The sequence below is a fragment of the Phodopus roborovskii genome, unplaced genomic scaffold (assembly GCF_943737965.1).
Source record: "Phodopus roborovskii unplaced genomic scaffold, PHOROB, whole genome shotgun sequence".
NCBI classification, from domain to species: domain Eukaryota; kingdom Metazoa; phylum Chordata; class Mammalia; order Rodentia; family Cricetidae; genus Phodopus; species Phodopus roborovskii.
In genome coordinates, this window is record NW_026125059.1 from 6,403,981 (window position 1) to 6,473,789 (window position 69,809).

General features: G+C 49.8%; 3 protein-coding genes across 4 annotated transcripts; 1 reads left to right on the forward strand and 2 right to left on the reverse strand.

Moving 5' to 3' along the window:
- Positions 1-25,896: 25,896 nt before the first annotated feature.
- Positions 25,897-35,578, reverse strand: Cstf1 (cleavage stimulation factor subunit 1). Its single transcript, XM_051185551.1, has 6 exons — positions 35,517-35,578; positions 33,694-33,890; positions 31,447-31,724; positions 31,114-31,311; positions 29,977-30,367; positions 25,897-27,951 (listed from the first exon to the last, which is right to left on the reverse strand). The coding sequence occupies exons 2-6, from the start codon at positions 33,860-33,862 to the stop codon at positions 27,692-27,694; spliced, it is 1,296 nt and encodes a 431-aa protein (XP_051041508.1). The 5' UTR covers positions 33,863-33,890; positions 35,517-35,578; the 3' UTR covers positions 25,897-27,691.
- Positions 35,579-35,648: 70 nt separating this feature from the next.
- Aurka (aurora kinase A) lies at positions 35,649-51,391 on the forward strand. 2 transcript variants are annotated; one of them, XM_051185524.1, is made up of 9 exons: positions 35,649-35,943; positions 37,904-37,950; positions 41,512-41,770; positions 43,224-43,278; positions 43,882-44,073; positions 44,702-44,840; positions 47,948-48,096; positions 50,701-50,875; positions 50,970-51,391. In XM_051185524.1, exons 2-9 carry the CDS (start codon positions 37,909-37,911, stop codon positions 51,153-51,155), a joined length of 1,197 nt encoding a protein of 398 aa, XP_051041481.1. In that variant the 5' UTR covers positions 35,649-35,943; positions 37,904-37,908; the 3' UTR covers positions 51,156-51,391. The 2 variants fall into 2 exon arrangements, with proteins under 2 accessions (XP_051041481.1, XP_051041472.1); XM_051185515.1 differs by lacking the exon at positions 35,649-35,943 and adding an exon at positions 35,950-36,100.
- Positions 51,392-55,138: 3,747 nt separating this feature from the next.
- On the reverse strand, positions 55,139-61,568 carry Fam210b (family with sequence similarity 210 member B). Its single transcript, XM_051185573.1, has 3 exons — positions 61,299-61,568; positions 56,193-56,362; positions 55,139-55,408 (listed from the first exon to the last, which is right to left on the reverse strand). Exons 1-3 carry the CDS (start codon positions 61,482-61,484, stop codon positions 55,192-55,194), a joined length of 573 nt encoding a protein of 190 aa, XP_051041530.1. The 5' UTR covers positions 61,485-61,568; the 3' UTR covers positions 55,139-55,191.
- Positions 61,569-69,809: the final 8,241 nt, after the last annotated feature.

The following is a 69,809-nucleotide window of genomic DNA, read 5'->3' on the forward strand; positions in this document are numbered from 1 at the left end:
CAGACCCTGAAGACAGCAAGCGCTCTTAGTTGCTGAGCCGACTCTGCAGCCTTGAAGTGCCTCTTAACCTGTTCTTGGAAGTGAAGTACAGGACTCTCCAGACTGCCCTGGGAGTGAGCAGCTGCCGTCCGTCTTGGGGAGTGAGTCACCTTCCTACTCACCCTACCTCAAATTTATTCTTCCAGACAGGTATGGATACTGTGGAGTCATAGTGGCCTGCAGAGATTTCCCTGTCCCGCAGTGGTGAACCACAGGCATAGGGACTTTCCACTATCACAGTGAGATCCAGAGAACAGACTTGGCGCTCCAGGACTCCGGGTGCCTTCTCATCTGTTAGCGCATCTTCCTTCACAAGTTCGGCACACACTGACTGACTACCACCATCATATGGCACAGACCACTTTCTACCGTGTCACTCCCTCTTAGAGCCCCGGAGTCCTTGGGGTCCAGAAGCTTCCAGGCTCTTTGAGATTTCCCGTCTCCCACACTTCCTCACCAGCCTCCAGTGATCACCCTTCCTGGGGACTACAGTCCTGTCCATTTACCCCTCCCTCTACCCACAGACATTCCAGCAAATTTTTACCAGTTGAAATCCCACACAGGCTTCTAGACTCTCCTAGAATGCCAGCCACTTCCTGAGAAACCATGCTGCAAACCAAACTTGTTCTTCCAGCCTGTTGAGATCTTCCCATGTTCATGTTCATATGACCTCACAGAGGACAAGCAAGTCTCTGCCTGTGCGTCACAGGGGTGGGTGCGCACCCTCCCCACACTCAGTGGAGTCCCAGGGTCCACATTAGTCTTTTGTTGGGTTGATGAACAGGGCGGAGCCACACGTTGGGGTAACTGTCAAGTCTTTAGGGGTAAAAAGCTGGAGCATGGACACCTAGTTTTGTCTAGAACAGGAGATGAGGGGGTTTCCTGGGTTACCACACTTGAAGAGAGGATGCTGGCACATGCATGATCCTGGAATGTGACATCACGGTTTCACTTGGAAGCCTGCAGAAGCCATCTGGGTTGATGTGCTAAGGGGAATAATAGGGTTATGGACCCTCGTGGAGTGTTGACTAAAGGCTCAGACTTAATGAGGTGACAGGATACTTTCTAGAGTTTCTGTTTGTCTTTTAAGCATTGCTTCTCTATAATCCAGGCTGACCTCCTGATCCTCCCGTCTCCAGCTCCTGAGTGCAGGGATTTTGTGTGTGTGTGTGTGTGTGTGTGTGTGTGTGTGTGTGTGTGTGTGTGTGAGCCACTGCACCTGGCAAGTTATTTTACATCTGCAGGAGATTCACAATTTTACCTCATTGAAGCTTAGTAATCCCATTACTCAGGAGGCTGAGGAAGGGTTACTCTTGGTTTGGGCTAAGTTCTAAGTTCCGGACATGGGCTATGAGGTAAAACCCTGCAGAGAGAGAGAGAGAGAGAGAGAGAGAGAGAGAGAGAGAGAGAGAGAGAGAGAGAGAGAGAGAGGAGAAAACCCACAACTTAACCATCTATTCTATTTTTGGGAAAACAGAAAGCAAAGCCAGCCTTCACTCTTCACAGTTCTTGTGAAGCCCATTCAAAGCATTTTTGAAGGGAGGCCTGTCCCTGAATCATACAGGTTCTGTCTGGTTCACCATGGGTGTCACAGAGCAGTTGTTGAAAGCAGCTGAGCTACACTGTCCAGACAGCAGTGGCTTCTTCTGGGTCTGGACATTCAGGGAGTGTGTGTGTGTGTGTGTGTGTGTGTGTGTGTGTGTGTGGCCGTGGGGGGGCTGTTTCCAGAGAACAGCAGTTCTTTAGGATCATCCAAGCCAGGAAGCATCTGTCCCACAGGGCACCCACAGCTGTCCTGAATCGATAGCAGCTGCCTCATTCCTGACATATGGTTTCCTGCACCTGCCTGCCTGCTGCCTGGCCACATCTCCAAAAGCTAAGTGACTTCTAAATATGCCCCAGCACTAGTCCCTGCTGTATGGTAGTTCTTTATAAATAGCACAGTGTCTTGGCTACTTCAAGCAGTAAACTGTTACAATTTCCCAGCTAATTAATTGCAGTGCTGGAGTTGGAACACACAGCTTCAACTATGAAAAGTAAGCAACAAAAATGACCCTTGCTTAGGTCACCAAATTTTAATAACGGAGACAATCAAAATTTGTTACACAAAAAGAATAAAACAGGCCAGCAAGGTGGGGTAGGCCTATAATCCCAGCTGTGGGAGGTGAATCAGGGGTTTAAGGTCATCCTGGTCAGTAGAAAGCATTGTTTCAAAAAGTCAAAACAAAACAAAACGAATCACCAGCTCACTGGCAGTAACCACACCAGAAGAGGACTCCTAGGAAGAATGAGGCTCTATTTTTGTGCTCAGACATTTTATATCACAAATTCCAGTAGCCTCAGCCATGGGCTGTCTTCTCTCCATTTTACAGGTAAAATGGAGGGTCCGAGAAATCTAATAACCTATGTAAAGTCCTTTGGACTCTTACCATCTATTCTAGACCCACTCCCCACAAATTCCTTCTTAGTCTACAGCATGAATAATATTGTACACACACACACACACACACACACACACACACACACACACACACACACCTGGGCCTATCTAAAAACTCAATTACTCACAACTGCTTTTAGGATGCCAGCTGAGGCCCCCAATGTCAGCCCTCAGGCCCACGGCTCCTTCCCTCATTGATGGTCTTCCAACCACACTGTTTCTCAACTTTTCTGTAACACTCCCAGCTCGGGACCATGCCTCAGGACATACACAGAACACTCTTTCACCAGATCTTTGCACGGCCAGCTTTCGGCTCAGGGATCATCTCTGTGAGGCTGCCTTCCTCTGTGCACAGTTGGGCCCCCACATGAAGAACTTATGGAAGGCCCCATGGGCAAATCCAGCGGGGCAAGATGTGGCCAGTTTGCCGTGTCGGGAGAGGAGATACCACAGCAGCTCCTAGTGTGCCAACAGCAGCAAGTCACCACTGTGCACCTAGGGTCCTGGCACCCACCACGCACAGTTCTCTGAAAATAACATACGGCCACAGCTATGGAACCTGAGAGAGCCCAGTGGTCACAGAGGGTGCCAGTTTGGAAGCGTTGGCATGGATACTTAAGCGGCAATGTGGGACACCCGTTTATCTCTGCTTCTTACGGCAGCTGGGTTTCATGGACAAAGGGAGACGTGTTCTTAAAACTGTGTGCATTCGTGCGGTTGCACGTGTGCCTCAGCATGAGAGTGGATGTTAGAGGGCGATGTGCAGGGTCAGTTCTCTCTATAGTATGGGTCTTGGGTCACCAGGCAGGGCAGCGGGTCCCCTTACCCCTCTTTGCCCACTGAGTCTTCTCACTGGCCCCAAGGTGTTTCTTTTCGTTCTTGCTTTTGTGAGAAACCATTTAAACAAGTGTCATGTCCATTCCTTTCTTGTTAGGTTGAGTTTTATGTTTTTTTTTTTTTGTTTTGATTGTTTATTTATTCGTTACTTAATTTTATTTTAAGGATGTGCTACCTGCATGTATGTCTGTGTGCCATGTGCATGTCTGGTGCCTGAGGAAACCAGACAAGGGCATCATATGTCCCTGGAACTGAAGTTGCAGCTGTGAACCACCATGTGGATGCTGGGAATCAAACCCAGTCCTCTGGGAGAGCAGCCATTGCTCCTAACCACTGAGCCATCTCCCAGGCCCCTATGGTTTTGAGGCAAGTTCTCACATAGCCCATGATGGTCTATATTCCTTAAATAGCTGAACTTCTGATCCTCCTGTCCCTACCCCCTAAATTCTGGGGTTACGGATGTGTGTCACCACATCCAGTATGGGACAAGCGAATGGCCATCCAAACAACTGGTCACTTTCCAGTTCCTCTAACGCCCCTGTTCACACATCCTCAAGCCTTCCCCTGGGACCTCACACACTTCTCTCCCTCTGCCCACAGACCCTCTCCCCACCTTAATTGTCTAAGTCCTCCCCCACAGACAATGGTTTCCATAGCCTCTTGCACATGCCTATCCCCATATAGCAGTCAGGAAACAGGCACTGGGAAGGCAGAAACAGGAGGGACTGAGGACCATGAAGACAAAGGACAGGATTGCCCTCACAAGAATCCGTGTACAAACTCTATTCAGCAGCTGGAGGAGATTGATTAGCTAGAGACATCTGGGAAGTCATCCATCCATCCATCCATCCATCCATCCATCCATCCATCCACCCAATCACCAGGACGTATGCAAGTATGAATCTAGCCTAGAGCTCTCTGAAGACACCATGGCAAGCATGGCAGTCCCTCATCTATGTAGTGTATCTTCTTGTGGATAAGGCTTGTTTCCATTCACCTTCCACTGAAGTAAACATCAGATCCACGGAAGAAGTAGACAGAGGCATTTTGAGTTGAGTGTGATGGAAAACAAAATATGGGAAACTGTAATAAGCCATGCCTGTTGTGGGGAAGTTGTGGTAGGATAGGGCTTGGGGAAAGTTTCTTGGGACAGTGGCTCTCTGGGGGTGGGATTTACTCAGATGAAGGGTGTTGGGAGGGAGGATGTGTTTGAAAAGGAAGGGAAATTTGTAAAGCCCCTGGTGAGTGTGGGTGAACGGAGGAGTTAGAGGAACTGGAAAGCCAACAGCTGGATGGCCATGCGTGATCGCCAGGGCTTAGATTTCTGACATAGCTACTATTTATACTTTGTGGCTAGGTGGACTGTACGTAATTCAAGGCAAATAGGCTAATGGATGCCCAAAGTGGGTGGAGTCTGCTTTTCCATGGCTTCAGGGGCAGACTGGGGAAGTGTTGGATATGCTAGGAAAGGCCGGCAGGGAGGGTAAGGTAACTGCCAGAGGCAGGAGGCTCACGCTAGAAAAACAGGCTCATTGGCCGAACCTCCTGCAGAAGCCAGAGGAAATGCAGCATTCTTTCCTGGCTCTAAGCCAGAGGAAATGCAGCATCCTTTCCTGGCTCTAAGCCAGAGGAAATGCAGCATCCTTTCCTGGCTCTAAGCCAGAGGAAATGCAGCATCCTTTCCTGGCTCTAAGCAGAGGAAATGCAGCATCCTTTCCTGGCTCTAAGCAGAGGAAATGCAGCATCCTTTCCTGGCTCTAAGCAGAGGAAATGCAACATCCTTTCCTGGTTCGAAGCAGAGGAAATGCAGCATCCTTTCCTGGCTCTAAGCAGAGGAAATGCAGCATCCTTTCCTGGTTCGAAGCAGAGCCAGCAGCAGCCTCAGTCCATTCTGCCATCTTCATCTTCCCTGTGCCTGAGCCTGGATCCCCTCTGCAGGTGGGGCGGGCACAGTTCCTGCATGACTACAGGAACCTGCCCCTCCTGTAGAACCTATGATCTTCATCTTCCCAGTTTACCGAAGGGAAAAAAGTACAGTCAGGGGTCAGACCTGGGGAAGGAAGGGTCTGGTAGTTTGCCTGGTTGACCTCATTATGAGAGTTCTGAGGCACTCAAGACCAGGGAAGGTTATAAGGAGAGAAGGAGGAGGAGAAGCAGCAGTAGCAGCCGCCAGGCAGCGGTGGCACACGCCTTTGAACCCAGCACTTGGGAGGCAGAGGCAGGCAGATCTTTGTGAGTTCAAGACCAGCCTGGTCTACAAAGCTACACTGAGAAACACTGTCTTGGGGGAAAAAGACCAGGGGAGGTTAAGGGACTTCTGTGCCCAAGGTCACCCAGCAGAGACAGTTCAAATCTGTGTCAATCACCATGGAGGCTGTCATGGTCACATCTCTGTAGTATAAGCCAAATGACTTTAAATCTAGAATAAGCTGAGTTAAGAATGGCCATAGGCTTGGAGTGTGCCTCTCTGGTAGGAGCTGTATGGCACCTGCAAGGCCCTGGGCTCCATCCTAGCATGGAAATAAAGCACAGAGGCAGCAGGGTGGCTCTGGGCAGGGAATAGTTCTGTGAGTACAGCAGCTATAAGACATATCCAAATGATACGACAGACTTTGAAGGCTCCCCTCACCCTCCCTGGGGAGCAGAAAGGGGATGGGATGGGGGTTGGTGGTGGAGGGAACAGGGAGGACAGGAGGGTGTGGGAACTAGGATTGACGTGTAAAACAAGCTTATTTCAAATTTAAATTTAAAAGTTATCAAAAGTAATCTTATTCAAAGAAAAAAAAAATCACCTTGCTTCTCAAAGGGCTGATCCAGAGGAGAAGATGGCTGAGTGGCTAACGGTGAGGCCAGCAGGCCTGTGACCTAAGCGTGACCCCCAGAATGTAGTGGAAGGAGAGAACTGACCCCAAAGAATTCCTCTGACCTCCACACGCATGCCACAGCACAGGCACCCACATTCATACATGACGCACGTCACGCACACCTACACACAGTAACAATAGCGAACAGTAACTACAGTGTCACTGAGGGCTGGTCAGGGGCAGCAGGGCCCACAGTCCACCCAAACAAGTTTGTAGCCAGGGAGAGAAAAGTCATGCACTGCCTTCCACTGAAGCCAGAGGCACCAGAGAGATCTAGCGCGCAGTGAGGCCACAGCACAAGACAGCAAAGGAGAGAGGGCCCCAGACATCGGCTTCCCTGCAGCGTGGAAGGACCAGGGCAGCGGGGTGACCGTGGGCCTCTTTCGAACTACAGCTTTGACACACGGCCACGCTGAAAAATACGGCTTCCGACTCAGAGGTTCTATGGCTTATTTTCAAGAATTCTTACTTTTTAGGGAAGGGGAACGGCTCGCTCACACGTCTTTTCTGAGGACCATGAAAGGATGGTTAATTGAAACTACGCCTTTAAAAACAATACGCTACAGGGCTGGAGAGGTGGATCGGTGGTTAAGAGTGATTGCTGCTCTTCCAGAGGACCCATGGTCAATCCCAAGGACCCACATGGTGGCTCACAAACATCTGAAACTCCAGTTCCAGAGGATCCAATGCCCTTCGTGGGAACTAAGCACAGATGTGGCCCACATACATACACATGGGGAAAACACTTCAGTACATACAATAAAATAAAAAGATAAGGTAGCATGCGCTGGCCATCAGATGCTCAGGGGGTGAAGGTGCTTCCTGTGCAAGCCTGATGATGTCGGTTTGAGCCCTGAAACCCACATCAAGGAGAGAACCCACTCTAGGAACTTGTTGTCTGTTCTCCACACCCAAACTGTGGCACAGACAGCCCCCTCTACATCATATACACCCTAACATTAAATAAAAGGACGCAGAGACTGTGTATATGGGAACTCATTGAGGTGTGGGAAATGTGAAGTCCTGTGAACGAGGTCTCCGGCAGAGTCCACTAGGTATCTTGATGAGGAAGCAAGCTTGGGGATAGTTTACATCACAGGGATGCAAAACTCAGCTCAGAAGGATCAAAGCGGGGCAGGCAGCCTTATCCAGTGGACTGAGAATGCTTATTTTCCATCATTAAAAAAAGAAAAAGTACATTATGTTTAGAAAAAAAGAGAGAAAGAAAGAAAAGTTTCCAAGAGCAAAATAAAAACCCCCTCACCACCTCCAGGCTCTCACCCACACTCTCTGAAAAGGGGAAGGCAGAGGAGGAGAACCCTGGGAAAGAAGCTGTGTCTGTCCTTGGGGCGCCACTTCTGATGTTAGATGACATCCAGACAGAAGACAGGACTGTCAGGTGCTCTGAGGAGCTGGAGCAAAGAGATCCAGTGAAACTAATCCCACAGCCTTCCTTCGATTGTGTCTGTCATCAGCGATTGTGTATGTCATCTAACATCACTTGCCTGTCATTTACCATAAAGGGAGAGAAAATCCTCACGGGTGTGTGGAGGTCAGAGAGCCACCTTGGGTGTCTTCCTCCAAGGCGCTCCACCTTAGGTTTTGAGACAGGGTCTCTCACAGAGTCTGACTTAGCTAGACCAGCTGGCCAGCAACTCTAGGGATCCTCCCGTCTCTGCCTCCCCTCTGCCATGCTGGGATCACAAACACGTGCTGGCTCTTTAGTGGATGCTGCGAATCCGAACTCAGGTTCTCCTGCTAGCCTGGCAAGCACACTAAAGTTGCTGCCTCAACCCTGAGAATCAGGGTTTTTTGAGACCGTTTACTCCCATAGCCTGAGAGCAGGCCCATAATGAAGGAAGGCACTTAGGGAAAACGGTGGGCCACCATCTGCTAAACTCCGCAGAACGTACCTGCAGAGGCATGACTATTCCAGTCGTTTATTCTGGAAGAGACCTCCAGCTCGGGCAAGTCTGGGAAGGGTAGGTGAGCCTCTAAGCAGCCGAGAGGCCACACTGCACGCTCTGCCACCTGCAGCCATTCACCGTGCTCTGGGTCTTGTCGGCAAAGATCCAGCAGGGCAGGTGGCTCAGCTGCCAGGAGGGCCTGACAGACGGGACGCATTAGCAGGACATAGTGACATTCAGGACACTATTGAAAGGAGCCACATGCCACATGCCTCTCCCTTGGTGGCATCCTGTGAGGTCTGCAGTTGAAGGGGACACTAGGCCAGCAGCCTCCTCTTTCCCAACCCCTGCCATGCACAGCCCTCTCTCACCCCGTCTTCCCGCTCGCTGTCCTTCCTTCCTGTTTCGTCACTGTCCCGTGACATAGAAGCTTGCTCCTCTCCCTCCTCAACCCTTCTCCCTCTTTCTGTCTTTTTGTTTTTCTGAGGTTTGTTTACTGAGATTCTGACCTGGGGCCCGGAGCACCCCAGGCCCCAGCTGTCTTTCTAGTTTTTAATGCTGAGACAGAGTCTCCTTTAGTTGCTCAGACGGAGCTTGAAGTTGGGATACTTCTGTCTCCACCACCCAAGTGCCTGGATTATAAACCAGGGCCACCAGGCCTACCATGAAGCGGCTTCTTTTGCTTTTGTTTGTCTGTTTGAGACAAGGTCTCCCTTATGTAACTCTGGCTGTCCTGGTACTCACTCTGTAGACCAGGCTGGCCTCGAACTCACAGAGATCCGCCTGCCTCTGCCTCCCGAGTGCTGGGATTAAGGTGTGAGCCACCATTTCCCGGCCTGAACCCAGTTCTTCACTGCCATTTTCCACTGAGAATCTTTTCACAGCTGTATTTACCCTAACGTGAAATTCCACAAGTTATAGGGAACCGAGAGACTCACTTAAAATAGAAAAAAGGGCTTCCTAGTTCATGCCCAGAACTTGCCCTCAGAAGTGGTACTATAGCCCATTGTTACGCAGGGTTCCTCCCCATCCCAGACAGCTCCATCCCATTCTGTATTCCATCAGCAAGGACTAAGGATGTTTAAGTGAGGTAACAACAATGTGATCTCTTACAGCATCCTAGATGTGGACACTGGAGGGAGTTGCTGGCCCTGAGTGCTTTTCAGAAACCGCCAGCAAAGTAGCTGGAGGTTGAAGAGGGACAGCTGTCCAGAGTGACCTGTAGGACCGGCACCATTTATCTGATGTGACTGGGTCCCTCCCTCCTGACTGCTTTCTATGCAACGTGACACTTAAGTAAACAAAACAACAAACAAGAAAACAGGGCAGAATGTCACTTTTTGTTTTGTCTTTGACCCAGGGTCTCGTTAGACAGCTTAGGCTGGCTTGGTAGTTGGTGTGTAGCCTAGGATAGCCTCAAGCTTGTAGCGATCCTCCTCCTTCAGCCTGAAACTTCAGATATTCACATACTTCCCCCAAGACACAGAAAGTAACTTTCAAAATAAAATACAGACCCTCTGCTTTGGTTTCCAAACCTGTTTCCCAAGGTATCATTCTTTTGGAAACCGTGATTGCCTCCTTCCTGGAGACTCGGGAAACAGTCTAAAATAACCACAGGGCCTTTGCACAGGGCCCCTGGCAATCCCGGGTACAGGAAAAGGACGTCAGGCAAGGAGGGCGGTACTCACATTCGCCTTCATCTTGTGCCCGTGTGGACACAGGGGCGACAGATCGTTCCACGGCCTCCTCATAAGGCAGTGGCAGTGGAGATGATTGTCCCTGTCGTCTGGCTCTCTACAGTGTCTCTGCAGGGATTCGGAGGTTGTATGTCCTCTGACAGCTCCAGGCCAGCTGGGCACAGGCAGAGGCACCAGGGACAAAGGAGGGAATAAATCCGGTGGGTGTGGCTGTGAGACAGCATTGCCATTGCAGAGAAAAGGGAAAACCTAGGCGGGGGCGTGCCCTCATCTCCCCGAGATGCCTCTAGCTGATAGCAGAAGCCCAGACCTGGACTGCCATTTTCACGGAGGGAATGAATGAATGAATGAATGAATGAATGAATGAATGCTGAGCCTCATAGCACTCACTTCTTCCTGCTGGTTGGAATGGAAAAGCCACACCTTGACAGTGACTTCTGCAAGCCTGGCAGCGAGGCCTTCTTTGAGGGAGAGACTGTGGCCATAGGAAAGTTCCAAAACCACTATCAGAAATTGAACATTTCCTTCTTGAAGTCTGGCCGCTGGTTCCCAGCAGGGTTGGGGCTTTGCTCACTCACTCCAACACACTCCTATTTATTTGTCCTATGCGTGCCAGGGAACAGGCACTTGGAGCCGGTGGTCTAAGCTCAGGATTTTTGTTGTCATTCTTTGAGGCAGGTCTTACTATGTAGCCCTGACTGGCCTGGTACTCTGAAGCACAGCCCAACCTTGTCCTTGTTCTGGTGGCAATCCCCCTGCCTCAGCCTCCTCACTCATGTTGGGGTGCCAGTCGTGAGCCGCCATGCCCACCAGCCCTTACATTCAGGACTGACCTGAGGCGACAGTAAAGGTCTTACGGGCCATGGGGGTAACTGATTCTCTGTGATGTGCAAAAGGGGGACCCGGGAAGGGGCAGAACTGCCGAGCTCCTCCGAATTGCCACCCCTCACAGACAATGCCATCACCTTCTTGCCTGATGCATCCTGATATTTGTTCGGAGCCAGGGGTGGTGGTGCACACCTTTGATCCCGGCACTCAGGAGGCTGAGGCAGGGGGATTTCTGTGAGTCCCAGGTCAGCCTGATCTACACAGAAAGGTCTAGGCCAGGCAGAGCTACATGAGTGAGACCCCCTGAAAAAAGAAAAAGGAAAGGAAAGGGCAGGCGAAGAAAAGAAAAGAGATACCGAGGAAACAAAAGCCCAAACACCCTGAAGTCTCCTTAAGCAATATTAACCCTTAAAAGTACAGATTCGATGAGCTAGCTTTTTCCTCGTGTACATTAATGCAATGTAAATGACACATAATTTGCAAAAATGTATGTCAAGTACTACCTGTGTGCCACACCTAAAAAGACACCTGACCTACCCGAGAGTCCCCGAGGGATGTGACTTTCCCACACGATTGACGGAGGAGAGCACAGAGTTGGCGGAAGTCATTCCAGCACATCACAAGGAAACCACTCCTCACTCACTGGCTTTGCAAGTTTTCCGGTCATTTTAGGGATGTGAGGAGGGCGAGGGACCCTGCTGTGTCCTGCTGCCATGCGCTCACTCACATGGGTTTATTATTTTGGAAGTGACAGGCTACAGATCAACTCACACTGAGGCTAAAGAGTCCTTGCTGGCTGCCGTTCAGGGGCTTTTGGCCCTCTCATCCGGGGAGGCCCTCCTGTACAGAAGGGAACACCCTAGCAAGATGAGACGTTGGTAACTGACCTGTGTTTTTACATCTCTTTCATCGGAGGTGTAAGTTCCGAACCTGGAGCAAGCATTCCATAAACTACTATTTTTTGTCTCGTTAACCAGGTGGCAAACATCTCGCCTCTGGGGATAGAGACCCCATGTTCTCTTCTCCACATTTGTTCCCCTAAGAGAAACAGACAAGCAGCCTGGCTGACGGGAACCCATGTGTAACCAACACACATACTCCTGGGCCAGTGAGGCAGCTCTGTGGGTAAAGGCACTTGTCAAACCTGATGATCTGAGGTCAGTCCTCGGGGCCCATGTGGTGGTAGGAGCTGTCCTCCGAATGCCACATACATGGGTCATGGTGCACACATATGCACACATTCTTCCTCTCAACAAAAATGTAACAAAGGTAAGGAGCATAATAGTCTGTGTTTGCCACCTGTAAGCTCATGGGCAAATGCTCTCTGAGTGCCCGGAGCAGCTTTGGGGTTTGCTCTGCTCCTATGGGAGGCCTCACAGCCCGCTGCTTGGAGCCAAGGCTGCTGCTGTCCAGGCACGGAGTCCCACCTAGGCTTTGACTCACCACTCTACTGCTCTGGGCTAAACAGCAATCTCCCGGGCCGAGGAGATGTTTCATGAAAAATACACATTTGGAAATGGTTCCTAAAAAAATGTAGTTCCCCCTTTTTTGCAACTCACGTTGGAGAGCTGTGTCCTTTGTGGAGACAGGGTTCTTAGCAGCCTCCTCTTCCTCCTTTTCAGGCTGATTTCCCCTCTAGGCCTCTGTCATTTCCTCCCTTAGTCATTGCAGCTCAGAGTGACCGCACTGCATTTCCATGGATGCTTCTCGGTTTCACTGTATCCCTTTGTTCTGCCCTGGCTTTCCTTTCAACTTGCTGATGCTAACCCCTGTTTGAAGCCCCAGGACAGTGGTGACATCCTCTCCTCTGTTCTCCCCTCCCCTCCCTTCCTCTCCTCTGTTCTCCTCTCCCCTCCCCTCCTCCCCTCCCCTCCCTTCCCCTCCCCTCCCCTCCTCCTCTCCTCTGCTCTCTTTCCCTCCCCCTCCCCTCCTCTTCTCCCTTTCTCCCTCCCCCTCTCTTTTTTCTCTCCCCCCTCTTTCTCTCCCTCCCTCCCTTTCTCTCTTTCTTTTAATAAAACACCTTCTATAGGAAATAAAATGTCCAAAAGATAAAGATCATTCGACAAGAGGATAGATAACTAGTCAGTGTGCAGTTGATTTTATAGACGGATAGTAATAACTAGCTCTGAGATAATGAGGAATAGCTGGCTTGGTGGTACCCACCTTTAATCCCAGCACTCAGGAGGCAGATGCTATGGGATCTCTGAGTTCAAGGCCAGTCTGGTCTACATAGACAGTTGCAGGTCAGCCAGAGCTACACAGAGAAACCCTGTCTCTGAATAAATCCATACAGAGGGAGAAAGAGCAGGCACTTGTGCCTCTGTGGCATTGAGAAAAGTGACTCCCATATAGTAGACACTCAGTATGCATAGAACGAGGGAAGGGACACTTGCCCTCTGCTCATGATCACAGCACAGACCTCCCCACCTCTACCCAGAGTTCAGAGAACATGAATTCCTATCTAAGCCGGTGGGCACAGGATGATTTTTATCCAGAATGGAAGTGAAACTTCTGGCCTTGAGTTTCCTAGCTCATCTCTAGGCTTCTGTCCTTTCTCACTCAGCTCCTGTTGCATAGCAACCCAAGTAATATTTTCAACATCAATCAGAGGGTGACATCTGCTTTAAGTGGGTGCATAGCTTCCTCTGCAGCTTTAAAGTCCTGACACATCAGCGGAGGCCATGCCACCCCACTGTTCCCCTCCCCTGGCCTCGTTCCTGGTCCAGTCTCTTCATTGGATTACTCTGCTCTGAGCATCTGCTCTTTCGTGGGACTCCTTCCCTGCCAGGCTCCCTCCTTTGCTTGGAACATTCTTTTCTGTCATCGCATCTCCAAATGCATCTCATCTCTTTGTGTCCACCACACCCGCCCGGTCACCTTGCTCCACCTGAAATCGCTGTGCTCATTTATTCTGTCTGTTGTTCTGACCCAACTGCAACCTCAGCTCAGGCTTCATGCCCTAGAAATCCTTCTGTCCAAAGCCTCCGTGTTCCGTGGAAGGTTAAACCATGAAGACATTTGCCTGGGCTTCCTCCTCAGGCCTGTGCTTGGACTATCTCTCCTCGTGGGATGGTGAAGGGAGCCTGCTGGCAAGCTCAAAGGGAAGGAAGGTCCTTGTGACCTTGACTTTAATCCTAACAACTCAAATCTAAATGTCATGTGGCTGGGGTCAGATGGAGCCAGAGGGCCGAGAGTCCAGGGTGACCTCTGTTTCCAGATACCTGAGACTGGGCAGTGCTGCTTCTGTCTCTGTGTGAGGCTGCATTGCAAGAGCTGTGTCTGCTTCCCTGTAACTGATCAGGAGGCGTATACTGAGCACCTACTGTATACACACACTGCTGGAGGTGCTTTTAACACCGTAACCCCAGAACGTCTTTCCAGAGAGAAACAGACACCAACCATGACCCAAGCGGGTCAAACGATGTCCAGTCCTGTTGCGTGAGGACAAGATGGGAGACAGAATGCTGGTAGGCTGCAGGGAGAGAAGGCAGGAGGCAGGGAGAGGAGGAGAAGGGAGGAGGGGTCCAGCGGGGCCTGAGCTTCACATGAGGCCACTCTTGGGACACTGAGTGCGGAACGCCCTGCTTACAGCCTTGGTGATGACAGGCTGAGCTGAACTTGCTCCCCATAGACAAAGCCTCTGAAAGTAAGCGCCCTTATCTGAAAGTAAGCATGGCTGGCATGCTGATGTTGGATGCTGTCACAATGGGTCACCTCCCAACCTGCCTCATGTGCATGGGAGGCTTTGTTTCTCATTCTGAGCCTTTGCCCAGGTCTTCTTGCAAGTGTGTGTGTGTGGGGGGGGGGGAAGCTGCCTCTGAGTCAGAAGCCCCAACAGTCAGAAGCTAGGTGTCCCTAGATGTGAATATAAGACTCATCGTTTTCAGTGATAGGACAAAGATGTGTTAAAATCCCTTTCAGAGACCTGTGAGCACACAGCCAGCCGTCTTTGGGGACAGAGAAGTCAGGGTCTCAGGCGCCCACACTGGCTTCGAATTCCCGATCCTTTTGTATCCACCTCCCTAGTTCTGGGATCACATACTGCCCAGACAATAGGGCAGTTTTTAAAACACCAAGAAGTCAAAATAAGAACTCATATACAACAAATCACATATTTACCTTCTTTTCCAACTTTGAAACTAGGTTTTCCTCTGTAGCAGATGCTGGCCTCAAACAGATGATCCTCCTGCCTGACTCTCAAATGCTGGGATTATAGGTGTGGGCCACAATGGCAGCATATTTTGTTCTCTCTCTCCTCTCTCTCTCTCTCTCCCTCTCTCCCTCTCTCTCTCTCTCTCCAGGGTTTCTCTGTGTATCAGCCCTGCCTGTCCTGGAACTCACTCTGTGGACCAGGCTGGCCTCACACTCACAGCGATCCTCCTGCCTCTGCTGCCCCAGTGCTGGGATCAAAGGCGTGCGCCACCACCACCACCACCACCCAGTACGTCTTTAAACAGCTTATCATCCCTGTGTCTGTGTGTCTATGCATTTGTTGTATGTGTGTCTGTGTGTGTGCACACGCATAGGCTTGTACCACGCACGCGTGGAAGTCAGAGGGTAACTCGAAGGAGTGAGTCCTCTCCTTTTCTCATGTGTGTCTGGGGCATCCAGCTCGGGTCCCCAGGCGTGGTGACCAGCGCCTTCTGCCTCCTGAGCCATTTTCTTGAGTGGCTGTGGGGGTCAGGCAGCCAGTAGGCCAAGGAGACGACGGATTCACCGCTGGGCTGCACACGCGGGCTTCACGCGGGCTTCTAAAGTCGCCAGGCCTTCCTCTTGCTGATGTCACACTTAATTTTAACCGTCCCCCTTGTCTTATAAAACAACGAAGCGGCTACAGCAGCAGCAAACAAACAGCTCATTTATATCCTCCAGTGGACAGATTTGAACTTGGGGTCTGAAAGGGTCAGGGACCTTGAATGACTGTGAGGACCGCTTCCCTGGTAGAACCCTCTCAGGCACCACGGCTACTTAGAAAGCCGCAGAATGCTGGTGAGATGGCTCAGTGGTTAAAGACTCCTGTTACCAAGCCTGGGACCCACATGATGGAAGAATAGAACTGATTCCTGTAAGTTGTCCTCCGGTTATACAAGTGCCATGACATTGACACCCCCCCCACCACAAAATAAACAAACGTAATTTAAAAAAACAAGACAATTAAATAGCAATTAATGAGATCAAGCCAACTCTCAGATCAATTGCACCAATGTGATCTGGTCTCTAATGCATATTGTTGATTATATTATACTAAATGTTGATTATTTATTATGTGTTGTGCTATGTGCTGATTATATTATGTTACATTACATACAGATTATATTATAAACAGTAACAAGCTCCAAAGTTAACTCACTGCTCCCGCTCATTTGTGTGAGAAAAGTACATGACACTGTGTGTGGTGGCGCCCGCCTTTAATTCCAGCACCCTAGAGGCAGGAAGAGGCAGAGGCAGATAGATCTCTAGGAGTTTGAGGTCAGTCAGGGCTAGCTAGTAAGATCCAAGAGTGAGGGGGGGGGAGAGACAGAGAGAGGGAGAGAGACAGACAGAGAGAGAGACACAGAGGAAAACACACGTGCTTATGTGAGTCTACTCAGATCCCATGAGACAGAGTTTATAGCTAGCTGGAGGCTCCTCTGGCCTACGAGGCAAGACAGGGTTCCCACTGGAAAGGGGTGTCTGACATGAGCTCAGAGTACAGCTCCAAATCTGGGTGGCCTATCTATCTGTGAGTTAGGAATCAGTAGACAGGGTTCCCACTGGAAAGGGGTGTCTGACATGAGCTCAGAGTACAGCTCCAAATCTGGGTGGCCTATCTATCTGTGAGTTAGGAATCAGTAGACAGGGTTCCCACTGGAAAGGGGTGTCTGACATGAGCTCAGAGTACAGCTCCAAATCTGGGTGGCCTATCTGTGAGTTAGGAATCAGTAGACAGGGTTCCCACTGGAAAGGGGTGTCTGACATGAGCTCAGAGTACAGCTCCAAATCTGGGTGGCCTATCTGTGAGTTAGGAATCAGTAGGTGTTTTTAAAGAGTTGTAAAAACAGAGGACAATGCAACAGACATTACATGGGACCTGCAAAGCAAGAAACGCCATCTGGCTTTTTGTTTGTATCTTGAGTCAGGGTCTATGAAGCTCAGGCTGGCCTTGAAATTGCTGCTGTCCCCTCTTGAGCCTCTCTGGAGCTCAGAGCTCAGGCCACACCCCCTTCTCCCCAGCACTAGCTGGCTTTTTCTAGACACCCTTTACTGATCCCCTGTCTAAGGTGAGACTACAATGAGCCGGCTGGAGTGCTGGGTGCAGGCTGCCTGGTTTGAGTTGGCAGGACCACTGACAACCTATTAGGTGTTTGGCAGTTCCCTCATACGCGAGATGAGGGTGAGCGTGACAGCTGTTCCATGGGATGGCTGTGAGGGCACACTGAGGGAGGGAGGGTTACTGGAGTGCTCGATGTAGGGCCTGGGGTAGGTGCGTACAGCAGTGAAGACGGTTAGTTACTAGCGCCTGCATCAAACAGACAAACGGGTTACACACTGGTACCCAGATGTCAGTTAGGCCACAGACACATACACGCTGCTGGCGGATTATACAGTTATGTAGGAAACATGCAGAATGATAGGTGCATAAGTAAAACGAAGTTTCAGATCTCAAAAACATCTCAACGGTTCAGAAAAAAAATAACTGGCAAAGCCATGACAGGAAAATAGGAAGCGGGTTGTTCTAGATTAATGACAAGTGAGACATGGCAGAGAGCACGATGTGGGACTCTGGAATGGAGACTGGATTGGACAAACACATCCATGAACCACAGCCAAAATGGTGGGGAAGTGTGGTCTTGGAGAAAGAACATGACTACCATCTGAAGTACAAATGGGCTCATAAAATCAACGGGAAGGTAGGGACACTGATTGAAACGCACAGGGGCGAAGCATTTCCTGTTGTTGTTTTGTGTCCGGGTCTCATGAAGCCCGGGTAGCCATGGCTGAGGATGACTTTGAAGCCCCCATCCTCTCGTCTCCAAGTGTTGGGATTACAGGTACGTGCCGCCAGTGCTGGGCACAGAACCCAGGGCTTTGTGCATGTGGGACACACACCCTATGCACTGAAGTACACTCCCAGCCCAGGACAGAGGAGTGCAGAGCTCGCTTTTTATTTTCAGACAGCCAAACAACGAACAACGCCTGTGCCGTGCCTACTCACCACAGACAGATGCCTTGAGTGAAAGACACGCAGGGCGGGGGGAGGGGGAGACTTGGCTAAACCACTCATCCCCCACCCAACCCCCACACTTTGAAAAATGTCAGAATGAACGTGGGGCAAGACTCTCAGCTCAGACACTGTCATCTAAACAAGGAGCTGTCACAGAACCCAGCCCTGGATCCGGCAGCTGATGCTTGTTACAATCACAATGACAACCGATACTTAATTCCAGCAAGCAGCCGCCCCTCTTAGCAACTGTTTCCTCTCTCCTTTGTCTGTATCATTCTATTAAATTTTAGAAGGGAAAGGACAAAACAGAAAAGCATCAACTGTGAGCTTCACTTTCCTGTGTGTGTGTGTGTGTGTGTGTGTGTGTGTGTGTGTGTGTGTGTGTGTAAGGATGTGTGAGCCAGAGGTTGATTTTGAGACATCCTTCTCTATCACCACCCACTTTATTTTTGAGTCTGAAGCTGGAGTTGCTTGTCTCAGGGAAGCTAGCCAGAGAGCTCCAGGGACCTCCCTGTTACCACCTTGCTTGTCTTTGGGGTTACAGGGGCATGCCTCCATGGCTGGCTTTTTATGTGGGTGCTGAGTACTGAACTCAGGTCCCTGTGCCTGTCTAGCAAGCACTGTAGCCACTGAGCCATGTCCCAGGCCCTAACACCCTTCTTAGGGTAGCAGTGTGTCGTGCTAGACAGGAATGTCTCTCGATTCAGTACCAAAGCCTGAGTCCCCCGCTCACAGGACAGCCCATGGACATCCTCATTGGAGTTAACAAGAGCAGGGTCAAGGTCTAGGCTCTCTCTGTTCAAGGAAAGTGAGCCCTCAAGCCAATTGGCGCCCTTAGACCACACAAAGCACCCTGGGAATGTGGAGGAAGGGGCAGAGAAGAGGTAGAGTGGAAGAGGCTGGGCTTTGCATCTTGCTTAAGAAGTTTGCAGGTGGTGAACAGAAACACAGTGAAGACTCGAGCTGCCTGCCTCCAGATGGTTCCTCCTGGTCATTTTCAGTCATCTGGAAGCCAACAACTGGTAAAGAGGGAGAGGTCCTCACTCCAAACCTGCCCACTGCTAATACTTATAGCTCGCCATCACTAGAGACCCAAAGATAAAGAGTAGCCCCTCGCTCCACACAGCCCATCATCGGTGGCTCACCTTGCGTACACCCTCCATGCTGTTGGTCCCTCTCATGTCTGCAGGCTCCTCTGAGCTCTCCAGCTGATATCTCTGGCTCCAGAGCCCAGTGATGGCTATGTCACTGCATGCTGGTTCCCAGCAGCTGGGTTCTATGGAACTGTTTGCCAACACATGGAAGATTCTTTCAAGTAATGAGAGTCAAATGAAAGGGAAGAGGGAGGCGGGGCCAGAACTGCAGGCCACACTCACGCCTCTATGCTTGACGTCTCACTTCGTCTGTAAGTGGAGGCCGACACTCCTTTGCTGTGTAAAACCGCAAAAGAAGAAGGAAAAAAAAAAAAAGCCACCCTTCTGCTTTACAAGGTGAGGTTCCTACTTCGAGCAGCCCTGTGTAGGATCACACCGCATCCTTGTCCCTTGAGGACTACGGAACGATTTCCACCCAGCAGGCTGAAGGCTGAGTTTCCGCTGTGGTCAGCATGTCTTCCTTCCTACCCTGTCCCTTGCCTTGTGACGTCGAGGATAACAGTAGTAATAACAGTAGTAAGTGGCATGCCGTAGAAGACAGTTTCTCTGCAGTGGTCCTTTAAGAGCTGCTCATTGCCCTGAACCCCAGGCTCTTCTCCATGGGCACTCTAGTCCCAGGTGGTGAGGGTTATTGTAGTATGGGCTGCGTAGTGCGTACTGGCCCAGCCCCACACTCGGCTGTCTCTGTAATCCACTGGCCACGCTCTGAATTTCCACAGTGGAGTTCTCATGACTTTCCAAGTTCAAACCTTTTCCTAACCAGGACCCAATATCCAGAGAGGAGTCATTCTGCAGAAGAGTGTCAAGATGAGCTTGGATATTTCATTTTAGCCTAAGAGTTCCATCTTCTAAGCAGCTCCTCCCAGCTGGACTGGAATTCTCTAAGTAGACCAGGCTGGCCTTGAACTCACAACGACCCACCTATTTTTGCCTGCCAAGTACAGGATTAAAAATGTGTGCCACCATGCCCAGCCTTCCTTTATAGACTCATAGTTTCTTATGAGTACCCCACACACCCCAGTCATCACACCTGATTGCCAGGACATATTTGCCAGTTGAAACAGCCGGCTAGTTTCTGGACAGGGCTCTGTATTTTCAAGAGACTATCTCTAAAACACGAGGAACTGCAGAGCCAGATGTGGTGGTGAACATCTTTAATCACAGCACTCTGGAGGCAGAGACGGGCTGACCGAGGATAGTACCACTTACAAAGCAAGTTCCCTGCCAGCCAGGGCTATGTAGTGGGACCCTGCCTCAAATGTTTAAAAAAGTAATTTAAAAAATTGACCAGGCAAGGTGGTTCAATGGCTAAAGCTGCTTGTTGCCGGGCTGGAAACTTGAGTTGGGACCCCTGGAACCATACGCTGAGGGAGAGAATCAATTCCTGCCAGTTTTCTTCTTCCTGCAACGTACACACTGGGGTGCATGTGCGCCCCTCCCCCAGATAAGATAAATAAGCGTAATAAAAACAGGTCAGTAAATAAATAAATATGCTACCTTTGTTTGAAGTTACCTTCAGGGAGCTAACAGTCCGCAGTGTGCAGATGATGGCAGATAACAGGAACAATGACTAGACAGAACGGGCAGGTTCATTCATAAACAGACAGAACTGGGCGCGCTAATATGCCGCAATCCCTGTGTGTCTGTAGTGCAGAGGCAGGAACGGCTGCAATTTTCAGGCTAGCCTGCGCTACCTAGGAGTTCTCCGCCAGTCTGGGCTACACCGTGAATCTGTGTCTTAACTGATTTAGCCATATGCCCCACGTCAAGGCCCACAGGGAAGACGGAGTACTTTCCAGAAGGATTCAAGAGGAAGACAGATCTGAAAGGGGCGGGAATGAGTCAGAATAGAGGCTGCAATGAAAGGATGTGCCCGCTCTCACTCTCGCTCTCTTTAAGGAAGCGGAGAGGAATGGTGAGTCACAGGGCCAGGGCTGGGGTGATAGCCTCAGCATACAAACACAAGAACTGAGCCCGCTCTCTGCACACAGTGGCGAATTAAAGGCCACTCCTGTCATTCACAGAGCTGGAGATTTCTCATGGCAGGTGAAGTTTGGTTCAATTCTTTAATTTTTTTTTTTTTTTTTTAGTATTATTTATGTTTTTGTCTGTATGTACGTAAACGCACCGTGTGCATGCAGTTCCTAAAGACACCGAAGGAGGGCGCCAGATCCTCTGGAACTGCAGTTAGAGCCGGTTTCTGGCCTCTAAACTGTGGAGCCGTCTTTTCAGTCACTGATTTGAGCCCAGATGTTTTCTCAAGAGCCCTTCACCACCCACTTCCTTCTTTCTCCCTTTGTTTTGAAGCAGAGTCCCGATAGGCCGGCCTCACATTTTCTATGTAGCTGAGGATGACCTTGAACTTCTGTCCCTCCTGCCTCCACCTCCTAAGTGATGAGATTACAGGCGTGTACCAGCACCGGGATCAAACGCAGGGCCTTCTTGAGCACGCTAAGCAAGGGAGCTAAGCCTAAGCCTGACAATGAGCTCAACTTAAAAGCACTCGTTGCTTATACTAATTTCTTAGACAACATACGATGTCCCTAATACATGGGTAGGGTGGGGTGGGGTGGCTGAGAAACCGCCAGAGAGTGAATAGCATTCCTAGAAGGCAGGGATCCTCACAACTACAAACACCCCGGACCCACGCCCAAATGTCGCCACTTGTTAGGGAAATAGGAGGGGACACATGTGTGGTCCAATCTCAGCCAAAGGGAAGCGAGAGTGTTCTCTCTCATCCAGTTTCGGGTACCAGCCTTAGGGCGTGGCTCTGGAGTGCGGGCCTGATCTCTCATAAGGAAGAGGAGGGATCTCTCCCGCTCTCTCCTGGGTGGTGGTCTCGGAGGATGGCAGCTTCCAGCGCCCAGGGGCAGGAGACCTCAGCGGTTCTCGGCCTTGCCTTGTCATTCGTGAGTGATTCTCCAATAAATACCCGACTTCCCTTTATCCTGTTTCCGTGGGCTTTCTTAGTCTGCCCTCACTCACTTATAAAGCCCGTTCTGCACGTGAGGCTTTCCAAGCAGAGGTCCATGGCGCTTCACCAGCAGTTAGAATGGTACCAAGCACACCACACTCTGAAATCATTAAAAAAAATCATATTTATGTGTGTGTGGTCAAAATACATTATGGAAATATGCATGGTCGGAAAATAAGACTTTGCGACATCAGCAGTGGCGGTATCTGTGGTACTAGTGCAGCGCTCACTAGCGGCAGAATTCTGGGGTTTGCCCCTTGAGCCCCTCCCCCCTCTTTTGTTTCTTGTGGTTGAGTTCTCTTCTAGCACCTGGAGAAGCTGTGAAACCAGGATGGAGAGGAGCTTGCAGGCTAGTCCATGAGTCTACACACCAGGCCCCATCGTGGGTTTACACGTGGTGGGGAGTCCATCCTCCTTGCCACGGTTACTTGTCTTAGAGACCTGGGGTTTTGGGGATCGAACTCAGATCCTCAGGCTTGGTGACAAGAGCCACCTCACTGACCCTGCAGACTTGAATTTGTATCTTTTTAATTTGTATGCAGGAGTGCTTTGTCTTCCTGTATGCCTTGTAGCACAGGTGTGCTTAGTGACTGCAGAGGTCAGAAGAGGATATCAGATCTCCTGGGACTGGGGTTACAGCTGCTGACAAGCCATCCTGTGGGTGCTGAGGACCCACACCTGGGTCTTCTGAAAGAATAGTAAGTGCTCACTCAATACTGCTAGGTCCTCTCTCTCTCTCTCTCACTCTCTCTCTCTCTCTCTCTCTCTCTCTCTCTCGACCTTTTGGGTTTCTTTCTTTGTTCGTTTGTTTTTAAGAATGAAGAAATCATCTCAGATATCGATGGTTCACAGCTGTAACACAAACACCCAGGAAGCTAAAGCAGGAGGATTGCTATGGTTTGGGGCTAGCCTTGGGACACACAGTGAGTTCCTGGCTAGTCTGGTCTACACAATGAGACCCTGTCTTAGATAAACAAACCAACATCTATTTAGATGTAACTCAAGTACCATAAAATTCACCTTTGAGATTTTATTTTATGTGTGGATGTTTTGCCTGTATGCATGTCTGTGCACCATGTGTGTGCAGTGCTCACAGAGGCCAGTAGAGGGCAGCAGATCCCTAGAACTGCAGTCATAGTCATTTGTTAGCAGCATTGTAGGTGCTGGACAGCGAGCCTAGGTCCTCTGGAGGAGCAGCCAGTGCTTCTAACCATGCAGCCATCTCTCCATTCCCCAATTCACTTTTTTTAGGTTGCAAAAATAAGATTTGAAAGGAATATACAGAGATGTAAAGCTGTCACCCTTAACTTAAGCTAATTTCATCTCCGTGATGAGAAACCCATCTCTATTAAGTTATCTTTCCTCACATCCCTTTCCCAGACCCTGGCAACCACAGCTTTCTTGTACTGTTGACTTCAGTAAACGTTTTTGATTCCCTATAATAAGAACCAGAAGGAGAGCTGGGCATTGGTGGCACATTCCTTTAGTCCCAGCACTCAGGAGGCAGAGGCAGGAGGATCTCTGTGAGTTCAAGGCCAGCCTGGTCTACAAGAGCTAGTTCCAGGACAGCCTCCAAAGCCACAGAGAAACCCTGTCTCGGAAAACCAAAAAAACAAACAAATAAGCAAACACAAAACAAAACAAGGAGGTTGGACATGGTGGCATCTGTCCAGAGGCTGGGCATGGCAGCAGGTGTCATGCCAAATCCAGTGGATTCTGTGTGACAAGTTCCACAGACTGAGGAGATAACTTCAAAAGAAGGGGTTTTCCTGGAAATGGTTGAGGAACTCTTGGCCGGGGAAAAATATTGAAAAAATTTTCTATTCTTCTATTCTTTTTTCATATTATTGAAATGTTCCTGAAAGCCTACTCTGACATTTTAAACAAAAAAAATAAATAAGAAACCATCTCCTAAGAGGGGTCACTAGCCATGATCTCGTCTCCAGGAGAGCCAGCACTTTTCAAATCATTCACATAAGTAAATAGTATTACGATAAAAACTTTCCCAACAATGAAATTTCATATGGCTGTATGTGTCATTGGGAGTGGGCTTAAATGTTTGATAAACAAAGCTTTTTAATAAGAAAGAGTCAAAATAGCTCAATATTTCAAAGACTCACAAAAACTAGGTAATAGATGCTAAACAATAACTGGCCATAAAAATTTATTGACCTGATCTAAGAAATAGGCAGTCAGCCTTGAATGATTTTATGCTTTGGTCAGCCTTGAATGATTTTGTGACTTATTGTTTTGGTTAGCCTTGGATGATTCTGTGCTCTACTGTGCCATTCGTTCTATCTGGGTTGGCTTCACTGAACACATATTCTGAAAAGATATTTGTTTTATTCTATATAAAAAGCCTTGCTTTAGAGCCGCAAAATACACTCAGATTCAAACTGTCTCTGTGTTTGTTTCTGTTTGTCGTCGACGAATCCTTACCCACCTAGTCTTCAAAGACCCTTATCCCAGGGATCCCCATACCCGGCTAGGGTAGTCCATGGCAAGCACGTGTCCAGAGGTTCCAAGGGCACCCTCTCACACACAGAAACACAGGCAAAACACCATGCACAAATCACACAGACACACACACACACTCTTGGCTGCTGAGAAGTGACTAGAGCTTAGGCTGGCCTTGGATTCGCAGCCATCTTCCTACCTCAGCTGCCAGGCTGCTGAGGTTACACAAGTGTGCCACTACATAGGCTTTAGTTTACTTCTGGGACAGTCTGGCCTTCAACTTGTACGTAGCCAAGGGAACATCTGAACTTGAATCCACTTTCCAAGTGTTGGGGCTGCAGCGTGTGCTACCAAGCCTGGTTCCTGTCATGTCAGGGAGGGAACCCGGGTTAGGAAATCTACTAGTTGGGCTCCATTTCTAGCCCCAGGTTTCTTAGTCTTGGCACTTTGGACATAATTTTGCATGGGTGATCCTAACTCTGCATGTCTGTTGGTTTTCGCTGGTTGGCTTGTGTCCTCATGTACCCTGACTGAGCTCAGCACCCACCTGGGAGGGCTGGGTTCAGCTCTCTGCTGGCACGCGAGGCTGCGTACTGCTGGTTTTCTCCCAGGGTTTGGCTGGTGGTATCAGTTGCACGCAGGATGGCTCTCAGGGACCTTCCCACTGCACCATCCCGTTCTTCCTGTAAACTCCCAGGCTAGTGCACAGCATGTGCATTTTTGGAAAGTTCCTGTTGGGGGGGGGGGGGAAGGCGGCTCAATCTTACTTTCTGTGACTTAAAAAAACCAAATAACCTACACTTACCTTTCCCTTATTATTTTCTTTTCTGGGTCTTGACCAAAGTCCTTACCGCATGGGGCCTAGCTTTAGTTCTGCCCAGAAACCGCGACAAAGAATGCCCACCCTGCTGGCACAGCTGTGGGCTCCAACACTGCTAATCTCTGCATGTTTTCTTGTTTCTCTTGCTAGTTCTACCATTTAGATCTTAAAAATAAATTCTGCTCACATCTGAACTGAAGGGTCTCCAGATGACTCATTTACTTTCTAAGTCTCCCTGGGAGCAAATGCTGTCCCTCACCCCTGAGCTTGTGTGACATCACAGTACTCTCACACACACTCCACTCCCTCAGGTGCCGGTTAGAGAGTGGGGCTGAGGCCTTCGGACACCCAAGAGCACTGACATCCCACGACAATGGCTACCTCCACCACCTACCAAGTCAAGGCCAGAGCTGAGACCAGGCGCTCCAAACTTGCTTCTCTAAAGGAAACAGATACAAAGCAAAAAAGCTTCCTTCAACTGATCTGAAGGAAGGGAACTATAACGAATCCTTTCTGTTCAGCAGAACAAAGAGCCCACCAGAATGCGGCTAGGACCTCTAGAACAAGCTGTGAAATGTCCTGCCCACCGTTATGGCTTAAGAACTGCCACTCAAGTGCGGGAAGGCTCACTGCAATCTCCAAAAACACAAACTATCTTTATGGCACCATTATATAAAAAAAGTTTATTTTAGAAATCACATCTTTTAAAAATAACAGAAGGCATAGGTTATTCTGACCAGATAAATTCATCACCCAAATGCTGGTGTGATGCACAACAGTTATCCAGATGTGAACACCGTGTCCATGAGTCTCGACATCTACACCAGCTGTTAAAAGGCAGGATAGGGAAGGGACAGGGGAAGGGGAGGAAACTATTTGAAAACAGAGAACTGTGGTCTTGTAAATGTCAGTCCTGAAGCCACAGCCAGAGATTCGCCCAGGGACAGCTCGGAGGTCATCACTGCTTTCATTCACACGTGGCATCAGGCCAGCTTGGGCTGGGAGTGCAGAAGCTGAGCCTCTGTCTGCAGTGTCACAGCAGGAAAGCAACAGGGAAGTCAGAGGGACAAGCGGGGAGCTTGTGGGTAGAGTGGCTGCCCTTGTCCCTATCCAGTAGCTTTCGTATAATCTTGTGGGTAGCACCCCCAGGTGGCCATGTTTAAATACTGTAGAATCCGAATGCAAAATAAAAGTGTAAGTTCACACTTAAGTTTGGATACAAAAATACAGCTCTTTAGGATTGCGACCCCAAACCCAGTGGCCCCGCAGTGCTGAGGCTGGAAGGGATGTTTATGTCAAGAGTCTCCACCGCACAGCAGTGACTCACTGTGGCATGCTCACTACTTCACCAGTGGCCTCACTTTGCCTCCAGGTCCCCAGGATTTTTCTCGAGGAGAAAGAGAGCAAACTTTTGTTAGTAAGAGGGGCTCACAGGGTTGACTCACCTACATCAGACAGAGAGACGCCATCTACTTCCCAGACACCTCAAGAGGCAGATGCATCAGAGGTTGCAGCAATCCCCCCAAGAACATACCCTGTGTACCCCAAAGATGTTACTGCCAGGCTGGGGGCATTGGCAGGCTCTTGGGGCTCAGACTTCAAATCATTACCATCCATTTTATTTGGTTTTTTTTTTTTTTTGAGACGGAGGTCTCACCTATGTAGTTCTGGCTGTCTTAGAACTCATCATGTAGTTCAGGCTGGGATCTCAGAGACCCACCTGCCTCTGCCTCCGCCTCCTGAGAGCTGGGATTGAAGGCAGGCCTAGCCCAGGTTGGTCTCAAACCTGCTATTTATCCAAGGCAGGCCCGGCGCTCCTGATCACCCTGCTTCCCTGGGCTGATGAGCCAGACACCGTTCACACTCAGCGAGCACGGCTGGACCAAGGAGTAGCTGCAGGAGTGGCAGATGGGGCTCCTAGAAAGCCTAGGTTTAAGGAAGCGAAGAAGGAACAGCGAGGTCACAGAGCTGAGCTTTATTACCAGATGACATCACCTCAGGACAGGGCCGGGGTCCCTGCAAGGTGGTTGCACAGGGCACAGACCCAGAGGTCCTCAGAGCTGCAGCCCTCCTCATGTGCCGAAACGCATCGGAAGGAGATACAGAGGGGCAGGACAGGCTCAAGTGGCAAAAGACCCTGATGGCAGGCAGGCTCTGAGACTCCCGAGGGCCACCAAGTACTGCAACACTCTGTCCTCCTCCAGGCACAAGAGGCGAAAGCCATGGCAAATCCTTTCCAAGCTGGTGGGAACCACCCAGAAATCACTGCAACAGGACAACGCGCACAGGTCTGCTTCCAACTTTTCCCACCATGATCTACATCAAGGTAAAAAAAGCTTCCAAATCCAAGGCAGGAGCCGGGCGGCCGCACACCCACGAGATGGTACAAGCTGCTCGCTACTGCAGCTGGTGGCAGGAGCCAAGGAGGAGGGCAGAGTCCTGAGACAAGAACCCTCGGAGTGGGGCCAGCTCAGTCAGTGGTGGACCTGCGGTACCAGAACCGAGCTCGGAAGTCGTCACTGCACGTCATGAAGCCAGGGTTGGTGGGCGAGTGTACAATGCAGCGCACGATGTTGTTGTGTCCCAGGGACAGCAGGTTTCTGCGCTCAGCTGTCCTAGAGTCCCAGCAGCAGAGGCTGATGGTCCTTTCGTCCGGCAGCAAAATATAGTCCTCAGTGTGGTTAAACACAGCCTGTGTCCGGTGCACCTGCCGTCCACTCAGACCCGCGCCTGTCACACAAACCAACATGTCAGCCTCACACCTCAGCATGTTCTAGCTGCCAACACTGGCCCCCTCCAGGCCTACCACCCAGGTAACCGCTCGAGTTCATGCACTTGGAGGCTCACAACAGCCTGGTGCTACACACACCACTCATCTCCCTAGGGAGTGTGAACCCATAGCTCCGGGCACTGTCGGGCATCACTACCATTCTTGCTGTTGGGCATTCAGCTTGTGTTCACTGAAGAGTGTTGCAAATACCATGTAACGCGTAAGAGAGTAAGACAGCCGGGCCAGGGCACTTGACTACTGAGTGAGGCTATATTTTGGTGGACAGCCTCCCAAAAACCCCTGCACTTCTAACTGCAGAAACTAGAGGTCACGTGCTCCTTCCGTTCAAGAGTTTGCAGTGCAGATAGCTGTAAGAGGAACATGGCTATGGAGGAGGACACACCCTTCACAGTAGCAGCGTGTGTACTCCCCAGGGGCCATGGCTTTGGGTATAGATGACGCCCCAACTCAAGCCTTCCTGTTTTCACCCCCAGAGCCTACCCACAGGCTGCTGAGGGTTAAAGCACAAGCCCCACAAGCCCCACCATGCAAGTGTTCAAAGGCTGCACGGAGTAACAGGGGCAAGGCAGATCCACTCAGTGCTTTGTAGTGGCCTCTGGCTTCTAATGTGCGTAAGTCCCTAACTTCCACAGACATCACTCTGTGCAGGCACACGGACTCACCTAAGAGTGTGACAAAAACCACAAATTTGAAATTTGACCTGAACTAAATTACCTTTCTGAAATATTTACCAAATGAGCCATCAGTAAAACATGCAGACTTCTTAAACTGTCACGGATAAAATAACACAGTCCTTTGGGTTAGAGACGGTTTGCTGTGCCAAGAAAGCGGTCCCCACTTCTACTTCCTGGGTTACAGTAAAGCTGCTCATTTTATAACTGATACCCACTTTGACTTCTTTTATGAAATACTGCAAATTTTGACTCTTTTCTTCTCAATTTGGGCTCAGCTTTTCCTCATCTGTCCACAGCCTATCTACACATTAAGATGGCTGAACTGTCTACTACATAGAAACATAATGCACTAACACATCTCATCCCAGGCCCTCTTCAGTTTTCCCTTCTCCCCTGTGATTTCAGGACCACTGGGCATTCTAAGGAAATTTTAAACCAGAATGGAAACCCTGGCTCGCTGACTGCCAGGGTGCTGACTTGGGAATAAGGAAATCAGTAATGTATACATTCCTTAAGAAAAACAAACCGCCAATAAACCACACTCCAGGTGCGCACACAAATCCAAGCTCTTGATAGCAGCCTGGTGCATGGCTGTCACCTGTAAACAGCATTGTCATGCTCACTGACTTGTTTCTGTATGCAAGGAATACCCAACTTTAAGAGTTGTTTTCCAAAATGACACCATATAAAGTATCAAAGTCACCAAAGATTCTTTAGGCAATTAGCTTGTGCCACACGGAGAGGGAATGTGCTGCACCCTAGTGGCCTGACTGTCACCAGCTCTTCCATCTCCCTCTCCAAGATGCTAACTACAGACAGTGCCTTCCAATACTGGTCCCCTACAAGCCACAACCCTGGTGTGTTTACTGTGGTGAGACACACACACCTCACAAAGGCAGGCAGGCCGTGGAACCTCCCAGGAGGCTCCCATCAAACAACAGTCCTAGCTGCTCCTAGCTGCTGTGGGACACAGCAGGTGAGGCAGCACACAGAACTCACTGTACCCAGACTTGAACTGAGTACCGCACTGGCAAATTCAGGACTCACCAGAAAAGGAGCCCATGGGCACAGCCGCTACACACTAGACTAGCAGGGACTAACGGTGGGACTGAGCTGTCTGTCTTTCCTTCCTGTCCGCTAGGCCTACTTCACACACGGACACTGGTGATCTCTTCCAGGGCTACCTGTATTGGTCTAGGGATGGGCTGAAGCCCTCTCTGAACCCCTTTCCTCCAGTGTACCTTACTCCTCAGGATAATAGAGAAATCCCAGCATCACCTTCTCACGCACCTGTGTACCTCACCAGCGTCCGCCCTGTGGATATTTCCCAGAGCTTAGCTACAGAGTCTTTTCCACTCGAGAGGATGTACTTGGAATTCTTGGAGAAAATGGCAGAACAGACTTCCGCGCCATCGTGAGCTTTCTCAAAGGTTGTGATGCAGCGATTGGAGACGCCGTCCCACAGCTTGATGCAGCCGTCCTTGCTGCCAGTGACGTACATGTTGGCACTAGGATTGTAGCTAACTGAACAGATAGCATCAGTGTGCTGGTCTTGGGGATTGCACGAGACAAAACACTGGAAGGTGTTGATGTCATAAAGGCGAAGTGTAGGATGCTGAGTCCCAACCAGGATGAAGTCTCCAGAAGGATGGAAAGAGATGGAGCGCAGCATCTCAGCTTCCTGCGTGGACAGAGGCACAGAGTCAGTCACCAGCCCCCAGCTCAGCAAGCAGCAGAAGGCAGGAGGAAAAGAGCATGTCCTGGGATGCAGAACACTATTTTCTGGTCAGTTATTCCTAAAACCAGACTGGAGCTTCACTTGCAAATGAACATGGGGTGAAATCAGATGGACCCTTGCAAATGGATTAAGGGAGCTGCACTCACACAGCCCTAGGACAGCAAATACTAAGGAGAACCCAGCCAATGCCTGATGCAGGCCGCTTCTGAAAACACAAGCATTTCTGCAATGCAGACCCAGTAAGGGACCACAAGTTGCTTTTCTGGGACAGTCAACAGTCCCAGCAGAGAACTTCAGTGGCTGTAAGGTATACTTTTATGGAAGGGAGAGTTTTGCTTGTTTTTTTCCCCAGTCCCTAGGCTCAACCCTCCCCCACCCCCTGCCTTGAGACAAGGAAGGTCTCACACTATTATAGCCCAAGCTGGCAAGGAACCGACTATGAAGCAGGTTGGCCTTGAATTTGTGACGGTCCTCCTGCCCAGTCTCCTGACACTGGGATCACAGTGTGATCTACTGACTAGCTCCTCTGCAGTCCTACCTGGGAGACAGCCATGACCCATACACCAACAGCATCTGCTCTAAGTGCCACCCACCTGGAAAAAATGGTTGCAGAGTACCTGAATCTTAAGAAAATAGTCATAAAATATTGTAGCTAAAAAAGTCACGTGTGTGTGCCTCTAATCTCTAACCTGAATGTATTTGAAGGCTCTTTTTGCAGACGGCTTCGAATAATCAAACAATTTTAGAGTATAATCCCTTGAGCCCGAGGCCAGGATCTGTTCTGTAGGGTGAAAAGCAAGACACGTGACTTCATCCACGTGGTCATACAGAGTTCGAATCACGGGGTGGTTCTCCATGTTCTGTTGTGCGGTCTCATTCATCATGACCTGGACAACAAGAAAGGGAGAGATAGATGCTCAAGGTACAGAGGCACCTGGTCTAAGTCCCCAGTCCCACGGGGCAACCGGAGGTGGCAACCATAAAGCTGTGCTGTCTGGAGCAATGGTAGGCGGGAATGGTACCTCAATTGGCATGGCACTTTTGGCCAACATTCTTTCTGTGTCCAGTATCTTTATGGAAGCATCCGCAGATCCTGTGGCTATTAACTGCCCGTCCCTGCTATAGGTGGCCACACGGCATGGGCCTTTGTGTGAAGTGACATAGCAGGTTTCATACTCAGAAGCCTCGGGCGACATTGTCTGGACATCTGCATCAAACTCCAGGTCAATCCCTGTGCCAGGGGCAACTGTATCGGAGCGACCAATGGCATACTGAACTGCAGTGTCATCGTTTTCCATCCCTAAGGAATCAAAAGGAAGAGCATGAGAAAGGCTGTGAAATGCAAAGACCATTTCTGATCTAAAGTGAGAATGGTGTCTACCAATGCCATCAAGTGTTGGACAAATCATGCACCTGCCTGTCCTAAGATGCACACTGCAGGCAGAATGGGTTGTGGAAAAGCACACTTCCACAGTCAAATCCACCCTTTACCAACACCCATAAAATGCAATAAAAACAGTGGCACTGTGGTGACATTTGTTCTCCATGGTGCTGAGGACAACCCAGGGCCTCACACCTGCCGGGCAAACAGCCTATCACTGAGCTATATCTCCAGCTCTGAATTCTAATGTTTAGGGCTGTGATCAGTTAGTAGCAGCTCTGGTGTGAATTAGCTACACTCCTGACATTAGTGAAATGCTTTTCAAAGAATGCCATACTTAAGTTTATAAATAATATGCTTGTGGGGTTTGAAGACTGAGGCAGGAGGATCATGAGTTTAAAACTCACTTCACTTACACAGAGTTTAAGGTAGCCTGGGAGATAAGAGATCTGAACTTAAACAAGCAAGAAAGCAAACAAAAAGCTCAGTAGAGGAGCCCACCTTTAACCCCATTACTCTTGGGAGGCAGAGGCTGGTGAGCTGAAGCCAGTCTGGTCTACACAGTGAGTTCCAGGCCAGCCACGGCTACACAGTGAAAAGGTGGCTCAGTGGTCAAGAGTCCTTGTTCTCAGGTTTAGTTCCCACCACCCACAAGGTAACTCATAACCACCCATGATTCCAGTTCCAGGAGACTGGCCTCTGTGGGCACCAGGTACTCACATACATGCAGGCAAAACTCATATACATAAAATAAATCTAAGAAATAACAAAATAAAACAGGTTGGAGAGAGAGATGGCTCAGCAGTCAAGAGCATGGACTGCCTTTCAAAGGATCTGGTTCAATTCCCAGCACCCACCTGGCGAATCACAACTGTCTGTAACTCCAGTTCCAGAGACTCCAACACCCTATTCTGGCCTCCAGGGGCATGGCATACATACAGTGCATAGGCATACGGGCAGGCCTAACACCCAAATACTCAAAATACTAAAAACTGGTAATAATATTAATAGCAAACACTCCCCCACAAAGACCCTTGACAAGAAAGAGTTGGATTTAAAAATAGCCTCATATATCACAAGAACAATAACTAACTGCTGCATGAGAAATTAAAACCCATGAACTTTCGTGGACTCTTCCTATGCACACAATTCTTGCTTTTGAACGCATACCCAGGCCTGCACTATAGCTTGGTCCTTTAAACAGTCCTCAACACTATACTTCAACACCACACACTTTTATGATCACCCAGAATTAAAATCTAATTTACCACTGCCCCTCAGGACAGTTGCACAAGTGGCATTATCAGGTCAAGGGAATAGCTGTGTTCTGTGCGGTGACATCTTTTTTTGTGGACATATCCGTCGTTATGGATGCCTCCACCCTGACCCAGAACAATGTGTGTGAGCGAGGGCACTGTGCAGACCACTTGCTGACTGAAAGCAACCTTAAACAAAACACACCTCCCATAACTGTCGGAAGTGACAATGAGAGCCCAGCTGGGTAATTCATTCAAACCCTGTGGAGGGTATGGGTGCCAGGATATACCAACACAAGGTGCAGATAGCCAGAGATTCTGGTCTTTTGGTGAGTAGGGAGTGGGAAGGTGAAGAAAGTGCGGAAATGAATCAAAGAACAAAGCAACGCTCACATAGTTTGACATGAGGGAAACGGGCCACTGTGGCAGAGTGGACAGAAGAATTATCTTTAAAGGTGAGAGAGAAACTGCCATGACACCTGAGCGAGACCCGCGGGGAGTGCCCAGCAAGCTGCATAAACACATCAGAACAACTTCATCGCCGGACTTCAGCACCCACCCATCCCTGGACACTGGAACTACACAGAAATAACCTCAGAAACCGCCTGGGCAAACACCGACTCCTAGCTTACCCAGTTTGATGAGATGCAGGAGCTGCTCGGAGGGGGCACACACCGACTGGGGCTTGATCTCATTAATGAGGCCGTTGGCGATGCTGATGTAGCCATCATAGAGCAGCTGGCTAATGATCAGTTTGTAGAGCTGCTGGCGGTCCTTCAAACCCACTTTGGTTCTGTACATTTTGCAGAAGAGGACAGTTTCCCTGATGCTAAGTGAAAAGCAGAGGTGCTCAGTTATTAGCAGTGCAGACTCCCAGGCCACGCTCAGCCTCACTGGCTGTATCATCTTTGGATGGTGACCGTGTTTTTCTTGGTTCAGGTTCTGCACTTGCTACCTAAGTCACTGGCGGCTTAATCAAGATGGCACACAGAAAGTGCAGGCAGGTGGGTGCTTGACATACAGAGACTGTATGAATAATGTCACCGGTGGTTACCGTGGAACCCCTCACTATTTTTTCTCCTCTGCTGAACTACCACCTGCAACTTCTCTCTGTTGCTATCCCTGCCATTCCTTCTGTTAACACTGGTGTGTACCGGAGGCAGATTGCTGCTGACACTTTGTCAGACGCCTGGGCTACCTTACTTTTCTCACCAGCTGGACTATAGATGTATTGGTGACTTTTTATTATTTTTAAAACCTGTTTTCAGGCAACCCAGCTTACTATATTACATAAATACATCACCAAAAAACAAGAGGATCTGAAAACGAAAAAATAAGCCAAGTTCAACGTTTTGAAAAAACTAAGTTAAATGGCTTAATAAAAATGTTGCCAAGTGCTGGGCATGGTCTTTAGTTCCAGCACTTAGGAGGCAGAGGTAGGCAGATCCCTGTGATTCTGAGACCAGCCTGGTCTACACAGGAGTCACGGGCCGGCCAGGGTTGCATAGTGAGACCCTGTCACAAAAAAGCTTAAAATGATTATCACCGGAACAAATAAGGAATGCAAAAACCTGAACAGATTGTGCGCTCAGTTTTACTTGGGAGGATTTAAGCTTTCTAGCCCATGAAAATGAAACAAAACTGAAGACAACAGCTTCTGCATCAACTTTGGTAAATAATTTGATAATGTGCGTGGTCAGATTTTGGCTATAGGAATCCGTGAACAGCAATAGGGTAAGACTGGGGATAGTGTTTGTTTAGCCTGCTGGACGCCCTAGACTGAGTAACAACAGGAGACCACAAGGCCACACATGGAAACTTCAACAGTTAACCCTCACGGAAGCACTTCCCGCCGCCAGACACGATTCCGAGCACCTGATCAGCATCAGATCGCAAAACGAAGGTATTCAGTGTCTTCGCGCACTCACGTTAGAAGTAAATTGTACACAAATCTACCCTTCGCATAAGACACTGGGGCACTACAGAGAGTGAACGGAGCCCCAGAAATCTAGGACAGCCATTCAAGCTATATATAGTCAGCCCCAAAAGTTGAGGGCAAGAACGCGCACCCCGGAGCCCACAACTTTAACCACTGGCCTCCATCTCTTCACCTTTGCCAGGGACAGCTGGGCTCGGACCACGAGATCTAAGGGGCGTGGGGTGGGGGAAGTGAGTGAGCTTCACCTAATTCCCCGGCCCAAGGCGGGAAGAGCCCGGCCCGGGGCTGCAGGGGCCCAGGGCGAGGCCGCGCGGCCGTCCGGCTCAGGCGGGGACCCGCCGGGACCGAGGCCCCGAGGCTCGGGGTGCAGGCCGGGCCGGCCACCTAGGGGCACGGGCTTGGGGCGTACGGCCTCCCGCCATCCTGTCCCCTAGGCCGCTCCTTCGCGCAATCCACGCCGGACCCCAGCCAACCGCACCGGCCCGTTCCCCGACGCCTCCCACCCCAGCCCCGTACCCCCGATCAGGGTCTCGGTCTCCCGCTCTCTTCCAGGGGAAAAAAAAAAAAAATGGAGGCGCGAATCGTGCCCGATCGATCGCTCGCTCTGAGCGCACACCCACCGCGCACGCGCAAAGGCCGCGCAGCAGAGCGCCGAGCAACCTCCCGCTCACTCGCAGGCCTGTGCCCGTCTCGCCATCTTACTCACTGGCACGTTCGAGACGCTCATTCACCTCCTCCGAGCTGGTCACCTTCGCGGCACCCTTGAACGCAAAGGGCTGCTGTTGTGACCGGCAAGCGCCCGATCCCGGGGAGCACGGCGAACGGCAGAACGGCCACAGATCGATCGGACAGGCCGTTGGCGCGCCACTTCCGGGCTCTGACGGCCCAGTGCGCCTGCGCCCCAGCCACGGCACGGAACGAGCTTCCCGTCGTCGCGTTCACGGTGAGCCAATCACAGGACGGCGCCGCTTCGCTTCTAGCCAATCAGCTTTCGGAGGAGAGGGTTTAACTCCTATTTTAAAAGGGGAACCTTTGAATTGTAACGGCTGAGCTCCTGGGATCGCTTGCAGGCCTCGCCGGACACGGGATCCTGCCCTTGGGTAGGAAGCGGGCCGGGCGGGCGAGGGAGAGCCTGGGTGCTGCAGAGCGACGCGGGGCGCTGGGTGGCGTGGGGGTGGCAGGCTGTCTCAGTGGGTTTGCATTCGCTGTAACAAAGATCCAGGTGGCCTCTTCCCTCCTCGGGTGTAGGTTCTGGTGGGGACGGGACCCGGGCCACCAACTAACCGGGTGACTTGCAAACGGCCGGTGGTGGCGTGGACGAAGCGCCTGCGGCTTCGGGTGCAGAGGCGGGGATCTAGTCTGGCGGGGAATGACAGTCCCCACGTAGAGACGCCCCGGATCGGTGCTGCCCTCGCTGCATGCAGCCTTTTGAGCAGTTCATTGTCGGGACTACTTGGGGCGGCGGCGCGGGGAGGGGGAGGGTCTGGTTCAAAGCGTAGACCCGTTAAAGCTCCCTTTGTAGAATATCCCGGAAGTCCCGGGTTCGGGTTCGGGTCTCCAGCACTGCCTACCCAAGCTTTCGTGGTAGCCCCCGCCTTTAATCCCAGTTCTGACGGTGTGGAGGCAGAGAAGTTACATGGCAGGTCCGAAGCCAGCCTGAGCTCAACAGAAATACTTAAAAACAAAACAAGTGTGGTTGCTCACATCAGCAGCCTGAGGCAGGACGGTAGCCTTGAGTTAGAAGCTAGCTTCAGATACAGTGTGAGAGATGAGAGAGCCTTTCCCCAAAGTGGAGCCTACCTGGGAATGTAGTTCAGTTAGCAGAGTTCTTGCATACCACGCCCTGGATTCGATTTCTAGCACTTCATACACTGGGCAGGGTGACCATGCTTATAATCCCGTTGGGGAAGTAGAGGCAGGAGGATCAGAAGTTAAAAATCATCCTCCACTGTAGCATGTTGTTCAAAGCCAGCCTGGGCTACACGCAACACTGCCTCAAAAACATAAGGCTGTATATGCTCCCAAATTCCTTCAATCTCAGCACCTGAGAGCAGGTACAGGGATCTCTGAGTTCCAGAGCAGCTAGGGCTACACACAGATACCCTATCTCAAACCAAACAAACAAAATACTGGCTCCACTGCAGATGGAGGAAATAGAAATATGGGGATAGGACCCTGCTAGAGCTAATCATCCGGAAGTTAAAATGCAGGGTCGTTTAGCCAAGCTGTCATCTGGGCGCAGGAGCTCCAATCCCTACAGACATCTGGTGAGCTGGGTTCAGCCACAGGCCTTCACTTACTGCTCCGGTCTCCTGCCTAGCCTCCCTCATCTTTGCATTATGGGCTCTTCAGCAACACACTCCGTTGTCTGTCCTGACGGCAACCGTATATCTGAAAGGGGGAACCGGAGGCCCATACCTGCAGTTTACCCACTTGGAGTTGTGAATCTTAGCTGAATAGGATCTGTGAAGGTCATCTGATATAGATAAGAAGGCAAAGGACTGGGATTAGGGGAAAATGAGGTCAAGCAAGGCCCAATGGGGATGGGCTTGGGAAAAGAGTAGGTGAGCTTTGCTGCTCCAAGGGAGGTGAGAGATGGGATCATGACCCGAGGCAGCTGTGGGTCAAATGGGTAACCCAAGCAGGCTGTGTATGGTGGGCATCATGTGTTAAAGCAGAAGGAAGATGTCCAGGAGGGAAGAGAATGGGAGAGGGTGTGAGGAGATGCAGTGACTGTCAGTGGGAAAGGACCTCACATCCATCTCCTGTCAGCTTGCTTCACTTGTACCAAGGAAAGTGTGAGGTATTCAGGTTACAGAGGTCTGCCTGTCAATCAGAAGCAATGACTGGAGCACAGCAGCAGGCGGCTTCCTTTAAATGAAGGCTCTCGTTTCTCTCTTCAGGTGACATGGACAGATGTAAAGAAAACTGTGTTTCCAGGCCGGTTAAGGTAAAAAGAATTACCTGTAATCATGATCCAATGAAATGCATTTTGTTTGTGTGTAGCTGTTGTTTAAGAAAAGTGCCTTTCGAGAGAGAACGATGGCTTGAGACAGGGTTCAAGCAGAGGGGTCTGTTAGGGAAGGGGAGGGGGAGGCTGGCCTCTGGAGTCAGGAGCAACAGGAGAGGAGACAGAGAGGGGAAGAGAACAAAGGATGGGAGGGTGGGCAGGGCCCTTTTAAAAGGGAGCACAGTGAATGTGCACAGGTGGTGCTCTTAGTGGCTGCAGCTGAGGGCGTGTCCTGTCGGAACCCCAGGGACGGGCCAGTATAGATGCCTGACTACTAACATTCCTCCCTTTTTATTCTAAGATGAGGTGTTAGAAAGGGGTAGCAGGTGAGGTGGGGAGAACACTGTGTGTCCTCAAGACTACTTCCTGCTGGCCTGGGGGCATTGTTCGTTTTTGGGGGACCCGGGAAAGCTGGGGTAATATCCACATCCTGGAGTAGCTGGCTGTTTCACTTAACTGTTCAGGCTCTGTGGAACCGTCAAGATGCCTCCTGAACCTGGTAAAATGCCATTTTTTGGTGGGTTCAAACCGACTCCTGAAAGGGTTGGTAGCCTTGCGCCTCCAGCTGGTGGTCTGCAACAGGAGCTGATTAGGAGTGGTCAGTGGGTCTCCAAACAATCCCAATGGGAGCAGGGAGGTGTAGACAATGACACAGCTCCAATGAGTGAGGCTGGGAAATAAGACAGAAGGGCCTGCAATCCCAGGAGATGTTAAGACAGGCACAGGCCATCCAGTGTGTTGTCACTCAAGGGCTCTGAGCCCCAGAGACACAGAAAAGCCAGAAGGCGAGGAAAGGAAGCCTCACATCCAGGGGGATGGTGAGAAGCGGGTAACCCCACCAGAGACCCAATGGTTGGTATTGAATGGAAGGCAACACCATCAGCGAGTGAGAAAGATCTGTTGCCGGTAGGTGGGGCCCCAGCATGAAGTGATTACCAAGTGCTGTGAAGCAGAGTTTGGTAGACTTAATCCTCACGAATGAGGCAGAACAAGATCCATTGGCTTTTATCAAGCAAGGATTGAGGGAGAAAGGCACAAGCCACCTTGGTGATTCACCAGTCAAGGGGTGGGGAGTGAAGGGCCTGAGGGTCGGAGACCGCCACAGGTCACCCAGTGGGTCGTCACACAAAGGGTAGGGGCCAAGGACTCAGCCAGAGAGAGCCATGGTTGCCTGATACCAGGATTTAATTTAACTAGGCCAAAAGGCAGACGAATTGTCACTCTTGGTAATAGCTAGCCTAAGGTAGGGAAGGTGGACTGGTTCGCCAATGGTGACGATTTGGATTCAAGGATCCAGGGATCCAGAGAAACTAGGCTGTTATATGTGAACTGGGTTCCAAGGTCCTGGCCTGTCTCAAACTGCCTGCTGTAAGGAGGAGACGCCAGGAGAGCCTTTCCTGGTCAGGGAACCAATGTTGTAATTTAAGGAAACAGTTCACGAGAGATGCCATGAGACAGGGTTCAAGCAGAGGGATTTTTTTTTTTTTTTTTTTATTAGGGGAAGGGAGACAGGAGCAGCAGGAGGAAGAGGGGGAGGGAGGCAGAGAGAGAGAGCGAGCGAGCGCGCGCGCGCGAGCATGTGCAGATGAGAGAAAGGGAGAGCAAAAAGGAGAAAGGAGGGGAGGCGGGCAGGGCCCTTCTAAAAGGGAGCACAGTGAATGTGCACAGGTGGTGCTCTTAGTGGCTGTAGCTGAGGGCGTGTCCTGTCGGAACCCCAAGGGCAGGCCAGTATAGTTGTTGTCCATTCTCTATCGTGTGTCAGGAACTCTGACCCAGGTTGTCAGGCTTAGCTGCAAGAGCCCTCCCTTATCTGCTGAGCCACGGGGATGGATGGATAGATGGATGGATGGATGGATGGATAATGGATGGATAATGGATGGATGGATGGATGGATGGATGGATGGATGGATGGATAGATAGATAGTTGGATGGATGGATGGATGGATGGCTCCTGTGGAAGTTGTTTTGGTGTTGGAACTCTTTCTACCCTTTCCTGACCCTGCCTGGAGGCCTCTTGGGTGGTGGCCTCCATTTCTGTAGGAGATGGCTCCTGCCCTCTGAGTGAGTGGTGGATCCTGAGCCTCTTTTAAGCAGAAGGAAGTCCCGTCTTCTCTCTGAGTGCTTGGCATGGGTCTTAAGAGCTGTTTAAGACTCTGACACATTACTTATGAATATTGTAGTGTGGTAATAATTACTCTTATAGGAGATTACATTTGTTTCTTTGTCAAAGTTACTCCTTTTTTTCCTATTGAAAACTCAACTTCTTAATAATTTCTTATGCATTTTAGTTTTGGAGATTACATTTTTCTCCCCAACACAGGGTTTCTCTGTGTAACAGCTCTGGCTGTCCTGGAACTCACTTTGTAGACCAGGCTGGCAGGCTGGCTTTGAACAAACAGGGATCCACCACCTGCCTCTGCCTCCCAAGAGCTGGCATTAAAGGCGTGTGCTTCCAGGGCCCCAAAGCCTGGGTGGAGATTACTTTTATTTATTTATTTATTTATTTATTTATTTATTTAGGAGACTGGTTTCTCTGTGGTTTTGGAGACTGTCCTGGAATTAGCTCTTGTACACCAGGCAGGCCTCGAACTCACAGAGATCTGCCTGTCTCTGCCTCCCAAGTGCTGGGATTAAGGGTGTGTGCCACCAAGGCCAGGCTGAGATTACACTCTTAAAAACTATCTCTTTTGGGTGGGGTGTGGAGGGTATGCATGCCTTTAGTTCCAGTGCTTGGGAGGCAGAGGCAGGTAGCCTGAGACAGAGTCTGATCCAGGCCAGTCAGGATTACCTAGTGAGGCCCTGTTGATAAGTACTCTGAAAGTGAAACCCAGGGAAATGAACAGTAATGCCATAACCGTCTTATGGGAAACTTGCATAACCATAAATTTAGACTGCTTTGCAGAATTGCTTGAGGATGCTGGTACTGTGAATAGTCACGGGTTTCCTTCATTACGAGGTTTTGATATAACAGTTGAGCGGTCTCACTGAGGCTGGCCTGGAGCTCAGTGCTAATCCTGCCTCAGCCTGCCAAGTGCTGGAATGACAGGTGTGAGCCAGCATACCAGGCGTCGCATGGTTAACAGAGCAGGGTCTGGGGCCAGGGTGGGAGGTGCCCTCCCTTTGGCCAGATGCACATTAAAATAGTTTCGTCTCCCCCCTTTTAACTTTATTTTTAAAAAAGATTTGTTTATATTTCATGTGAATGAGTGCTTGCATGTATGTCTGTGTGCCGTGTGTGAGAGAAACCTCAGAAGGCCAGAAGAGGGCGTCAGATCCCCTGGATGTGGAGTTACAGATGGCTGTGCGCCAGATGTGGACGCTGAGCACCAAACCCAGGTCCTCTGCAAAGGCAGCCAGCGGCTTAACTGCTCAGTCCTCTCTCTGGCCCCCATTTCCATTTATTATCCACGATATTTATGAGTTTTATTAGATTTACAAAGGAAACTTGGTTGAGTTCTCAGGATACCATCAGCCATAATCCCTACTTTCTCTCTATCCCAGACCACAGGTCCCTTTTGTCCAAAACGAGTCTTGGTGACAGAGCAGATTCCTTCTCAGAACCTAGGACTGGCTAGCAGTGGCCAGGCACAGCGGGTCCTGTGTCCTTCCAACTCCTCCCACCGTGTCCCTTCACAAGCACAGAAAGTTGTCTCAGCTCAGAAGCCAGCGCCAAAGCAGTTGCCAGCTGCCAGCGGTCCTCGTCCCGTGCCCCAGCTTAGTGACCCTCAGAAGAGTGAGCAGGCACCACCTGCGGACTCTGGTAAGCCTCTCTTATCACTGCCTTGGACGGCCATTCTTTCAGCTGTTGCTCATAAAGCAAATGGGTGGGTTGGTACTTAGCCTTGACGCCCTAGCTTCTATACTGTGTCTGATGGGGATGAAGAGGAGATGGGATGAATACAGATGTAACGGCCGGCCCTGCCAGGGGGAAGCTACTGGAGGCTCTTTGGAGCAGAAGGAGATGCTGCCTGTAAGGCAGAGGCTGCTGCTGGTGTTGGGGTGTCTGGGAGGGAGGCTGAACTCAGGCGCAGTGACTGGAGCAGTTAACTCCTCCTGAGAGGCGTGGATGAATTTGCTGCTTCATTTAGGAAGCAGACTCTAGATGACTGGGTGATAAGACTAGGAAGATGAGCCGGAAAGAGGTAGCTGTAACGTGTAGGAAGAGGGAAAACTTGAGCTGGGCCCTTATAAGGGGATAGAGGAGTTTGTAAAATGAGCTGATGGCAGGCAGGCAGTCTGGAGGAAACCCACTTAAATTATGTGCATATATACTGGTGCCTAGAAGGGTGACTGGCTATAAGATCCTGAGCCCCAGCAATGGAGAGGCCTGGGACCTCCAATGGAGGGAGGGAGGGAGGGAGGGAGGGAGAGAGGGAGGGAGGGAGGGAGGGAGAGGGGCAGCAATAAGCTGTGGAGGGCAGAGGAGTGGGTGAAGCCTTTTAGCCGTCTGTCCCTCAGAAATGCACCTGGACTTGAGGACTCTCCCGGGACTGCAGCTCCCAATCGGCTGGACAGAAGAGGCTAAGGTGTATTGTGGGTGGCTTCTTCTGGTCTCCAGTCATATTGTGGGGTCATGGTCCTTAGCCCCCGCAGTGGTGATAAGAAGACCTGAGTTGAGAGACTGACTCATGCAATGCAGGAGAAATTAGTTTGGACATATGTCTACTGCCCCCACGGCCGGTGGAGAAGGTGGTGGGCAGCTTGTGGATGGGGATGGAGTGGGCGCTGCTGCCGGTTTCTCTCTGGAAGCTCTTCCCAGGCGAAAGCCCAAGTGAGGAGGGACATTCTCGGTCTTGTTGGAGGGGGCCCTGCTCATGTTTATTTACCTCAGAAATTATGAGACCACTTATGGCAGAAGTCAGGTTATGGGCTATGGTTTCTGGTTTAGTAGTCTCTCCCAGTGAAAAAAATGAAAAGCCCGGGTTTATCATGTACCTCTAGTATTTTAGTGATGGTTTTTTGTTGTTATTTGTTTTGTTTTGTTTGAGACAGGGTTTTTTTCTGTGTAGCCTTGGCTGTCCTGGAGCTTGCTCTATAGACCAGGCTGGTCGCTTGCCTCTGCCTTCCCAGTGCTGGGATTGAAGGTGCACAGCACATGCCTGCTATGGGACTATCCTTTGATCTCTCTCTGTTCACAGATTTTTTTTTTTTTTTTTTTTTATAAAGAATTATACAGTTGTTCTAAAAACAGTATTTTAACTTATTTCATATAGGAAATCATTCTGAAAATGATCAGGCATCAAAGCAGAAAACTGAAGACTCAAAAAAGTAAGCTTCCTTCCTCATCTACTGGAGTACCCATCTGGCCGCCGGCCACCAACCTTAACACCATCCCCATTAAGTCAAGTTTACCAGGGGACAAAAGTTATTTTTACTTCTTTGTTTAATTATGTTTTTCATCGAAGATTTTTATGGAAACTTAATCACTTACAAAAGTAGCAAATAGAAAAACATCACACATGAATACACAACACAGACTAGAAGACCTACACGACTCAGTGAACTTCTACATCGTTTGCGAGGCCATTAGAAACGGCCTGTTGGGTGTGTCCTGCTTCCCCACCCTGTGACAGTGGCTCTGTCTCACACCAGAGTGACTCTGCCCCATAGGCCTGTTGTCTTCACGGGCTGTGCAGGTCGGTCCCCACACGGTCCTGCAAGGTGGTGGTGAGGGCTGTCAGTCTGTGTTTGGAGTGAGGGCAGCTTTGGGCCGGGGAAGTTGGGCTTTAAGGTTTGTGGCTCATTCTGGTGGTTGGGGTTGCTGCTTACCGAGTACATACTGGATGTAGTCTGAGCCTGAACAGGTTGTCAGGCGGACCTGGGAAATGGTAGAGTTTACTTGGTATTTTTAATGTTCACATTACTTTGTAGAAGGCAGTGGACTCTGGAAGACTTTGACATTGGCCGCCCCCTGGGTAAAGGAAAGTTTGGCAATGTCTATTTGGCAAGGGAGAAGCAAAGCAAGTTCATCCTGGCCCTGAAGGTGCTGTTTAAAACCCAGCTGGAGAAGGCAGGGGTGGAGCACCAGCTGCGGAGGGAGGTGGAGATACAGTCCCACCTGCGGTGAGTGGCCCCTGCCAGAGGACCAGGGGACAGCGCGACTCCCATAGATGCCTAGCCCCAAGGAAGGCATCACTCAGTCAGTTCACTGGGTTTCTCTCCTCGGGGAGAATTAGGGGAAGACCCTGGTTAAGTCAGTGCATTTTGTTTTGTTTTGCTTTATTTTCCCGTTTTGCTTTTAGGGTTTTCTAGGCTTGACTCGGACGCCAGCCCTGAAGCTGTGGTGTCACGCGGCTTGTCTGGCCTGCTGTCACCTGGCAGGGTGGGGACGGGGACCAGAGAGGTGCTGTCACCTCCGGCAGACTGTGCCCAGCCACTTGGCACCTACCACTGCCGGCCCCTTGGCCTTGGTTGAGTGCCCTGTTGGCACATCCCACGCGCCCCTCCTCAGCACACAGAGGCTGGTGTTCAGCTGACAAGAATAAAGATATCTCAAAGGGAGCAGTGTCAACCAAAGCCAAATCCGTTTGTACTTTGAAATCCACATACGGTGTCATTTTCTTAGTGGGCTCAGGGTCCAGATCTTGTGTGTGCTGTGAGGCGCGCACTGAGATTGCTCCCTCAGGGGTCAGCATTCACAGCATCCAGTGGGCTCGAAGCCAGGGGTCACCCTCTCCATTCTTCGTTGCAGGCACCCCAACATCCTCCGGCTGTATGGATATTTCCATGATGCCACCAGAGTTTATCTAATTCTAGAATACGCGCCCCTTGGGACAGTCTATAGAGAGCTCCAGAAACTCTCCAAGTTTGACGAGCAGAGGACAGCTACTGTAAGTGTCTCACTGGCCAGGCTCATGCTCACTCTCTCCCTTGTCTAACAGTGTACCTTTCTTCACGCTGCAGTTGACTTTGTCTTCATAGAAAGGGCTTCGTAGGGTAAAATCGCTGAGATCAGTCAAAGCAACTTACACCTCATAGAGTAGGTGACTTGTGACTGTTTGTTTGTGGAAATGTATATAATCTAATCTAGTTTCCCTCTCCCTTGTCATCTACTTTGTGTTTTAGGGTTTCTATTGCTGTGAAAAGACACCGTGACCATGGCAATTCCTATCAAGGAAGACATTTAATTGGGATAGTTCAGAGGTTTAGTCCATTTTCATGGCCAGGAGCATGGCTGTGCAGACAGATGTGGTGGAGAAGGAGCTGAGGGTCCTACATCTTGCAGGCAACAGGAAGTGAACTGAGACTCTGGGTGCTATCTTGAGCATAGGAGACCTCAAAGCCCTCCTCCACAGTGACACACTTCTTCCAATAAGGCCACGCCTACTCCAACAAAACCACACCTACTAATAGTGCCACTCCATTGTGAGCTTACGGGGGACAATTACATTCAGACTACTACAGTGTCTTAGTATAGTTCTAGATGCAAAAATAACAACATGGAGTTTCTGTTTGCCCACACCTTATTTCTCTATCATCAACACCAATTTAGTTAATATACTCTTGTCATAACTGACCCAGTACTGGAGCATGACTTGTGCACCTAAGTCCACGCTTTCGTGTGAGTGCGTTCATTTTCCTTGTGATTGGAAAAGGCTGTGGGCACTGGGGAAGATCTTAGTTCCCAGTGCAGTCTTGCCTCACGTCACCATTGTACATCTGTAATGTGACCGCTTGCTAGGTGGCAAGCTTAGTGTCCTGTGCCTGGGGTGCCATGCTATACTTAGGTTTATTTCATGTATAGGAATATTTTACCTGCATGTTTTATCTGTGTACCACATGCACAGTCCAGAAGGGGGAGTTAGAGTTTCATAATATGGTTGTGAACACACATGTGGGTGCGGGACCTGAACCTGGGTCCTCTAGAAGAGTAGCTGTCTGTCCTGTCTTTAACTGAAACTGCAGAGGTTGTGTGTTATGTGGCCAGTGCCTCTCTATTTTGTTGTTTCAGCATTGGCTACTGGGAGCTCTTCCTGGTTCCTATATAAACCGCCATGTGGGGCTTTGGGCTGTATGTGTGCTTTCTCTGTGGCCTGTCCCTAGAAGCAGCCATTCCTTCCCTGGAGAGTTCCTGGAAGTCGGGGTCCAGTGACTAGGGCGGGAGCTCTTGCTGCTGAGCTGTTGCTGCTTCTAGGTCCTAAGGTGCAGAGAAGGCGAGCACGTGTGTACTGACCAGTGTTCATGTGTCCGGATGCAGCGAGCTGGTCTGCACTCTACACTGCATGCCAGCGGTGAGAGCAGCTGCCGCCTCATTAGTTATGCGTGCGCTCCAGTGCGCGTATGTGTGTAACACAGTATGCTTGGGTCAGTTGGTGGCGGTTTTGTCACTGAGCATCAGCCCTCCTCCTCCTCTGGCATTTGCTGTCAGGGTTTTGGACATCATGGTTCTGACAGGTTATAGTGGTCTCTTCCAGTTATCTGTGGTTTCCTAGTGTCACTTATACACCATCGGCTGCCTGCATCGCTCGTCGTTTTATAGTGCTTTTCCGGTTGTTGTGTTTTAACTCTTAGTCGTTTCCTCCCAGCCCGAGCTTCTCCCTTTCTACCCCTTCTCAAGACAGTTTGTGCTCTCAGTTAGTTCCTTAGCATTGCAGCTCTCCTCCCGCAGCCTGTCTGCCTGCCACGCGCTGGGATTACGGCTGCCACCATGCCCGCCTGACTATTCAGCTTCTTCAATTGGCCATTAAAGAAATTATCAGTCAGGTGGTGGTGGCGGCCCACACCTTTAATCCCAGCACTTGGCAGGCAGAGTCAGGCTGATCTCTGTGAGTTTGAGGCCAGCCTGGTCTACAGAGTGAGTTCTAGGACAGCCAGGGCTGTTACACAGAGAAACCCTATCTTGAAAAACAAAGCACAGAAACAAGAAAAAAATCAGTTTGACCAACTTTCTTCTCAAGGTAAATAGGAAATTGTCCATTGGTTTCTGATGTTATCCTACTTCAGACCCCAAATGTCGTTTACACATTCACACTTCCCCATTTAAGGCTTCAATCCAAGTGTGGGCATTTGACTGTAAGTCAAGAATATTTCCTTCTAGATCCCTTATTACTTAGAATAGCATTCCCACCTGTTTACTTTTCATGTAATTTACATAACTGTAGAGCAGTGTGTGGGGTCTAGGCCTAGCCCTAGTCTCTCAGCCTGGGAGGTGTGGGGGAAGGGCAGGCTAACCCTCACCCCTGCTGCCGATGGCTCTGGGAGTGAGGTCCATGGCCTCTGCCTGGCAGTGTACAGTGTCAGTTTCATTGTGGTCTCCACAAGAATGAAAAATGTCCTATTTGACAATGACTTTTTCTTTTTTTTTTTTTTTTTCCTGCCGTATTTTCCTTTTGGGAAAAAAGTTTTTTTTTTTTTTTTTTTTTTTTTGCTAATTACATATGCACGTGACACAGAGGGACACTGGGCCACCCTCAGCTCTGAGGTCTCATGCATGCTCGGAGTAAGTAGCTACACTGAACTCCAGCCTAGCCCTAGACTCACAGTGGAGGGGGCAGGACAGATCTCACCTGTCTTTCCTCCTTTGCTCACATACTTTGATCCTGACTAAAACTTATTGTCATGGGATGCAAAGCAGACTGGGACTTTTCCTTGGGTCTGTGCACCTGGTCAGGGCCGTTTAAATGGTTAAAGGTTGCTAAACTGTTTGACTTGGTAATGGTACAGTTCTTTCTCAGTTGCCTGGTAGGACTCTGATTCAGGCTTATGGCCAATGCTGTCCCTGCCTGACAAGGTCACATCACTGGTATTAGCTTAGTGTTAACTGAGCTCCGAGTGAGTCTCTCAGGCTGCAGCTGTGTTTATATATAGATTTACCCGTTTGTCTGCAATGTTTGCTTCAAAAGCCGAAAAACACATTAGTCTCTGTTGGATCAACTTTCAGTTGCCTGACTGCATTACATAGACCTAACTCTGGGCTTCAATGCTTTCTCCTCAACAGTACATCACAGAGTTGGCAAACGCTCTGTCTTACTGTCATTCAAAGAGAGTCATCCACAGAGACATTAAGCCAGAGAACCTGCTTCTTGGGCCAAATGGAGAGTTGAAGATTGCAGACTTCGGGTGGTCTGTGCACGCTCCATCTTCCAGGTATGGAGTTCCAGAGGTGGGAGCAGTTGGCAGAAGCCCTGGGTGGGGCGTGGGTGGGGACTGTTAGCTGAATGCTAGCCTACTCTGAAATAAGGGGCCTTGGCTGACCTAGGAATACTTTGGAAGAATGTAGACCTGACAAAGTTTTTTTTTTCTATGACCATTTTGAGCTCTGGCCTCAGCTGACGGATGCTGAATGTCCCCAGAGGCTAATGGAAGGGGGTGATGAACTTAGAGGTATGGCTGATGCACAGTCGATAAGTGAAGACAGGTGCCCTGGAGGGACTTGGACCTTACCAGGGGTGGACAGCAGAGCCAAGAGCCAGTTGTTTGGAACTTTGAAACCAGGTGGTGTGGGTGCAGCTCTGAGGATGCCTGCCTCCTGCGTGTGTCCGCAGCAGGGTTAGACCTTTGCGGTCCCCTTTAAAGCTGAAGCAGAGATGTCATCTAATACAACAGTGAAAAGTGGGCAGACTTTGCACACTTTGCCAGTTGAATTTGGGTTTGAATAGCTTTGGTATTTCGTGTGAACAGGGCCCCTGCTGTCAAGGTCTTGCCTGTTTGGGGGACTACTTTAAAAACATTACCTAACGGTATTTTTAAAAAGCCTGTCAGAGGCTGGAGGAGAAGGCTCAGCAGGTAAAGGTGCTTGTTACTGAGCCTGGCAATCTGAGTTCAGTCCTGGCACCATTTGGTGGAAGGAGAGAACTGACCCCGGCCTTGCTCCGTGGCATGCTTCCTCACACAGGTGGACACACCCAACCAAGCAAATCAATGTAGTTTTAAAAAATGTAAAGCCTGTTTTAAAAAGTAGCCCAGTTTAAGGTCACTTGTGTTTGTCTCCAGCGCACTGTGACAGGTTTTTGAACTGCTGATGTCAGTCAGTAGGTGCTCCTGCTATGCAGTAAAACAACCACCAGAGAGCTATAGTGTCATGGGTTGTATGATTAGCTAGGACTGTGACCTGTCCAGTGGTGACATCAGGATAAAGATGGAGCTTGCAGGTTTTAGAAGAGACAATAGGTGTGAATCCTGACAGCTGCTCCAACTGCTTCTCAAACTATGCTCCGCAGCATAGTTGCCTGGTTATAGGGGATCATCTTTTGAGAGTCCCACAGAGGGCTTGTGGGGGCACAGGCATGAGTGAGTTGCTCCGCACCATCTCAGCACCAGTGGTCTCCACTGTCTGCCCCCAGCTTGTTCCAGCTGTGGCTTTCAGAACCCAAATGGATAGAAAACGCTGGATTGGTGATGGCTACACAGCAGTCCACCTCTCCATCCCAGAGCCCAGTTGGTATTGGCTTTGTAGAGTTAAAGTCAGTCATAGATCAAGACGCTGCACTGTGCATCCCTAAGACAGAGGAGCTGCAGTTTGCATCCCTAAGACAGAGGAGCTGCAGTGTGCATCCCTAAGACAGAGGAGCTGCAGTGTGCATCCCTAAGACAGAGGAGCTGCAGTGTGCATCCCTAAGACAGAGGAGCTGCAGTGTGCATCCCTAAGACAGGAGCTGCAGTCACCGCCATTGTGACCTCTAATGTTAGCTTAATTCTTAGATTTCTTTAGCTGTCCATGAAATTTTATGGCTACTTTTAAATCAGAACACAAACACACACACATACACGCCCTCTGTGGAAAGTGAGAGAGAGAAATCTAAGCCCAGTGTGCTGGTGCACACTTTAATCCCAGGAACTGAGAGGCTGAGAGAGGAGGACCTCAAGTTGGAGCCAGTCTGGTTAGATTGTCTTAAACAATCCAGCCAGGTATGCTGATAATACACACCTACAATCCCAGCAGCAGCTAGAAGACTGGGGCAGGGGGATCGCTCCTTGGAGGCCAGTCTGGGCTATGAAGCAAGATGCTTTTAAAACAATCGGGCTAGAGAGGTGGCTTAGCTATCAAGAGCCCTGGCTGCTCTTGCAGAGGACCTGGATTCAGTTCTTAGTACCCATGTGGTGGCTCACAACTGTACTTCAGTTCTAGAAGATGCAATGCCCGTGGACACAACATTCATGTGCACAGACAGGCAGGCGAAGCACATGTTAAGTATAAATGCAATCTTTAAACTTCCTAACCAAAAACAGCTGCAGTGTTAAAGAGCCCAGTGGAGTGTTCATGCGGTATGGACTGCCTCTTTCATCCTTAGACCTTTACATTTCTAAGACTTCCTTTTCCATTTCCTGATTTCCTCACACAATCGCACACTGTGGCCCAGGTCGGCCTTGAACCTGTCAGCCCTCCTGCCTCATCTTACCAGATGTTGGAATTACAGGCACGAGCCAGTACCCAGCCTAAAAGGGCAGTGTCCCGTCACTGAGCTCATGCAGAATTCCAAGTTTACAGAGAGCACTGCATAGCGACTTCCTCATTTCTTCCCGGGGTGGCTCCTCCTTCAAAGCCCAGTCTGGCTTAGGGATGAGAGAAGCGCAACTGCTTTCTCTAGATTTCCTGAGCGGCCCTGGAGTTAAGCATGGTGGCTGGTGTGTAACCTTATACACTCCCTGCCGGCATGTCTGACTCACTGCCTGGGGCTGGGGGTGCTCATGCCACATGTATGTGCTCATGCCACGTATGTCAGTGTGTCAACCCCGGTCTCCCTCGTCCAGGAGAACCACACTATGTGGCACCCTGGACTACCTGCCCCCCGAGATGATTGAAGGCCGGATGCACGATGAGAAGGTGGACCTCTGGAGCCTGGGTGTCCTCTGCTATGAGTTCCTAGTTGGGATGCCTCCTTTCGAGGCACACACCCACCAGGAGACCTACAGAAGGATATCGCGGGTAAGATGCTGCTGTTCAGTTCCTGCCGAGGGCTGGTGTTTATTCGTGCATACCTCTGACCCACGTTTGTGTCATTCTGTCACTTATTTTGCAGGTTGAATTCACATTCCCTGATTTTGTGACTGAGGGAGCCAGGGACCTCATTTCAAGACTGTTAAAGCACAACTCAAGTCAGAGGCTCACACTAGCAGAGGTCCTTGAGCATCCCTGGGTCAGAGCGAACTCCTCAAAACCTTCGACTGGCCAAAAAACCAAAGAGCTAACTAGCAAATCATCATAGGGAATCCGGAGTCATGGGCTCTGTGCATCTGTGAGAAACACACTATCATCGAGACCTCCGGGCCATCATCACTGTCCTCAGAACACCCTGCTGAGCAGGCAGTCCCTGGCCTTGCATCCAGGAAGCCCCACCTGAGCATGTGACATTGCCCAAGCCCCATGAACCACGCTGCTTTTCCTGGTTCATCAATCTGGAGGGAAGGCTCACTGCAGCTGTCCCCCAAGGTGTCCTTGTGGGGGTCTTACCACTCTTTCTCACCTCCCTGGTGAGAACCTGTGTCTAGCCTTCAAGTGCCTGAGTGTGTGTGTAACTTATTGGGTCGCCAGGCCTGGGAAAGCTGTTGGAATGACTATTTAGTTTTCTTTTAAATGTTAAAATAAAGATTTGTATCTGCGTCCTCATTAAGTGGCACCCCTTCAGCACACTTGTTTTCTGCCTCCGTAAGCCTGTCCTGTATGGGACTCCGTTCTCAGCCACCACACTGGATCCTGTGCTCCACCTGCCGTGGACTTGACTCAGGTGTTTCTAGATGCTACGGGCTGTTTGTTATTGTCATGTATACAAATGTGTTAAATATATAAATATGTGTATAATATCTACCTGGAGTACAAGGGTAATCATTTGGTCTCCTGGTTGCTGCGGCCCGAGTGAGCGAGCGGTGTGCTTTCTGGTCTCTTGGACATACATGCTCCTGACATTTCAGTTCAGCTGCGCTGCGGCCATCAACAGGAGGGGAATTGGAGTTAGAGAGACAAGCTTTCACAGCCAACTGAAGACACCAGACGTCAGGTGACAGGGAAACGCAAGTGGCTAGTGAAATAAAATGTCATGTCAACTGGGCCACCCTCACTCTGCCTCAGTGGAGCTGAGGAGGCCGCCCCTTGGCAGTCCTGTGCCAAACTGTTGAGAGAGCACCACCCCAAGGACTGTCCACTCACGCTGCAGTCAACTATCACGGGACTACTGGGATCCAAGCTCAATGTGGAGCACCGCTGCCCACAGCAGCTCCTGCTAACAGCAGATTGATGCCACGTCACATGGTGCTGCCCCTAACTCGGCAGCGGCGGCTCGGCAGATGATAAAACACACCATTTTACAAAGGTTTTTATTGGTTCCACAGAATCTAAGCAGTTCACTTGGTCTGTTTAAAAAACTAGAGGCAAACAATGGCTGACATTCTAAAATAGTTTCCTAGCAGGAGCAGACCTGCTTTCATAGGTTTGTTTATATATAGCACTTTAGTGTCTCAGCCTCTCAACTCATCCCTGGTCTGGCTGTGGGCGCAGACATGCGAGTGGGATTTGGCTCGGAAGACCACGCTCTAGGTACAATTTGTATTCTTATTGCTATTTTCAATGTGTTTCTTTGCATGTGTTACTTAGGGACCTGACTGAATGGGAGAGTAGGATGGGTGGGGATCCACACAGGGTGATGGAGAGGCCACATCTAGTCTACACTAGTCTACACAGGGTATCACCTGTCATTGTCCTGGGGCATCTCGCTCTGCTCCCTGGCTGTCATTAGAATTAGTTTCTGTAATGCATCCTGACATTAAGTCAGTAAAAGCTGGCTGTGGTCTGCAGTAAGAGGACAGTGCAACCCCACTTTAAAGATCTCACGAATACAGAATCTGTCTCACAAAAATTCCTCTTAAATGTTAGCTGAGACAAATGACGTAACGAAACGGTCAGCTGAATCTGGTAGAATGCATTTCTGCTGACCAGCAGGGCTTTCTCTGTGTTTTCTGATTGTCAAAGTAACTTAAGTTGTGAGCAAGAAAAATGCAAAGCTTTGCCCCATGCAGCTGAGCAGACTTCAGAGTTCAAACACTGGCTCTCCACTATAGAACTCTGCAAGCTGACATGGTATGGCTCAGGGGAAGGTTTTTATTGTAGAGAACAGCCAGAGGCATCTGGAGGAGCCCAGAGTAGAGAGGCAAGACTGAACATGGCCAGTGAACTGGTTATAATCGGGGCTACCCAGGAGAGAGGGGAGAAGGGCCGGGGAGGGAGAGCAGGGAGAACACAGTAGTGGGAGTAGCCAGCCTGGTTACAAGGTTGAGTAGCTGGGCGAAGGGAAGCCTGTGAGCCCGAGGGAATTTCAGGTAGAGGAGGAGGACAGAGGAGCTAGGATGCTAGCAGGGACTTAGAATGTGTGTCAGGTACTTGTGACACAAAGCATGGGCTTTGATGGCTGATTGGTGCCACAGGTGGCTATGTGTCCCTTTTAACAGGTAAAGGAAATAATTCCTTTTGGTTGAGGGAACCAGTTTTACAAGTTCCCGAGGACTCCTGTTTTTTTGTCTACCAGAAATCCTATAGTTCAGGCTGAACCTATTTCTGGATATTTGGACTGTCTTTTGGGGTTTGGGCAATTGGAGCTTCCTTTGGATCTGACATAACAAATGTCCCATGGCAGCCTGCCCAGAGGGGAGGGCTGAGTGATGGAGCCAATCTCTGCTCCAGCTGCTCCTGGCTTCCTAGAGGAGGAAGCTTCAGAGCCTCTGCTTTAGTCTCTACTCTGACCTTCCTTTACACTTACCCTCCTGACCAGCTAGCTCTCTTGTACTGGCTAGTTCTAAGTCAACTTGATGATGGCCAGAGTCATTAGAGAGGAAGGAGCCTCAATTGAGAAAATGCCTCCAGAGGATCTGGGCTGTAGGCAAGCATTTCTTAATGACTGAGTGGGAGGGCCCAGCCCATCAGGGATGGGGCCATCCCTGGGCTGGTGGTCCTGGGTTCTCTAAGAAAGCAGGCTGAGCAAGCCACGATGAGCAAGGCAGTGAGCAGCATCCTCCTCCGTGGCCTCTGCATCAGCTCCGCCTCCAGGTTCCCGCCATCACTGCTTTTAATGATGAACTGTTACAGGGAACTGTGAGTGAAATCAGCCCTGTTCTCCCCAAACTGCTTTTGGTCATGGTGTTTCATCAGAGCAGTATAACCCTAATTAAGACATCTCCCCTCGGCTTGTAGTACGTCGTGGTTGTCTTGCATTTGGAACAATATTTTCCATATTTTTTGAAAGTGGTATATAAATACTTCATGCATATTACTTAATTTAATTGAAAAATTTAAACAATGGCACATTGTAAACATCATGTCAGCTCTGGAATGTCTCAAGTTTTAGATAGCTAAGTGGATTGTCTAAGAAAGCTAGGATGATGCTTCTAGCTTCTCTGTGAGAATCTGAGTCCCCTGTATATGGGCATTAGGAGCCAAGTGATGACAAGTGGGCAGCGTTTCTGTATTGTACAATACTGCCCCATATCAATGAGATTTCAGGCAAACAGCCCCACCACATCCAGACGGGAAGGTGCTCCACAGTCAGTGAAGCGCACTGGAAGTTCTGGCAAGTTCCTGGCTTGCCCCCCTTCCCCAAGCAAGTGTTGTGAATGTCAAGGGCTTGATGCTAATGTAGATCGTGATTAGGGACTGTTAATGTTTACTTCCCCAATTGTAGTGCTGAGAGCTGTTTGCAGAATGCTGCATATTAAACTGCAGGTTGCTCCAGTGACAAATCAGGGGAGAGGGAGTTTTAAAGCCCAGCAAATTAGCCATTGCTTTTTAAGAACCTGAGCAGGGGTTAGACCCTTGGGGCACTAGGGGCGGACTCTTGCCTAATGACCTAAAAGGAGCATTTTGTAGGTGGTCTTGTTCTGTACTGGGTTCGAATCTAGGCCCTTTGCGTGCCACGCTAGGGCTCCACTGCTAATGCCCTCAGCCCTCTCTCCTCTGTCCACCCTAAGCCCAGAAGCTCAAACAGGCCTTGATTCCAATGCTCCTGCCTCAGTTGGCTTTACTGGCCTGCACCGCCACACCTGGTTCATTTTGGAGTCCTGGTGACATTTTAAGTCATGTGCATGGCTCTTTGAGGAGCAGTAAAGAGAAAAAAAAAATTAAAATGCCTGATTTTTGCTGGCAAAAAATAAAATCAACCCACAAGGAACACAACAATTAGCTTCTGCTCCCCACCAACCCTCAAAAACCCCACCCTGAGACCAGCCCGAAGTCCTGTTGTTCAGAAGAGAGCAGCTTCATCACGGCTTGGCGGCTGGAGGTTTAAAGAGCCCCACTCTGCGGAAGTACCTAACGATGAAGGGCACAGATACCAAGGTGATGCTGATCCGCACGGGCGCAAACAGCTTGTGGATGGCATAGGCCACCACGAATGTGCTGGTGCCGGCTGCCATTTTGGATTGCACCAGCGACTCTGTAAAGCCAAGCTTAAGCAGAATTGCAGACATGTCTATGCCACTGTGGGGAGAAAGAGGCAAAGAATGGATTACAGGGAGAAACTGACTTGCCTAGAAGGTTAATAGCATTCATTTTTACTTCTTAAAAAAAATTTGTGATTATTGTGTGTTTGAGTATGGGCAATTCACATGCCATGGCAAGCATTCAGGGGTCAGAGGACATCTTCCATGTGCTGGTTCTCTCTTTCCATTGTGGATTCTGGGGTGGAAGTCAGGCAACCAGGCTTCTGTAGCAAGCACTTTCTACCTGCTGAGCCATCTTGCTGACCCAGATGAAATATATGTATGTATGTGTACATATCTAATAATATATATATATATATAATTAAAATATATAATGCAAGGAACTAGATGAGTAGGTAGGTTTCAGAAAACAAAACAACCCCCCCCAAAAAAACAAGAAAATAAAAAACCCAAAACCAAAATTCACCCACATATTAGCTTATAGCAGGAAGAAGAAACACAAATGTTTGTGAGACTGCCTCGTGTAGCTCAGGCTGGCCTCAAATTCTATGCAGCCGAGGATGGATGGCCTGGAACTGAGCCCCTCTGAATGCTAGGATTCCAGGTATGGTAGATGCTGTTTGAGGAATGGAACCCAGGGCCTTTTGAATGCTGGGTAAGCATCCTGCCAACTGCCAGCATTCCTTCCTTCAGTTATTTGTGGACAGGCCTCATGCCAAAGCCCAGGCTAGCCCGGAAGTTGCAGTCTCAGCCTCCCTGGCACTCACATCTGTGAGCTACCACATCCAGCCACAAACAGTGAACACTGTTGAGAATCGTACCTGGAAACCACTGTGTAGAATATCCCCAAGGATACCAGGGAGACCCCAATGTGCAGCGACACGCCCACAGCTCCGTACTCTTGGAAGACCACCTTCAGCTGCTGGGATTTGCTTAGCTTTTTCTCCATGCTGTTGGCGCTGCCTCCTGGCTCAGAGACTCTGTTGGGCTCCTGGGCACAGACCAAGGGGAGGTTAGGCCGGTGGCTACCACGGGTTTTCACCCTTATCTGAGTCGTGTTCCTTTAGATGTCCATGTCACGGTGGGATCTGGCCATGGGTCTTGGATGAGAATGTTAACCTGTATTATTTTGGGTGGGTTCTTATAGGAGAAAGGAGGGGGGCAGGAGTTGGAGTCTGAGAGGAGAAGGTGACAGTAGGTGCAGAGGTCTGAAGATGCTGATCTGCAGGCTTACAGGTATGTGGGTGTGGCTGGGGGGGTGGAGCAGGAGGCCTAAAAGCTGCAAAAGGCAGGATGTGAACTCTGCTATGGAACCGCAGGAAGAGCGGGCGGTGCTGTCCCCTTGGCTTTAGCTTGGTGAGGCAGATGTGGACTTGTGACCTCCAGGACAGGAATGAATGTGTCAAACATCGGAGGCTTGTTATCGCGTCCAGGGCTGCGATGCCTGATTGGGATAACTTCAGTGGACACGTCTGCGTAGGTCTGCGAGAGTGTTTTCACAGGGGCTAATGGAGGGAGGAAGACCCACCCTGCATGTCTGGGGCATCCCTGGGGCAGAGCCCTTGCTGAATGAGAAGATGCAAGCGCTCTGGGCACCCTGTTGATCTCTCTGCTTCCTGACTGCAGGCGCAATTGGACCGAAGGCCTCAACTTCACCAAGATGGACCACAGTGTGGGCCAGGATGAGTCCTTCCTTCCTGATGTTGCTTCTTGTCAAATATTTGGTGACAGAAAAGAGAAATGAGACTCACGAGAGCTTAGATCATCCGAGTCTGTGAACACACAACTCCACGTCTGCATCACCCCAAGGGTGGAGTGCGGTTGGAACGGGATGGGGCTCCAAAAGCCATGTGCCTTCACTGAGACAGGAAACATGACGGGGAAGGCTGACTCCGGAACAAAATATTGACCAGGATGTGTACAGAAATTCACCATACTGTGTAGCAATCTTTAAAGAACACATTACTTGTGTGTGGTGTGTGTGTGTGTGGTGTATGTGTGTGTTGTGTGTGTGGTGTGTGTGTATGTGTGGTGTATGTGTGTGTGTGGTGTGTGTGTGTGTGTGTGGTGTATGTGTGTGTGTGGTGTGTGTGTGTGGTGTATGTGTGTGTGGTGTATGTGTGTGTATGTGTGTGGTGTATGTGTGGTGTATATGTGTGTGTTGTGTGTGGTGTGTGTGGTGTGTGTATGTGTGTATGTGTGGTGTATGTGTGTGTGTGTGGTGTGTGTGTGTGTGTGTGTGGTGTATGTGTGTATGGTGTATGTGTGGTGTATGTGTGGTGTGTGTGTGGTGTGTGTGTATGTGTGGTGTATGTGTGTGTGTTGTGTGTGGTGTGTGTGGTGTGTGTATGTGTGTATGTGTGGTGTATGTGTGTGTGTGTGGTGTGTGTGTGTGTGTGTGTGGTGTATGTGTGTATGGTGTATGTGTGGTGTATGTGTGGTGTGTGTGTGGTGTGTGTGTATGTGTGGTGTATGTGTGGTGTGTGTGTGTGTGTGGTGTGTGTGTGTGTGCAAATGCTTCCTCCTTCAAGAGTCCCTCCACTGTATAGCCTTTAAGTCCTAATCAAACAGTACCTCCATTAGGCCTTCCAAGGCTCCTCTCTTTAAGATTTATTTCATGACTATGCGTGTTTGCTTTCATGTACGTACATCTGTGCTCCAGGTACATGCCTAGTGTCCTTGGAGGGCAGAAGGCCTCAGATCCCCTGGAACTAGAGTTACAGATGGTTGTGAGCTGTCCTGTGGATTCTGGGAAATGAACCTAGGTTCTCTGCAAGAGCAGCCAGTGCTCTTAATCATCAAACCATCTCTCCAGCCTGCTTCCCTCTCTAAAACAAACAAAGTCGGGTTCTAATGTTTGCTCCTCCATCCCTGTAGAAGCTGCTGCTCATTTTCTAGCTGCAAGTCTGGCTGCCTTTCTATTCTCCCTTCTGGGCCAGAAGGCCTTTTGCCAAACCTGAGGGTGTGAGACAAAGGGCCTCATCAGGGGCAGCTGTGGCTGCTCTGGGGCATGGAGAATGAGCCATAACAGAGATCGCTTGGGCCAGGCATCAATGGGCTTTTGACTGACACTGGCCTAACAGAGGTGCAGGCATTGGGAGGGGCTGCAGGCGGTCCTATCAACACAGCCCAGGGAAGGGATCACTTATCAGGAAGAACCAGAGCCCCTGCAAGCTTTCCAGGAGGGGAGAGCAGGGCTCAAGGAGGCAACTGGCAAATAAAAGAAGGGGGTGGCAGCTTTTCTTCCTATCCTCCAGAACCAGAACATTCTGGAAGTCTCTCTTAGTAGACGTGGCCACTCTGACTGGACATGAAGGACCATGCATTTTCCTTCCCAGTCTTTGAGGACTTTAAAGAAGCTAAAATGAAGGGATTCATGAGGGCGATGTGCAAACCATGGGGCGTTTGCAGATACCCATTCTCTGTAAAGTACTGCTGTCCACTACCCCCAAGCGCTCTGAACTGCCCCGAGTGTGTAACACTGACCTCGAAATGCCCAGGCGGGGATGCAGCTCAGTGCTAGAGTGCTAGCACGTGCAAAGCTTTCATTTCCTAGCACAGTATAAATCCGGTGTGGTGTAGTAAGCCTATAATCCTGGCCTTTTGGAGGTGGGGGATAGGAGGATGAGAGTTCAGGTTACTGAGTTGGAGGCCAGCCTGGCTGGAGTACACCAGACTGTTTCAAAACAACCAGAGGAAAACTGCGTTAGAAAATGGGCAGGAAGGTTGATCACAGCGTTGCGACACTCGCTTCCATTTACTTGATAAGTGCCGTGTGGGCTGACCTTGTATCAAGCAGTGTTCCCGGTGCCATGACATTAGTCCACACAATCCTCACGACATCCCCAGGAACGGAAGAGGATCTGCAAAGCCCCAGGGGTTGAGTATGTGACCAAGGACAGCACAGTGGTTAACCCGACCCCAGTCCCCAACTAAGCCTTCCGTGTCGTCTCTGGGTCAGAGTGTTCCGGAGTCGGGAACAATCCAATGAACCAAACAGAGCAGCCTCAAAGGAGACTAGGACTTTAGGCAGCAGAGGATGACACTCAGTGACACCAGGGAGGGGACACACCAGGACAGGGCGCTAGGAGGAGCTAGTGGGACAGATGCTGCACATTAGATAAGGGAAGCTGGCAAGCCACCCGCATAACAGTGTCCCCCACCCCCGGAGTCACAGTGGGCTCCTCTCACTTGGTCTACATGACCCTGAACCATGTGATGTGGAAAGGCCGGCTTCTGGTGCCTAGTATCCCCCTCACACAGTAGTCCCCGCTGCAGGCAGACGTGGGCATGCCACTCAGATACCTGATTTAATGTCTAGAACATTTGGAGACCCAGCTGGCCTTCTAATGAAGGCAGCTGGGCGGAGATAGATGGCGTGGGATGCTGAATTGAGGCCAAGGGCAGGCCCTTCCCCCACGGCTGGTTTCTCAAGGAGTATCTTTTGTTCTGACCTTCTGTTAGGTTCTGATTCCGCTCTGATCGCTTGACCGGCAGAAGAGACAAGCTTGTCTCCTGGGCTCTTGGGGCCCTTGCTGCGGTGTGTACTCGAACTGAAGACTGTAATTGCTGGGTTTGGCATGATGTACCAGATGCCAGTTAGCACATTATCTCCTATCATACTCACCCTCTGGGAAAAGACTTGTTAACATCCCATTGTATAGACATGGAACCATGAGACCATTTGATCAAGGTTACTGGCTTAGCAAACAAAGACAGGGATCCTAGGACTGGGGACCACACTCATCCTTGTGTGAGCACACACCTGCGGAGGCAGAGTCCGGTCTGCCAACAGGGCTGATGCGGTGATTGTTCCAGATCATAAAGGCAGAGAAGATTGGAGCTCCAGAGCAGAGACCGTGCGCGGGGTGTGTGTGTGTGGGGGTGGGGTGGGGTGGGGGTGGGGGTGGGCGGGACAACACTGGTAGTCACAGAAGACTTCCTGGAGGAGGGGGAAGCTATACTAAAGATTCATCAGGAAGCAGGATGGTATGCTCTAAGCACCTAAGCCTTGCACATGGGATTAAAGACGAGGTCATTGTCCTGTCTGTCACCCAGGAGAGGAGAGGGGAAGACGTCCTTCCATGTTTGTGTGAGGCGCCCAAGGACAAGGATCGATCCCTTTGGCTACTCACTGAAAAGCTACAAGCGCAGACAGCGCTGAGAACTGCCTGGTTCGCGGCCGTGGTTCTCCAGACTCTTGGTGGCAAGGTGCCAGTTTCAGCCTTCTGAAAGGTCAGGCCTGGGCTCTGGGTCAGAGGCCACACAGCCCACAGATGGGTGGGCCCAGACCCGGAGGAGCAGCAGGAAACTCTCCCCTGCAGGGATCGAGGCTTGTGCCACGACTTAATTGAATGCTCCACCACTTTATTCACAGACCCGTTTGAGCTGCGCTGCTGTCTGAATGGGAGCTAGTTTTCACTCTTAGCATTCAGGGAAGGCAACCATAAGGAAACAGGATGGACTGCCTGCCGCGAGAGCCCGCTCTTCCAGCCAGATACAAAGGGTGGAGCAACCGGCACTGGGAGGAGTTAGATACACCGGCACCTCGAGAAGCAGCCTCCTGGGCCCAGTGCCCGGCCTGAACTTCAAAAGGGACAACTTCAGAGGCCGGCTTGGAAGTTCATAATGAGTTCAGGACCCCCTGCGATCCGCTCGCTAACGCCACTGTTCTGGCTTTTTAAACTGGGGCTCGGCAGGCGACTCCATGACCTTGGGCCGCGCACCACACCACCCCCAGCCTCAGTTTCTCTGGTATGCTCACTTGAAAGAGACGTTTTTCAGATTCTAGGGGTCTGAGAACCCAGGGACCCCGGAGGTGACCCATTTTGAGCAGGTGCAATGCGAAGCTGTCCTTGGGGGCTGGCCCTGGCACGGCGCTTGGGTTACTTGGGGATCAGGGTCCGAGTGGGTGTGGGTTGGCTTACCTGGCGACTAAGGCAGTCCCTGCGGGCCGTGTGCAGCAACCGGGTGTCCGGCCTTGGGCGGGACAAGGCCAAGGCCCCGGGCGGTGGAGCACAGGAGGTGGCGGCTCCCAGAAGCCAAGGGGCCCGGGGCCGAAGCCGGGCTCCCACTCTTCCCGCCGGGCCAAGCAGCCCCAGCAGCCCAGCCATGGCGCGCCGCGAGCGCCGATCCGGTGCTGCCCACTCGGGAAGGCTCACCAACACCGCGCGGTGGGTGGGGCTGGGGCCGGGAGCCCTCCCTGCCAGGCCCCGCCCCACCCTCTCCAGGCTCCGCCCCCGGAGCAGAGCTGAGCCCGGGGTGGGCGGGGCTTATAGAGGAGCACACGCTTTGAGCTCCACCCATCAGCTCCGCCCTCGGCAGAAGCAGCCTATCCCTGGGTAGGCGGGGCCATCCAGAGCCGCCTGCTCGCATCCTTGCCCCTAGGCCCCGCCTCCCTGTCTAAGTCCCGCCTCCTGGAGCGGAGTGGGCGGGGCTGGGGATCTGCCAAGTCCATCAGCCAGGCTCTAAGGGAGCTCAAGCTGGTCCTTTGAGGAATGCAACTTTGTAGGGCTTTCCAGGATTTTCGAGTTTCCAGACTGTGGAGTGTGGCTGCTGTTTTTTTCATGCCGAGGGCTCATGGATCCTTTGTTTTTCCTCCCAGAACAATGGGTGAAATCTGGAAGACAGATGTCTACACGATCGCTTTAAAGATCATGACTATAGAAGTTAACACTCACTTGAAGAAGCCTACTATATTGTTGGTGTGAACATGAAAGCAGCCACTGTGGAAAGCAGTTTGGTACTTTCACAGATAGCTAAAAGTGCACAAACCAGGCAGACTCACATTTCAATTCTAGACTAAAATGTGATAAGAGCTCACTCTCTCACCCGACTCTCTGCATTGCTGGACACTTGATCCCACAGGAAGACTTTGCTGGCATAGTTGTGGCTCCTCTCTACCTTGGGCTTCCAGAACTGTGAGCCAAAATGAGCGCCTTTGTTTTTATAATTTTTTGGTAGGATTTTATTTATTTATTTAAATTAGAAACAATCTTATTTTATATGTCAATCCCAGTTCCCTTTCCCTCCCATTCTTTCATGCCCCCCACCGACCCCCATCCCTTCCTTCTGCTCCATAGAAAGGGTTTTCTTTCTTTTCTTTTCTTTTCTTTTTTCTTTCTTTTTTTTTTTTTTTTTGACACAGGATTTCTCTGTGGTTTTGGAGGCTGTCTTGGAACTAGCTTTTGTAGTCTCAAATGCCTGCCTCTGCCTCCCGAGTGATGGGACTAAAGATGTACCCTACCACCAGCCTGGCTTGAAAGGGTTTTTTTTTTTTTTTTTTTTTTTTTTTTTTTTTTTTAAATAATTTAAGAAAGAAAGAAACGAAGCTGTGATCTTGACATGGTGGTGCAGGTGTTATGAATAAGGTTTTTCCGCCAGCCTGGTCTCACCACCACACCAGCCCCAAATAATACACAGAGATGCTATATTAGATATAATGCTATTGGCCTGTTACTTGTTTTTTTTATCGGCTAGCTCTGTCTTAATTATTAACTATTAATCTAAGTACTTCCACGTGGTCTTATCTTACCGGAGAGAAGGGGCCAGTGGTTCTGCTCTCTCTAATCTCTCCATGTTGACTCCTCCTTACCACTTCCTTGAATCCTCCTTGTCTCCTAATCCCACCTATCTTGCTTTCCTATTGGCCAAAGTGCTTTATTCATTAACCAGTATGAGAAACATACTTACAGAATGACACCTCCCATCATCTTCTCTTTTATATCTAAATAAAAAGAAGGATTTAACCTTAACATAGCAAAGAATATCACACAACAGTTATCAAAAGAATCATAGTTAGCAATATTTAGTCCATTAACATTTAGCAAGATTTAAAGAAAATATTCTATCATCTATCCTATCTTTGTGAGTCTAAAGTCTTATATGTAACTTAGCTGTAATCCTAACTAAGGAAAACTATAATCTAACTATCTGTCTTCAACTCCTTCAAAGACCACAGAAGGATAATATATAAACTCTAGAAATGACAGAGACAACTCAGTGCCTGGCAGTCACTCAAAGTTCTTCTGTAATCTTTTATCTTCAGCCCATAGGCCATAGTGTGTCTGGCAGACTCTTCCATGAAGCAGGACCGTTGTAGCAATGTCCATTTTGTTTCAGCAGTCACTTTTCTGTGGGTCCTGCATGTCCAGTTTATACAGCATAAAGTCAAACAGTCCAGAAAAGAGCAGTATCTTGTCCAAATGGCTAGTCTTGCCATATTGGAGACAAACTCCATAACGTGTTTCTTTAATGTCCATCCTTCTTATAGATGAAGGTGGTGTTGCCAGGAGCAGTTATGTCTCACTGTCAAGAAAAACCCTAAATCATTTTAAATGCCATATTCTGTAGGTCTCTGAATGGTTTGAAGAATGCCTATTCATCTCAAATACATCTCTATATATCTAGAAATCCTAACTCACCTAACTATAAGTTTTGACTATCATAGGTAACTATCTATAATCTGCACTTCTAACTGAGTTATATAAACACAACATCTAAACAAGAGGAGAAATATACTTAATCACAAAATTGACCTTAAATTTGTATCAATAAATGAAAATCCATTCCAAAACAAAGTATTCATATCTATACCACAGTGCATGTCTGTAATTGCAGCACTCACAGCACTCAGGAACCTTGACCACATGAAAACCTGTCTTATGCACACACACACACACACACACACACACACACACACACACACACACACGACTTGAATAAGAAGAGACTAATATTGGTACAGGGTGATCTAGATGTCTGTCATCTGGGAAATGTAACCCCAGATGGTTCTGGAGTGGAACCCACTCATGAGGGATTAAAGGGGGCAATCAGGGGCTGAGGAAACAGCTCAGCAGGCAGAACATTGCTGTACAGGCTGAGGGTCTGGGTTCTAACCCCAGGACCAGATAAAGGGGGAAGGAAATGACCAGTCTCCACAAAGCCATCCTCTGGCCTGCACATGTGGCCCCCCATAATAATAAAATCACTTTTAAAAGGAACAAGTTGGCCCCTCCAACCATTTGCCATGCCAAATGGAAAATGCCAGCCACATATACACTGTGCCTCAGGATTTTATTTTCACAGAATGCCAAAAATTGGCAAAGTTCTGGAGAGCCAGAACAGGTCAGTGACCATTTGGGGCTGAGAGTGGGAGGCGGGATAGACTTGGAGGGACATGGGGATGATTGGGCAGGGAGGAGTCACTTTGGTACACTTAGCATGGGCCCCTTTTATTCTATGCATTCATACTCCAAAACAAAAACAAAACAAAACAAAAAACCCATTCCAGACAGGCACTGGTGCAGAGGATGTCAAGTGAGTTAGTGCCAATAAATCCCTTGATAAATAAATAGCTGAAAAGATACACAGGGAGGAGGAGATCTTAGGCTGAGCCTATCCCGGAGTTTGTTGTTGACTTTATTTTTATTCACCTTGTGGATGATGCCATCGGATTTTAAAAAGTACAGACACATTGTGGTTCGATGGAATGTGAGCAGACAATAGTTCAAAGTTTTGTAAGAATACAAAACACCACCAAGATCATGATTTTTTTTTTTTTTTTTTTTTTTTTAAGAGGGGAACCAGGGCCTGGTCACCTGTGTGGTCTCTTTTTCTTCCCTTCTGTGCTGGAGGCTGAACCCAGGGCTTATCTATGCACTTATTCTCCACAACTCTTACTTTACACACAAGGGATTAAGGCTTGGCGAGTCCAGCCATTTGACCCAGATCCCTCAGCAGGAGTGCCATCAGCAAGGCCTTAGAAGTTGGGCCCAGAGAGGGAGTGTGGGGTGGGGGATGCAGGGGTATGGCTGATGTGACTTCTCAGTGCTATAAATCCTCTGAAATCGAGGAACCAGTTCTCAGAGCTTCCAGGACTTGCTGTCAGGGACCCCTGAAGAGCTGGGCAGAGTCCCTTCCAGGAAGGGTTCCCAGCCACCTTTCTGTGTGGCTCCTTGTCCTTCAGCAGACAGATCACTGAAGTACTGCCAACCACCATCAATGCCCTGAGACCTCTGCCACCATCAGGCAGAACTGGCACCAGTGACTCTTGCTTCTTATGTATTAACATTGCAGCACTGGCTCCTCCTATCTGAACGGGCGAGGAAATCCGCAAAAGGAAGAAACCCTAAAATAAGTCAGGCCTGCTGCGGTACACCTGCCATCCTGACACTGGAGAAGTTGAAGGAGAAGGAGCAGAGGCTCAGGGTCAGCTTCAGCTAGCAGCGAGTTTGAGGCCAGCTTGGGCTACTTAAAATCCTATCCCAGCAAACAAACAAACAAATTAAATCTGGTACCAAGTGAGAAGAGTCACTGTAACAGAATCACTAGTTTCTAGCAGGAAAGGTCGCAGTGAGCTGTACAAAAGCCCCCAGGACCCCAGTGGGAATACAGACTGGGGTGGTAGAGGAGGACGGAGCATCCTGGGAAATAAGAAAGGAAATAAACGAGAAACTCGGCTTGCATTGAAAAGGAAAGGCCCCTCTTCCAAAATGAGTAAAAACGCCGAATAGCAGGCATTACACCGAGGGCAGGCCCCTCTTAAGGCCAGGGTCTGTGTCCTCGGTGTCCAGATTCCATAGGTCAGCCTGGCGAGGTGTGTTTTGGACAGATGAGCAGCCTGAGAGCTAAGGGGCTTTCAGTGTTTGTCCGGGGTCACTGAACGCTGTCTAAATGCAACCTGTACCTTCCTGATGGCACACTAGATTGGGTGCCAGCTGTGGGGCTTGAGTCTTCCTCTGGGCCATAGTGTCACCTCACCAGGACCCTTATAGGAAGGTACAGTGCCCCCTGGCTTCCACTCAAGATCCAACTCAGAGTTAAGGGACCGTCTCTCAGATTGCATGACCAGTAGAGCTGCATGGCCATTAGAACTGCAGTGTAAAGGCTATGGGCTTTGCTACCACGAGCTTCAGTGGCTCCTGCTTCATCTGGAAGGTGCATGGCACAGACTGCTGAGACCACAGTCTCAGGCTCGGCTCCCAGCTCTGCTCCAGTGGGTTGAACCTACTTCCTGTGGCTGAGTCTTTTCAACCTGCCAATGTGGGCATAGGTTCAGCTATAACACAAAACCTTGCAGGGTTTCCAGGGCACCACACAAGCCTGCAGAACTGACCAGTGCACAGAGGGTACCTGGTGTCCTACTTAGCCTTAGTTTTCAGTTTGTCACAGCGTAGAGACGATCGAGGAATTGCTTAGATCTAATTGGTTTATGGTCATTTATTATTGTCTGTATTAATTGATGAAGGAGGGGGCCTAGTTCACTGTGGACAGTCCTTTCCCTAGGCCCCCAACCTAGGTAGGCGTCTTTGGGCTTTATAAGAAAGCTAGTAAGTATGAGCACGAGAGCTAGCCAGAGAGTGAGCTAGCAAGCGATGTTCCTCTAGGGGTTTGATTTAAGTCCCTTCCATGGGTTCCTGCCCTGACTTCCCTCCACGATGGCTTACGACCTGCAATCATAAACCAAATAAGTTGATTTTGAGGAGTGCTTGCCACAGTAGCAGAAAGAACAGCTAGGGATGCTGGGTGGACTGGAACTGAGGGAACATTTTGGTGGGACAGTTACGGGGTGACGTGGAGAAAGGGTACCAAGCTCTTAACTCTCACCATTCAGTTTCTGTTAACAGCTCCTGGTTTTGTTTGTTTGTTTGTTTGTTTTTTCCTCATTCTTTAAAAACTGAATTAAGTAGAACTGGGGAGAAAGCCATGCTGGTAATGCGTTTGCCTGACAAGTATGAAGCCCTGAGTTCGATCCCCTGAGCACACATGAAAAAGGTTGTTGGTACATAGTTGTTATTCCAAATGCTGTGGAGCAGATGGGCAGATGCCTGGGGCTCTCTGGCCAGCTAGCCCGGCTTCCTCAGTAAGCTCCAGGTTAGTGGGAGACCCCGCCTCAAAACGAGAAGTGGAAAGCAGCCAAAGAAGATGCCTGAGGCTGACCTCCCTCTCCTCTGTCTCTGTCTCGACCGGCTTCACAGATGGCCCGAGGATGACTTCAAAACTTCCAGACTGTCCCACTTCTCCCCCAAAGTACTGAGCTCACAGGCTGACATCACGAAACCTACTTCCCATGCTGTTTCAGGGACAGAGCCCCGGGCTTCCTACATGTTAGGTTAGCACTCTGCCCACCCCCAACCCCTGCACACCACAATTTTCAGAAACACCACACTCGCACGACAGCAGAAGAATAATGTGAGCTCTGCGCTCCCTGGATAATGGCTTCAGAAACATTAACTGATAGTAACCTTTCAGTGTTTTCTCATCCAATCGATGGCCACGGATATCGTCATGGTATCTATCTCACGCACATATTAAGAGAAACAATTCTAAAGTAAACACTTAGTAGCTGCCCACATCTCTTTACCCCTTGGTACTACACTGACGTTCTCAGGTTTCCTCTGGAATATTCTATAGACTATAGTTCCTATATCTTTCTTCCCCCGTGGGGTGTTCATGTAGGGACTTTTGGGCGTGGTGTACTAATGAGGACATGGGTTATGATTTAATTTGTCTCAAGAAAAGACACAAACATACAAAATAAAGACCATTCACACACCACGGAGTTGGCTTGAATTTTACAGTGGTGACACTCTGGTGACATTCTGTCTGTGCGGGGGGGTGGGGTGGGGTGGGGGGGTGGGGGGGGGAGCTGGTGGCTGTTAATTACTGTCATGCTTTGCTTCCTTGGGATGTTTGTGTGTCCTTATTCAGGTGACTCCTGGCTGTTGTGTGCCATCCTGGAGAAGATGCGGTAAGACATGTCGAGCTTTCTGCAGCTTCTGCATATCTCATCCCACACAGATAAGGGAGCAAGGGAGATGTGAAAACTGGCAAGGCGGCTCCTGCCACAATTAACAGCCTGAGTTTGATCCCTGGGACCCACACGATAGAAGGAGAGAGCAAGAACAGACTCTTACCCTCCACATATGTACTGCCTTTCTCGTGTACACACACACACACACACACACACACACACACACACACACACAAATTCAATTAAAAAAAAAATAAAGAGCCACCGAGTCAACATGGGTGCAGGCAGAACACGTGTCTCAGGAAGCTGTTAGGGTAGGGACAATAGAAACAGGCAGAAACAGCACCTTCAAACCTCAGACTACAGCTCATTTTTATTGGAATTTAAAACCGGAACACTATTGGTAGCATGCCTTCTTCACACCTTTCTAATGGTCAGATAATGAGGTGACAGCTCTTTGCAACTCAGAATCTCAATTGCATGACACAGAGGGGAGACATTGGCACCCAGGAAAATTGGCTGTGTGCCTCGAAAGTAATGAAGCAGAGGCTGACTGATAACAAGCCTTCCTTCTTAGGGAGTGGCGCAAAGACCTCATTACAGAAAATGATTTCCTTCTGTAACAAGTTGGGAGAGGAGCCGGGCTTGGCTTGTACTCCAAGCTGGTTCTCAGTGGTTGGCAGAGCAAAGTATGGATCCTTTATCCCACTGGAAGCTACTTGAAAGCAGGTGCCCAGCACAGGCTCTGTGGCCAGCAGCCTCTGAGATGGCAGTGAGCCTGCCTTTTGATCCTTGTATCCCCTTGCCCTTGGGTAATCTGTCAGTGTTCCTGCATCCTGGGACACACACACACACACACACACACACACACACACACACACACACACAGAGAGAGAGAGAGAGAGAGAGAGAGAGAGAGAGAGAGAGAGAGAGAGCATTCAGAGTGTGGGCACTGAATTGTCCAGGATGCCATCTCCCTCAGGCCAGTCAGTACACATGGGGCCCATTGTGGCTTTTCTCAGTCATCCATCCGGGAAGAAGCTGGTAAGGTGTAGGCTGCTTTAAACTGGAGGGTAGGCGGCTCTAGACACAGCATGTGAGGTGTCTGGAACATGGAGCTGCTTGGGGAGAGACCCTGATTATAAGCCCCTTGGTGAGAGGAAAGTGGCTGACTGGAGGACAGAATTATGCAGCATTCTGAGAATCACAGCGCTCTTCAGAAAGAGCCCATCATTTCTCAGTACTCAGGAGGGACTCAGGAGAACTGGGCGGTGAGGCCTGAAGGGTGTTTTGTATGAAATGGCCACTAATGGCTAGCCATGTGGGAAGTCATTACTAAGTGACAGAGGGAACTCTGAGTCATGTCTGGGAAGTGCAGGTGTGACAGGGACTAAAACCAATAACTGCAAAGCCAATCAGAGCCCCATGCTATTGCAACTGCAGAAGATTAAAAAAAATTAACTTAAAAAAATATAACTCTGACTTGCTCATTGCAAAAAATAAAATCCAACCCAAATGTAGTAGGACTCCCTGTTCCCCCATCCTTCCAAAAGTAGGAGGCAGACCAGAATGCAACACTCACTTCTTTGACCTATTTTGAGCTGCCTATTTAGAGACAGTGCAGACATGCAGACAGATCTGAAAAGGCGACCTTCTGCAAAAGTGATGTCCATTTCAAAAAGAA

What these genes read in the sequence shown, in the direction of transcription:
- Cstf1 (XM_051185551.1), bottom strand. Translation starts at nt 33,862, where the DNA reads ATGTACAGAACCAAAGTGGGTTTGAAGGACCGCCAGCAGCTCTACAAA. An exon ending in CCTGCATCTCATCAAACTGG is followed by an intron (nt 31,725 to 33,693) that starts GTAAGCTAGGAG and finishes TTGATTCCTTAG; the next exon opens with GGATGGAAAACGATGACACT. An exon ending in GAGCCTTCAAATACATTCAG is followed by an intron (nt 30,368 to 31,113) that starts GTTAGAGATTAG and finishes CTGTCCACGCAG; the next exon opens with GAAGCTGAGATGCTGCGCTC.
- Aurka (XM_051185524.1), top strand. Translation starts at nt 37,909, where the DNA reads ATGGACAGATGTAAAGAAAACTGTGTTTCCAGGCCGGTTAAG. An exon ending in GGCACCACCTGCGGACTCTG is followed by an intron (nt 41,771 to 43,223) that starts GTAAGCCTCTCT and finishes TATTTCATATAG; the next exon opens with GAAATCATTCTGAAAATGAT. An exon ending in ACGAGCAGAGGACAGCTACT is followed by an intron (nt 44,841 to 47,947) that starts GTAAGTGTCTCA and finishes TCTCCTCAACAG; the next exon opens with TACATCACAGAGTTGGCAAA.
- Fam210b (XM_051185573.1), bottom strand. Translation starts at nt 61,484, where the DNA reads ATGGCTGGGCTGCTGGGGCTGCTTGGCCCGGCGGGAAGAGTGGGAGCC. An exon ending in GGGACTGCCTTAGTCGCCAG is followed by an intron (nt 56,363 to 61,298) that starts GTAAGCCAACCC and finishes GTCTGTGCCCAG; the next exon opens with GAGCCCAACAGAGTCTCTGA. An exon ending in TTCTACACAGTGGTTTCCAG is followed by an intron (nt 55,409 to 56,192) that starts GTACGATTCTCA and finishes TTCTCCCCACAG; the next exon opens with TGGCATAGACATGTCTGCAA.